The 72089-nt window shown below is 41.5% G+C and overlaps 4 protein-coding genes across 6 annotated transcripts in view; 2 read left to right on the top strand and 2 right to left on the bottom strand.

Moving 5' to 3' along the window:
• LOC108442182 (killer cell immunoglobulin-like receptor 3DL2) overlaps positions 1–796 on the bottom strand; it is a 20324-nt gene extending 19528 nt beyond the window's left edge. Inside the window, exon 1 of one of the 2 annotated variants that reach the window (XM_017722106.2) lies at positions 63–796. In XM_017722106.2, coding sequence (XP_017577595.1) covers positions 63–129 — 67 coding nt within the window. In that variant the 5' untranslated portion in view covers positions 130–796. The remainder of the gene's footprint in view (positions 1–62) is intronic. The other variant, XM_017722105.2, reaches the window with a different exon arrangement.
• An 8246-nt stretch (positions 797–9042) lies between these two features.
• klf1 (Kruppel-like factor 1 (erythroid)) lies at positions 9043–15502 on the top strand. The gene is made up of 3 exons (XM_017688358.2): positions 9043–9356; positions 10445–11240; positions 13094–15502. The coding sequence occupies exons 1-3, from the start codon at positions 9282–9284 to the stop codon at positions 13267–13269; spliced, it is 1047 nt and encodes a 348-aa protein (XP_017543847.1). The 5' UTR covers positions 9043–9281; the 3' UTR covers positions 13270–15502.
• A 5818-nt stretch (positions 15503–21320) lies between these two features.
• nfil3-5 (nuclear factor, interleukin 3 regulated, member 5) lies at positions 21321–32953 on the top strand. The gene is made up of 2 exons (XM_017722107.2): positions 21321–21767; positions 28561–32953. Exon 2 carries the CDS (start codon positions 28924–28926, stop codon positions 30700–30702), a length of 1779 nt encoding a protein of 592 aa, XP_017577596.1. The 5' UTR covers positions 21321–21767; positions 28561–28923; the 3' UTR covers positions 30703–32953.
• A 12250-nt stretch (positions 32954–45203) lies between these two features.
• rgl3a (ral guanine nucleotide dissociation stimulator-like 3a) lies at positions 45204–66470 on the bottom strand. Of its 2 annotated transcripts, XM_017722108.1 has the most exons (18): positions 66258–66470; positions 65906–66066; positions 60293–60591; positions 59322–59366; positions 58452–58621; positions 57304–57461; positions 56011–56349; positions 55121–55224; positions 54635–54719; positions 53337–53414; positions 52020–52106; positions 51362–51394; positions 51088–51209; positions 50637–50732; positions 49252–49357; positions 48323–48571; positions 46383–46497; positions 45204–45966 (listed from the first exon to the last, which is right to left on the bottom strand). In XM_017722108.1, exons 2-18 carry the CDS (start codon positions 66062–66064, stop codon positions 45812–45814), a joined length of 2400 nt encoding a protein of 799 aa, XP_017577597.1. In that variant the 5' UTR covers positions 66065–66066; positions 66258–66470; the 3' UTR covers positions 45204–45811. The 2 variants fall into 2 exon arrangements, with proteins under 2 accessions (XP_017577597.1, XP_017577598.1); XM_017722109.1 differs by lacking the exons at positions 65906–66066; positions 66258–66470 and adding an exon at positions 63977–64082.
• Between the last annotated feature and the right edge of the window lie 5619 nt (positions 66471–72089).

The raw sequence follows: 72089 nt of genomic DNA, 5'->3' as shown, positions 1-72089 counted from the left end.
ATTTTTTTCCTTTGAATAAACATGATATTTTTGTATTTAAAACATTCTGAAAAGCCACTCACCGCACACACGCAGATCCCGAGCAGAGAAAACAAGCAGAAATGTGAAGACTAATCCACACAATGGCATCCTTTAAAACCAGCAGAACGCTCTTCACTGAGACTCCAACAACAGCGCAGTGTATGAGTGAGAGAGGATGTGTGCGTGTGAGTGAGAGAGAAGTTGAAAGGCAAATTGTGAACAAAGACACCAACAAAGGCAGGGAGATGTTCTTCAGGCCCTCCCTCTGAGACCACACAGCCCTCTGTGAGGAAACTTCCTCTCCTCAATGACAATCATGCATGTTATGTCATCACTGATTTCCTCATCCACATCCTTCCATTACAACATCTCATATCAACATCCTGCTGCTCTATACAGAACACCTCTATATTCAGCAACAAACTTCTCCATCCAACAGTACACCTCTCCATCCAACAGTACACCTCTCCATCCAACAGTACATCTCTCCATCCAACAGTACACCTCTCCATCCAACTGTACACCTCTCCATCCGACAGTACACATCTCCATCCAACAATACACCTCTCCATCCAACAGTACATCTCTCCATCCAACAATACACCTCTCCATCCGACAGTACATCTCTCCATCCAACAGTACACCTCTCCATCCAACAATACACCTCTCCATCCAACAGTACACCTCGCCATCCAACAATACACCTCTCCATCCAACAATACACCTCTCCATCCACTGTACATCTCTCCATCCAACAATACATCTCTCCATCCGACAGTACACCTCTTCATCCGACAGTACACCTCTCCATCCAACAGTACACCTCTCCATCCAACAGTACACCTCTCCATCCACTGTACATCTCTCCATCCAACAGTACACCTCTTCATCCGACAGTACACCTCTCCATCCAACAGTACACCTCTCCATCCAACAGTACATCTCTCCATCCAACAGTACACCTCTTCATCCGACAGTACACCTCTCCATCCAACAATACACCTCTCCATCCAACAGTACATCTCTCCATCCAACAGTACACCTTTGCATCCAACAGTACATCTCTAAATCCAACAGTACATTTCTCCATCCGACAGTACATCTCTTCATCCAGCAATACACCTTTGCATTCAACAGTACATCTCTCCATCCAACAGTACATTTCTCCATCCGACAGTACATCTCTCCATCCGACAGTACATCTCTCCATCCAGCAATACACCTTTGCATTCAACAGTACACCGCTCCATCCAACAATCCAACCATCCATCAAACAATACAGCTCCCTATCCATCTATCCATCCATCCAACAATCCATCCATCCATACAGCTCCCCAACCAGCCATCCATCCTCCATCCATCCATCCATTCACTTGGCAATCCATCCATTAATCCATCCATTCATCCATTCTATATGACAAAATGACAACAGCGCAATCAGCCAAAACTTCACCATCAGGGCTGCACCACGTAAGTCCACCTAGACCAGTCTATACATGCATCCATTTTTCTATTTTATCTGGTTAATATTAATATTACAAACTGTCCATCTGCACAATTAAAATAAAAATTTGTAGAGCAAAATGTTCAGCATTATATTATTTTACATCATATGATATGATGCTACATTATATAATGAAATAGGCAAAAAAGGAGAAAAAGGAAAGAGTAAAAAGTAGAAAGACTGAGTGTAAGGCGCTGATGACACTGATGATAGAGATGATGAAATACTGGAATCCTCAATTCCCTTTTCAAAGTAACTCTGATATTTAAATCAACTCTCAAACTTTACACTCATTTCAAAACTACATTTTTAAACCCAAACCCTGAGAGCTCAGAGAGTCTGAGTTAATCCAGAGCTGTACTGCCCCCTACTGACCATCCTGACAGAAAAGTGTCCTGCTGAACATGCATAAACATATTTTCATTCTTACAGCATCAGATGACCAGACTGTTGTCACCTTCCTGTTTTCTACACTGTTACACTTCATTAAACACCCATGTCAGCCACGTGAAAGTCTGCTCTTCCCTAAATAAACAAACACCCAGCTCTTTCAAACCTTTGGACAACCCTGGTGAAATTCCATATATTTGTTTTCTAACTGAGAATACATTACACACACTCTACAGCGACACACTACTGCACACTTGTTTTTATGTAATGTTAACCACCAAAAACAACAATAATAATGTATTACTACAAGAAAACTTATAGAAAAGAGAATTAATGTCTTTCAGGCTTCTCAAACACTAGAGGGTGAATCCAAAATGAATAGTCAAGCATTAGGCATTTGAGCAAAATCATAGTTTAATAATGCTTAACCATATTTAATACAAAATAATACACTTATTTCCTGAGCATAGAGCAGCAGAAAACAACACTGCACTTATATTTTTAAGAGCTTTTAAACTGGAGCTATGGTAGTTTAAAACAGCACTATGTATGTTGAAAATGTTAGCAGGATAACAAATCAGCACTCAGTAGCAGTAATGCTAAACAATCAGTGCTCAGTAGCAGTAATGTTAACCAGTCAGCACTCAGAAGCAGTAATGACAACCAATCAACACTCAGAAGCAGTAATGTTAACCAATCAACACTCAGAAGCAGTAATGTTAACCAATCAACACTCAGAAGCAGTAATGTTGACCAGTCAGCGCTCAGTAGCAGTAATGTTAACCAGTCAGCACTCAGAAGCAGTAATGTTAACCAGTCAGCACTCAGAAGCAGTAATGTTAACCAATCAACACTCAGAAGCAGTAATGTTAACCAATCAACACTCAGAAGCAGTAATGTTGACCAGTCAGCGCTCAGTAGCAGTAATGTTAACCAGTCAGCGCTCAGTAGCAGTAATGTTAACCAGTCAGCACTCAGAAGCAGTAATGTTAACCAGTCAGCACTCAGTAGCAGTAATGTTAACCAGTCAGCGCTCAGTAGCAGTAATGTTAACCAGTCAGCACTCAGAAGCAGTAATGTTAACCAGTCAGCACTCAGAAGCAGTAATGTTAACCAGTCAGCGCTCAGTAGCAGTAATGTTAACCAGTCAGCGCTCAGAAGCAGTAATGTTAACCAGTCAGCACTCAGAAGCAGTAATGCTAACCAGTCAGCGCTCAGAAGCAGTAATGTTAACCAGTCAGCGCTCAGAAGCAGTAATGTTAACCAGTCAGCGCTCAGTAGCAGTAATGTTAACCAGTCAGCGCTCAGTAGCAGTAATGTTAACCAGTCAGCGCTCAGTAGCAGTAATGTTAACCAGTCAGCGCTCAGTAGCAGTAAAGTTAACCAGTCAGCGCTCAGAAGCAGTAATGTTAACCAGTCAGTGCTCAGTAGCAGTAATGTTAACCAGTCAGCGCTCAGAAGCAGTAATGTTAACCAGTCAGCGCTCAGTAGCAGTAATGTTAACCATCAGCACTCAGAAGAAGTAATGTTAACCAGTCAGCGCTCAGAAGCAGTAATGTTAACCAGTCAGCGCTCAGTAGCAGTAATGTTAACCAGTTAGCGCTCAGAAGCAGTAATGTTAACCAGTCAGTGCTCAGAAGCAGTAATGTTAACCAGTCAGCGCTCAGTAGCAGTAATGTTAACCAGTCAGCGCTCAGAAGCAGTAATGTTAACCAGTCAGCGCTCAGAAGCAGTAATGTTAACCAGTCAGTGCTCAGTAGCAGTAATGTTAACCAGTCAGCGCTCAGTAGCAGTAATGTTAACCAGTCAGCGCTCAGAAGCAGTAATGTTAACCAATCAGCGCTCAGTAGCAGTAATGTTAACCAGTCAGCGCTCAGTAGCAGTAATGTTAACCAGTCAGCGCTCAGAAGCAGTAATGTTAACCAGTCAGCGCTCAGTAGCAGTAATGTTAACCAGTCAGCGCTCAGTAGCAGTAATGTTAACCAGTCAGCGCTCAGAAGCAGTAATGTTGACCAGTCAGCGCTCAGAAGCAGTAATGTTAACCAGTCAGCGCTCAGAAGCAGTAATGTTAACCAGTCAGCGCTCAGAAGCAGTAATGTTAACCAGTCAGCGCTCAGAAGCAGTAATGTTAACCAGTCAGCGCTCAGTAGCAGTAATGTTAACCAGTCAGCGCTCAGAAGCAGTAATGTTAACCAGTCAGCGCTCAGTAGCAGTAATGTTAACCAGTCAGCGCTCAGAAGCAGTAATGTTAACCAGTCAGCACTCAGAAGCAGTAATGTTAACCAGTCAGCGCTCAGAAGCAGTAATGTTAACCAGTCAGCGCTCAGTAGCAGTAATGTTAACCAGTCAGCGCTCAGAAACAGTAATGTTAACCAGTCAGCGCTCAGTAGCAGTAATGTTAACCAGTCAGCGCTCAGTAGCAGTAATGTTAACCAGTCAGCGCTCAGAAGCAGTAATGTTAACCAGTCAGCGCTCAGAAGCAGTAATGTTAACCAGTCAGTGCTCAGAAGCAGTAATGTTAACCAGTCAGCGCTCAGTAGCAGTAATGTTAACCAGTCAGCACTCAGAAGCAGTAATGTTAACCAGTCAGCGCTCAGAAGCAGTAATGTTAACCAGTCAGTGCTCAGAAGCAGTAATGTTAACCAGTCAGCGCTCAGAAGCAGTAATGTTAACCAGTCAGTGCTCAGAAGCAGTAATGTTAACCAGTCAGCGCTCAGAAGCAGTAATGTTAACCAGTCAGCGCTCAGAAGCAGTAATGTTAACCAGTCAGCGCTCAGAAGCAGTAATGTTAACCAGTCAGCGCTCAGAAGCAGTAATGTTAACCAGTCAGCGCTCAGAAGCAGTAATGTTAACCAGTCAGTGCTCAGAAGCAGTAATATTAACCAGTCAGCCCTCAGAAGCAGTAATGTTAACCAGTCAGTGCTCAGTAGCAGTAATGTTAACCAGTCAGCACTCAGAAGCAGTAATGTTAACCAGTCAGCGCTCAGAAGCAGTAATGTTAACCAGTCAGCGCTCAGTAGCAGTAATGTTAACCAGTCAGCGCTCAGAAACAGTAATGTTAACCAGTCAGCGCTCAGTAGCAGTAATGTTAACCAGTCAGCGCTCAGTAGCAGTAATGTTAACCAGTCAGCGCTCAGAAACAGTAATGTTAACCAGTCAGCGCTCAGTAGCAGTAATGTTAACCAGTCAGTGCTCAGTAGCAGTAATGTTAACCAGTCAGCACTCAGAAGCAGTAATGTTAACCAGTCAGCACTCAGAAGCAGTAATGTTAACAAGTCAGCGCTAAGAAGCAGTAATGTTAACCAGTCAGCACTCAGAAGCAGTAATGTTAACCAGTCAGCACTCAGAAGCAGTAATGTTAACAAGTCAGCGCTAAGAAGCAGTAATGTTAACAAGTCAGCGCTAAGAAGCAGTAATGTTAACCAGTCAGCGCTCAGTAGCAGTAATGTTAACCAGTCAGCACTCAGAAGCAGTAATGTTAACAAGTCAGCGCTAAGAAGCAGTAATGTTAACCAGTCAGCGCTCAGTAGCAGTAATGTTAACCAGTCAGCGCTCAGTAGCAGTAATGTTAACCAGTCAGCGCTCAGTAGCAGTAATGTTAACCAGTCAGCGCTCAGTAGCAGTAATGTTAACCAGTCAGCGCTCAGAAGCAGTAAAGTTAACCAGTCAGCGCTCAGTAGCAGTCATGTTAACCAGTCAGCGCTCAGTAGCAGTAATGTTAACCAGTCAGCGCTCAGTAGCAGTAATGTTACCGTCCTGCTGCCCAAAACCTGTTCACTGTATGAAAACGTACAGGAAGGTTTAATTTGCTTTTTTTAGTGAAATACATCCTACTTTGCTGGTGAAATACATCCTCCTTCAATTCGCTGGTTCTTTAAAGATTATGTAGTAAAGACAATGGTTCTATGTACAACCATTAACGCTCAAAGAATGATTTGCATGCTTAGATGGCTCTCTGCTCGGTGAAATATGCTGTATATGATTCTTCGTAGAAGCTTATTGAAAAGGGTTCTATTTAGCACCAAACAGGGTTCTTCTAATGCAACAAGCTTGACAACATTACTATAGACGAACCTTTTTGGTGCTACATAGAACCAAAGCATTCTCCATCAATCTAAAGAACCTCTTGCAGATAACTACTTAAGCAAGCAAATGGTTCTTTGAGTGTTCATGGTTTTATATAGAAACACTGTCTTTACTAAAGAACCCTAACAAAAACACCTTTTTAAGAAGTATAACAAAAATGTACTAATAAGTAATGATATTTATTGTTGGTGTTATTGTTTTGTTGGAACGCTGCAAAAAATGCTGCCTTGTCAAGTAAAAATATCTTAACTTAAATATCTTACATTTATCATCATAGTTGATCAACCTAATATTTCTCCTGTTGAGATTGCTGTAAACTTAATTTAAGCTTATTTACTTCATTTCTAGATGGTTTACTTGTTTTGAGTCATTTTATTAAGCAAAATTTTCTCACTATATTGACAGATAATTGTGCTTGTTTTAAGAAATCTGCTTAAAGCCAGCCACACTATCTGCCAGTATAGTGAGATATTTTTACTTCATAAAATGACAAGTAATGTCTAGAAATTAGTTAGATAATCTTATATTCAGTGCACAACCATCTGAAAATGGGAAATGTTAGATATTTTGACTAGATTTAAGATCATTTCACTTCACAAGATGCCATTTTTTGCAGTGAAAATGTAATGTGGAGGAATCCTGTAACTCCAGGTCCTCTAAAAGGCTCTGGTCAGTCAGCCTGACCCTCTCTACCCACCTCAGCACTGCAAAGTATGGTTTAAGAGGGACACTAACTATCCAACAGTCTGTGGTGTGCGTGTGTTTATCTGGGTGGCAGAGAGTGTTGAGCTCAGTGTGTGTTATCTGCGTCAGGGCAGAAGGTCAAACGCCGGCCTAACAGCGCTGATAACCTCCCCCTAATAATCACCTTCGCAGCAAACAGCTTCTCAGAACTGACCTCCAGAATACTTTGAAACACTACGGCATAACCCTATCTCTAACACTGTTGAACGACCTTAACACTATTTCTTGACCCTACTATGGGTCAACAAGACTTCTTGACAATGTCATTGGATCAAATGTTGCTTCAAGACCCCACACCTTTAAAAATGATGGTCCTTCAGTGAAGAAGATGGTTCTATATGGAACTATGAACACTCAAAGAACCCTTTGCATGATCAAAGAATTCTTTGCATCGTGAAAGTGTTCTTCATATTGAAAGAGAATGTGTTGTATATGTTTCTATATAGAACCTTTTTGAAAATGGTTCTTTATAGCACCAAAAAGGGTTCTTCTTTTGTGAAGATGTTAAGCTTGTAACAACAGCAAAACCATTTTTGGTCCTATATAAAACCCTTATTAAAAAGGTTCTATATAGAAGCATATACTACACATTTTCCATCAGTCTGAAGAATGCTGTCATGATGCAAAAAACCCTTTAATCATGCATCATGGTTCTTTGAGTGTCCATGGTTCTATACAGAAGCCTTTTGATTACTAAAGAACTCTTGAAGGACCATTGTTCTTAAGTGTATACCATTGGTTCTAACACTATGGCTTGACCATACTATTGGTGTTAGTTGACACTTTTATTGATCCTAACCCTGCTTCTTAACTCTTCATTTGTTCTAACACTACGTCTTGACCCTTTTATATGTTCTGGTACTGCCTCTTGACTCTATAATTGGTCCTAACACTGCTTTTGACGCTATTATTGGTTCTAACACTACTTCTTGACCCTTTTATTAGTTTTAATTCTGCTTCTTGAGTCCTCTCTGTGTGGAGTTTGCATGTTCTCCCTGTGTCTGCGTGGGTTTCCTTCGGGTTCTCCGGTTTCCTCCCACAGTCCAAAGACATGCAGTCAGGCCAATTGGACATGCTAAATTGCCCCTAGGTGTGAGTGTGTGAGTGTCTGTCTGTCTGCCCTGTGATGGACTGGCGACCTGTCCAGGGTGTATCCTGCCTTCGGCGAGATGACCGCTGGGATAGGCTCCAGCATCCCCCCCCCGCGACCCTGACGGAGAAGCGGCTTAGAAAATGGATGGACTCTATAATTGGTCCTAACACGTTTTCTGATGCTATTATTGGTTCTAACATTACTTCTTGATGATATTATTGGTTCTAACACTACTTCCTGAGCCTTATATTTGTTCTAAGTCTGTTTCTTGACTCTTACACTGACTCAAATGCTGCTTTATGATCCTACCAGGGGTTCCAACTCTGCTTCTTAATACCATTCATATAAATTCTGCTTTTAGGCTATGGGTGCACAACTACAGTCCTGGAGGGCCAGTGACCAGCACAGTGTGATGATTTACCTGCTCAAACTACCATACTGTACTGGACATCGGCCCTCCAGGGCTGAAATTCACCCTACCATTGGCTGTAATTTTGCTTCTTAAACTTACAAATAGACTCTAACATTGCTTCAGGACCACAGTATTGGTTCTAACACTGTAGTTTGACCATACTTTTGGCTCTAACACTGTTTCTTGACCATACCATTAGGTCTAAAGTTGTTTCGTGATCCTACAATTAGCTCGAATTCTGCCTCTAGACCAAGTCACTGGCTCTGAAACTATGGCTCGAAAATACCTTTGCTTCTAAGAGTGCTTCTTGATCATACCATTGACTCTAATGTTGCTACCTGACCCTAGCATTGGCTCTATCACAATAGCATGATTCTACTGTTGGCTTTAAAACTCTTAGTTGACTTGACTATTGGGTTTAACACTGATTCTTCACTGTATAAGTAGGTTGTTATGCTCCTTCTAGGCACTACTATAGACTAGATCACTATTTCTAGACCCAACCATGGGCTCTAACCGTGCCATTGGCTCCACACTCTGCTTGTTGACAGTGCCATTGGCTCTAATGCTGCTTCCATCACTTGCTGGCTATATTAGCCTTGAAGCTTCAGTGCTAAAACTAAAGAAGAAAACATCCGACACCAAATAAAGTTGTGACACACCAGAAGAGTAATTAGTGAAGTTAGTAAACTATCTGCTGGTTGTAAACTGTTGGCTCTCAGACAGCTAACGTCCACAAAGTCTGAACAGTCATCCCACTCATACAGCCCAGCCCCGCCCTTTAGGACACAACTGCCTGAAAGCAGAGGGTCTTAGAGTCAATGCTACAACTGAGAGAGAGAGAGAGTAACTGTACAGTAACTGTGAGGTGTGAACTGACCTGTTTGTATGTGTAATTTTAGAAACACTAGTAAATAAGTTGATGTATCGTTACTGTGTCAGGTGTAACTTTCTGAAGGACCAAACGAACCCTGAACCTGTTCACTCTGTAAGGCTCCTGAAGGCGGCTGTGTTTTTGCCAGTGTTGGCGGATGGCTGTAACTCAGGCTGTACTGCCCTCATTCAGCTCATTCTCAAACTTCAACAATTCTACAGACAACATGACGGTAAGAATGCTTTTAATAATAATAATAATAATAATGTAAATATAATCTGCATTAAATGTAGCTTAAATTGCTCTACAGAATGAGAAAAAAATAATAATAAGGAACTGCAATTGAGCAAAACAAATACCACTAATACTACTGTTATTAATTTTTTATTACTACCACTTATTATTATTGTTATTAAAGAACTAGCATAATAATTCTTATTATTGATTATTGATTATGATCATTTTTAAAACAACAGCCACATCAATATTTTCTTGTAAAGTATACCAAACTAGCCAAACTACCAAATTAACCAAAACGAAAAATTATATAAAGTCTTAAGCCAAATAAATTAGTCATGTAGTCTCCATTCAGAAAAGCCTGAGACTTTAGAGCAGGGGGTGGGGTTTTTGCGCGTGTTGTAATGAGATAATGAGATAGCACAAGTACAACACAATTGCAACACATATATTAGCACTATGATCTCTGAGTGAAGACTGAATTCATTTATACATATTATATGTATAATATATATATATATATATATATATATATATATGTGTGTGTGTGTGTGTGTGTGTGTGTGTATGTATATAAACAATGAGCTACAGCTCAGTGTCAGTGACAGTGAAGAGCTTCTAATTTATTCTAATTCATTGAATCGCTCTTCATGTACGTAGCTAAACAAAATTTCACAAAGCACACAACTGAATACAAGTGACCAAATAAGTCAAATTCAACCAAATAAGTCAAATTTTGCCAAGAAGTGCTTAATGCCTGAAGTTTGCTGCAGTAGGTTCAGTGCTGGAGCTGTGAGGTTAATGTAGCTAACATTAGCATAATTCATGCTAAATGCCTCTAAATCATCACATGCTCACCTCAAAGTATCTCTAGTAGACTTGATTATGTGGTTTCTGACAATGCATGACACTGTAGCTTAGCTAACAATAAAACATTATTATCTACATAAACCTTGTAGCTGCAGTTTTTTTCCAGCTCTTGTCTAATTGGATACATTTTGGAGTTGGGAATGTTGCGTAAATCTGGTTTTGGGCCAGACTCTCGTGTTAATGACATTTTTGTGTTTCGTTTCCCTCCAAAAGATGTGGAAGTTTGAAGACTGCCCCATGAGTAGCCTCCACTCTCCAGCCGAGAGAAGCGTGTCTGTGAGCACTGACCACACGGATGCCTCCCAGCACCTGAGACTCCCACACCATGGCCAGGACACTGAGGCATGCTGGGATATGGAGCTTTTGCTGTCAGAGTGGGGCAGCACGTCTCCAGACCAGACCGTCGCTCAGAACTACACTTCCCAGCGTCCTCTGCTGCAGGACGGAGGCGGGCACAGAGGTCAAGCCGGGCTGGACGTCCAGCAGGTCAATCAGTCAAGCTCGATGGTGGATCTGCTATCCAATGATTGCGTGACCTCATCTCTGCCCACATCCCTCTATGGTGCTGCCTACAGCACAGAGCATCATGGAAAAGGTGTCCAGAACCTCCCCCTGTCCCACGTGCCCGGCTTCCCTCACCAAAGTGACCGCAAAGTAAGGTCATGGGACTTTGGGCACCACTACCCCCACCTGCCCCACTTTTCTGAGGGGGCAGAGCCTCTGGATCTGCTGGCCCCGCCCCCACATTATCAGTACAGCTTCGGCCAGAGCAATGCGCACACCAGGCCCTACCTGCCCCAGACTGGATATGCCCACTTTCTTCCCTCCAACACGCACAACCCCACCGTTTTCCCAGACTCCATAGCACCCCCCGCGACAGTGGAGCTAAAGCGCAGCCGTAGGCCGGTGGGCAGGAGGAGGGCGGCCATGCACAGCTGCAGCTACCCCGGCTGCACCAAAACATACACCAAGAGCTCACACCTTAAAGCACACCTGCGCACACACACAGGTGAGTGTGGGTCATGACAAAAGCACATGAAACTTGAATATTCTAATTTTAGTTCTGTTAAAAAATTCATACAGTGATCTCTGTTCAACAGGCCTATTTTATTCAGACCAGCGTGTATATACAATTAAGCAGCACCAAGGTGTTTTATTTATGCATCTCATAAACCTGTGTAACATCTAGAATCCCAGAGTTGACCAGTTGTAAATACGACTCTGTCCGTTGCTCAAGTACAATGTACAAGTCGGAAAATTGGTACTTCTTAGTTTCTGACACCACTTAAACATAGCATACCATTATCTAGACATGTGCATGTGTATCGAGGTACTCTGTCATCTGAGTCAGCATTTTATTAAAATCACTAATCAGTATTCATTCTGTTTCATTATGAGTGGACAGAGGAAATATAGAAACTAACAATTCTGTTTGATTCCAATCTTATGTTTGAAAAGGACTGTGAAATGGGCTGTTAAGTTAGACATAGATAGCGTGGCTTTATAGCCAACTAGGTTAACCACAGTGAAACTATAGTTTTCTGACAAACTAATATGTTCCCTGCTTAAAAAAAACAGAATAGATTAATATGGCTATAAAACCAGCACATGTTCTGTTCCAGATGCTGATATACTGGGTGATAAGCTAAAGCAGAAGTCAACTAGCTAAACCAGCACCAGATCAGCACTAGACCTGCATAAACCAGCTTAGACCAGCATGGAATACATACTAGACTGTGCTGCTTCTTTATCAGCAGGGTTAGCACATCATCAGCTGAGGATAAAATAGGAGAATATTCATTAGCATTCATAGTAAAATCCTGCTATTTGTTTGTGTAACACCAATGCTATCACCAAAAAAGGTGCCACAGCCTTACATAAGTTTCAACTTGTGGCCTAAGTCAGAATGAACATTGCTGTTTTTTTTTTTTTTTTGAGCAGGAATTAGCTAAACATGATGTTCTGTCTCAACATAATTCTCTGATCCAGCTCTTCCGCTACATGTTGAGTTGTCTGTGAGCTGGATCAGGTTTTCTGAAACTGTCTAAGGTCTGTTGGAGAAGCACACAAATCAAGACTCTTTAGAGTGACCAAACAACGTTGGAATGGAAATGTTCACCAACATTGCTTAACTGATGATACTTAATGACACTTACATTAGCTAGCTGAACATTGTGCTTTGTCCTGTTGGAGAAGAGCGCCAAGGCCAGCAAGCTGATATTGACTATTAGCGCCTAACCCAGCATTCCACATAGCTAGCTTATATTAACATTCAGCTCAACTTAGCCTCAATTACTGTAAACACTGTAGTGTATTTGTTAAATCAACCTCAAAGCTTAAGACAGAATTCTTGTAGAAGAATTTCTACCAAAGTTTAAAAAAATGTAAGGGTATATATGGCATATTTTGCATTTATTTTCAGTTGAGGTCCAGTTGTGTAATGTTTATGTGATATTATATACATAACAGTTCTATATCTTTTTCATATGATCGTATTCCAACCTCTCTTTATCCCTTAGAATTAAACAAGCTCTGATCAAGGCTGATATATCTAAATAAGCTCTGTTCTAGCTCCAATAACATTAGTGTAAATGGGCGCTAAACAGGTGGATACAGGTGGAAAAGTTTTGGTTTGTGTGGCATCACAAAAGCTAAATAAAAAAAGTGCTTTTTTTTGCACTTTATTTTCCACATCAAACACTTCAATTCTTATAAAAGTAAAGAAATTTTGTTTTTCCATGATGTTGGCTCTTTAAAGGAGAGTTAAGCTGGACAATTTAGAGTCTATGGAAAGGGATAATGATGACTCTCTCTCTCTCTCTCTCTCTCCCTCTCTCTCTCTCTCTCTCTCTCTCTGTGTAGGTGAGAAGCCGTACAGCTGTAGCTGGGACGGATGCGGGTGGAAGTTCGCTCGTTCTGATGAACTGACGCGTCACTACCGTAAACACACCGGCCTGAAGCCATACGAGTGTGTTCTGTGCCAGCGGGCCTTCAGTCGCTCAGATCACCTCGCACTGCACATGAAGAGACATGCCTGATACACAAACACACAATACATACACAATGTACACACAACACACACACTTTACCAGGGCTGGGACCAATCAAAAAACGATATTTTTTATTATTTGAAACCACTGGTGTATAATAGGGAAATCCAACAATTCAAAATGTCTACATGAATCTATCATTGAAATGTATTCGGAGTGATCCAGAGTGGTTTGATGTGAAATGGTTCAGATGTCTTTACAGTGGTGGTGAACCAGGAGTTTTCATGACACATGCTACAACATAAATAGACTTTTTAGTTACTGTCCAAAACCATCAGTGAACCTACACGTGTCCTTTGATTTTTATATGGAATGGTGATGTTGGGAAAATAGTGGAAAATCTGAAACTGGGACTATTTTGCCTCACAACGCACGTACCCCTCCACCATCAATGGATTTTAAGTTGTGAAAACCATCATAAAACAATGTCTCAGTCATCAGGCAGCATATTCACAACCATTTCATGCTATTACTTTCTGTGAGGGATCTCTTAAAGGTGGATATCTGGCTCACATCACCACCAATAAGAAACTGGAGCTTCAAATCAAAGAAAGAAATAAACAAACAAACAAAATCAGTTACATGGACGTTAAGATTAATTATCGATAAATATGTAAGTGGTCCCAGCCCTGTTGGAGAAAAAGTCTGCCAGAAAATCAACTTCAGACAATGTTTGTCTTTTCCCAGATGTGATAAATCAGCAGAGACATGTATGGAGTCCATATTGAGCTAGTGCTACAACACGAATGTAACTAACAAACAGTAGAAGTCAATAGTCACTGAAATCTTTTATCTGGGAATATATCCCCAAAACATCTCTCAGCCACTCAACCCACATGCTTGTTTTCAATAAGACAGAACAGACTTGTAGATTTTACTTTAGGACATAGTATGAGACTTAATTTTGCAGGTGTTTGCTGATTTCTGACTCCTAGCAGAATCTGACACCCCTTCATGCTCATACACGTTACACAGGCATATGGACACTAGACTACATTCCCGAGTTTTTTCATAAATTACTGTTGATCTTAATTTTTCTAACTGAATATATGCATATATAAAAAATACACACAAAAGAAATCGTGAATGTACATCTAGTGTCTGTATCCTTGTGTGAAGCGCATGAACTTGAAGGTTGTTGGATTCTCCACAACACTTGCTGTTGCTCAGTGTCTAAAGAGCTGCACTGTAAAGTTCTGTTCTTATTTATAGTTCATATGTAAGTCATGAACAGGTCTGCGCCACCTTAATCTCCAGTCCACCTGGATGTGGACTGAGAGAACATTTGGGGATGTATTTACACAAAAGATGTGGGTGACTACTAACCTATAGTGTTAGCAGCATTAGCCTCGTAGCTCCAGTTCTAAACTAAAGGAGCAAAATGGGGACAGCAAACATGTGTCGTGTTTCATTGACTCCATCTGCGGTCAATGGAATATTGTGTCATTTTGATTTTTCACCAAACTATTTCTTTAATATACCTAGAAAACTCTTACATACACACTATTCACACACCGATAAAACTGACGTGTATATAACAGAGAATAAACAAAGTACATTTGGTACCATTAATTCATTTCCTCAGGGGACTCTACAGTTGAATGCTTTAGTCTTACTTTACATTTAAAACACACCTGACCGCATCCAGTCCAGTAACTGCTGTAAATTAGAGCATCTGGACTTTCCTAAAGTTCTTCACCAGTTTGCTGGTGCAGCAGAGAAAGCTGTAGGGCAGAGGAAACGGTATGAAAAAGTGAGAGAGAGAGGGAGAGAGTGAGAGAGAGAACACAACACCGTCACATCCCTCAAGCTGAAATACACTCCGACCGAAAGCTAAAGACTCAGCGCTGAACTCTGTACACTGCACTGGGCTGCCAGGTGGAATAGAGGTTATAAAATCTTCCCCATTGCTGTAATATTCCACAGAGTGACCCAAACATCTGACTCAACTCACACTCAACATGAACTTCCCAAAATGCATTTCTGGTTTGTTACAGTTTCCGTTTGATAAGAATGTCCTGAATGTAATTGTGAATAAATACAGCCTATATGTGTAACTATTTATGGGATTTAAGATATAATTATGGACAAGAACACAGAAAAAAAGTTGATTGCATTAATTTTGTAGATGTTTTTGTTATTTGTATAACATCTTACCACCTTTTTGTACGTTTTGCATTTATTTCCATATTTATATAAATTGCCTTCATAATAAAGTGACAACAGGCTTAGAAAAAAGGTGCAGTTCTCATTTTTGACCAAAAGAGGGCAACAGAGGAGAAAAATATACACCACAACAGGCAAAAGAACTATCAGAAAAGTCAACAACCTCAAAAAACAACACAACAATCTGAACAAACAAAACCACGAGCAAAAAACAAATAAGCAACAGAACCACGACAACAAGCCAAACGAAGAAGAAAGTTCAACAAACAAAATAACTTCAACAAACAAAGCAACTTCCAGAAACTAAACATCACAAACACACAAAACAATCACTGCAACAAACAAAACAAGTTTTATCACAAATAAAACATCATAAACAAACAGAATAACCACAAAAAAACAACTGTCAAAAAACAACAACCACAAACAAAATAACTTCAACAAATAAAACGGCTTCAACAAAGTAACATAAACAAACAAAACAAAGAAATAAAACAACAACTTCAGCAATACTAAAACTTACAGAGCCCATATCCTGTTTTTCTGGTATTTTATTTTTAACATTATTTAAGCTTTTAATGTGAAAAACATAGTTTCTTTTCTACATGATCATTTTTAAACCTCATTTTATGCCTTGCAATTAAACAAATGGGTGTCTTTGCACTGCAGTTTCTTTAAGTGAACAGTAGGGATGTGGAGCCTTTTGAGATTTTAGCAGCGTTTACATACTACATCGAACTCTTTTACTACAAAATAAATCATTCTGTTCTCCATGATACTTTTATAAACAACAGCTTCAGCATATAGTAGTGACCATTCGAATTAAGTCCACAAACCTACAATGATAATGAATGCTGCTAGCTTATGGGACTCTAGTAGCACGTTAGCACTAATGTGACAGTGATTTGCATGAACGTTTCTGGCTGTTTAGATTAAACACAGACATCTGAGGCTTATAAAGCACATTAAACACCTCCGATCATTATCTGATTTCTGCAGTTCTCTGATTATTAGGTGGTCGTGTAAACAGCACACTTTGATTAAGGTCTATAAATCTGATTGAGAAATCTAATAAAGAGGCTGGACTTGAGCGCAGTAATGGTGCCTTTCAGTGCATGTAATCTCTCACTCTGATTTCTTTCGTTTCTCTCAGTCTGTGCATGTGTAAAAACAGAGCGCTGTCCTGTAAACAGCAAGCAGTGTTTAACCCAGCACAGCAAGACACAACACAACACTTTTGGAGCAACACTGAAACCAACTACACGCTCGACAAAATGAAGGATTTAAATGTTCTTCTAAATGATGTTTATTCATATTTTCCGCTAAAAGCTGCTCATGACATTTGAGTTTTACATTACGTTTACATCATGTCTTATTCTGTGAGTTTATGCCAGTTGACCTCAGGCTCAGTGCTGATGCACAAAACCCGTCTGTTCTGGTTTTATTGGATCTTAGTGCAGCTTTTGATACCATTGACCACAAAATTTTAATCCAATGACATGAATACTGGGTCGGACTCTCGGGCACAGTTGTAGAATGGTTTCAATTATATTTAGGTAATAGGCAGCTCATGGTTTCAGTGGGAATTCATTCATCAGAAAACCCATTGAACCAGTTACTGACATAATCAGATTTTCTGCAGTTATCAGATTATTAAGTGTAAACACGCTGAACCAGTTACTGACATAATCTGATTTTCTGCGCTTACCAGATTATTAAGTGTAAACACGCTGAACCAGTTACTGACATAATCAGATTTTTTGCACTTATCAGAATATTAAGTTTAAACATGCTGAACCAGTTACTGACACAATCAGACTTTTTGCACTTATCAGATTATTAAGTGTAAGCACGCTGAACCAGTTACTGACATAATCTGATTTTCTGCCATTATCAGATTATTAAGTGTAAGCACGCTGAACCAGTTACTGACATAATCTGATTTCCTGCGCTGACCAGATTACTAAGTGTAAACACGCTGAACCAGTTACTGACACAATCTGATTTTCTGCCATTATCAGATTATTAAGTGTAAACACGCTGAACCAGTTACTGACATAATCTGATTTTCTGTCGTTATCAGATTATTAAGTGTAAACACGCTGAACCAGTTACTGACACAATCTGATTTTCTGCCATTATCAGATTATTAAGTGTAAACACGCTGAACCAGATACTGACACAATCTGATTTTCTGCCATTATCAGATTATTAAGTGTAAACACGCTGAACCAGTTACTGACATAATCTGATTTTCTGCGCTTACCAGATTATTAAGTGTAAACACGCTGAACCAGTTACTGACATAATCAGATTTTTTGCATTTATCAGAATATTAAGTTTAAACACACTGAACCAGTTACTGACACAATCAGACTTTTTGCACTTATCAGATTATTAAGTATAAGCACGCTGAATCGGTTACTGACACAATCTGATTTTCTGCCATTATCAGATTATTAAGTGTAAGCACACTGAACCAGTTACTGACACAATCTGATTTTTTGCACTTATCAGAATAATAAGTGTAAACACGCTGAAACAGTTACTGACAAAATCTGATTTTCTGCACTTACCAGATTATTAAGTTTAAACACGCTGAACCAGTTACTGAAACAATCAGACTTTTTGCACTTACCAGATTATTAAGTGTAAACACACTGATCCAGTTACTGACAAATCAGACTTTTTGCACTTACCAGATTATTAAGTGTAAACACGCTGAACCAGTTACTGACAAAATCTGATTTTCTGCGCTTACCAGATTATTAAATATAAACATGCTGAACCAGTTACTGACAAAATCTGATTTTCTGCACTTACCAGATTATTAAGTTTAAACACGCTGAACCAGTTACTGACACAATCTGATTTTCTGCCATTATCAGATTATTAAGTGTAAACACGCTGAACCAGTTACTGACAAATCTGATTTTTTTGCAGTTATCAGATTATTAAGTATTTGTAAACACATTCAGTGACTCTCTCAGTGAAGAGTAGTGCATAGAGCTGCTGCTGTTTTCCATTCCTATTAATTACCCAGAACCAATTTAGACTACAGGCTTATATTCACAGTCAGTGACATATCATAATCTGCAGAAATGACATTTTCTGATGAAACTGTAAACATAAGAGAGATTTTTTTCCTAATTATGTTGGTAGTTAATCTAACCTAACAGTCCAGCTCCTGAAGTCCTAACCAACGGGACAGCTTGCTCAGCTGTGTCTACCTAGACACTATCAAGTAACCAAACCCAACCTAATTAGATCATTTCCTGTTGGATTTTTTAAAGAATGTAACTTTTGTTTCCAACCAACATTAAACAATGAAATACTGACAGTTTACATTCAACAATCAAGATTATTACATTGAATAAAAATGAACTAAAAACTACAGACATGCTTTTTTTATTTCGCAGAATAAGCCTTCGCTGAAGGCCTAGTTGGTCCTGGTGGCTACTTTTAATTTATAGTTTTATTAATTTATTTAATTTATTTTAGTTTTATTTAATTTTAATAAATTTAATTAAACTGAAATAAATTGCTTAATTGTTACATTACATAATTATATATTTTAGCTAATAATTTTATATATTCATTGTACAGAATTAAAAACATAAAAATACAATTAAGCATTAAAAAATATTTTAAAAAATAAAACAGGTGATTGAAGACATGGTGGGATCTCAGCAGTGTGTGTGTGTGGGGGGGGGGGGGGGGGGGGGGTGTCTGTAGGTAGGGGTGCGGATGGGGGTCAGACAATAGCGGCTCTACAGGGTGTTTGCATGCCTCCACTGCTTCCTGCTTCATAATCCACTGAGTTGGTACAGAGATGGGGGTGGGGGGGGTGGTTGCTAGGCAGGCAGCATAACGGTTGCCTAGGAAACCCTAACAGACACTGAGGGAGCAAAAGGGGGGACGCAGACGGAGGGGAGGGGGTCAAGTTCAAAACCAGTCAGCTGTAGACTCAGACAGAGCACACGTACGATGGGGGGGGGGGTTGTAGTTTGGGGGGTCTAACTGGAACAAAGCGGCCTTCCCCCACCACCAACACCACACCTCCCCCATCACCACCACCCCTCCCCCAAACCAGTCACACAGTGGGACCGTGAGGTAACAAAGTTCAACAGACAGTCAGACACTACAGAGACCTGACATCACCATACAAGACAAACCAGTCTGTCTGTCCATCAGCCTGTCTGACTTTCTGTCTGTTTACTCATCTTTCTGTTCATTTGCCTGTCTGCCTGCTTCTCCCTCTGTCCACCTGCCTGTCTGTCTCTATCTGTGTCCATTTGTCTGTCTGCCACAGCCTGTGTCTACTTGTCTGTCTGTCTATCTCTGTCCACATCTGTCTGCTTCCCTGTCTGTCAGCTCATCTGTCTGTCTGTCAACTTATCTGTCTGTCTCTATTTCTGTGTCCATTTGTCTCTCTGCCACTGCCTGTGTGCTCACTTATTTTTCTGTTGGTCTCTCTGAATGTTTACTTATCTGTCTATCCAGCTGTCTGTCTCTCTCTTTCTCCCTCTGTCAGTCTGCTCATCTGTCTGTCTTTCTGTCCATTGGTCTGCCTGGTTGTCTCTATGTTCATCTATCTGTCTCTGTTTATCTGTCCACCTTTCTCACTGTATATTTTTAAGTCTTTCAGCCCACCAGTCTATCCTTCTATCTCTCTGTCCATCTGTGTCTATGACGTATAATCAGGCTGTCCTTTTGGGAGTGATTGTGAAACAGGTGTGAAATTAGACAGAAATCAGAGTCCAAATCAACCGTGTTTAGTGAGATTTCACGTCATTGTGGCTGCAGATCTAACTGAATATAGTAATAAGTAAATAAACAGAGAAGAACAGCAGAGAGGACAGCGAATACCTGCAGGTGAGCAGAACGCAAGAACCTTCAGAAACAAACAGATGGTCAGACAGACAGACAAAAACAAACAGCATCTGTCCATCTGTCTATGTGACCTGAAGCAGGTGGTGTAACGTTACGGCTGAGTGGCTTTAGTCCTTCTGATCTCATATATGAGGAAATCAAAAGAATCTAGTCTTTACATTAGACTTCAAAATTAATAATAATACCCAACCACAAATTGAATTCGGCCCATTCGAATTCATTGTTCCACCTTTGATGGCGCAGCAGTTACATTCTTGTTCTTCAAAGATGGTTCTTCAAGGATTCTTTAGCAAAGATAGAGGTTCTGTATAGAACCATGAACACTTAAAGAACCATTTCATACTTCAGTGGTTCTTTGCATGGTGAAATGGTTCTTCAGATAGATGGACCATGTGCATATGGTTCTATATAGCATCAAAAAGGGTTCTACTGTTGAGACAATGCCAAGCTTGTAACAATAGCAGAACACTTCCTGGTGCTATATAGAACCAAACTGTTCATCAATCTGAACAACCATTTTACCATGTAAAGAACCATTCAAGCATGCAAATGGTTCTTCTATAGAGAACCATTGCCTTAACTAAAGAACCCTTGAGGAACCATATTTTTAAAGAGTGTACACAAATTCACCACTCCACCTTAAATGGTACAACAGTTACATTCTGGAGGCTAAAACTGGCCTCCATTATGAAAAAAAAGAACCCTTAAAGGGTTCTTTGGTAAAGGCAGTGGTTCTATAGCTATTTTTACTGTTTAAGGTGGAACGCCGAATTAAGGTGGAACGGCAAATTGGAAAGTAAACGAAACAAAACTCTCCAGTAAAGCAGGCCTACAAAGATCTTCTCCATTCCGCCTTATTTTATTATTTTTATGAAACATCGTGCCCTTTCCAGCACCCAGCGCCTCTGTGATAAAGGGTGGTGATGTAATTCTGCACGTATTGTGTAACCACCTCTCTTCTCCTCCATTTCTGGTCAGATAAGACGCAAACAGTGGATTAGATGCAGGTTGGGAGAATAAAATCACTCCCAGTCTTGTGTTAATTGATCTGTTTTGGGCAGAAAGAGGGCAGAAAACGTGACCAGGCGCCCAGAGCTTCTGTTATGCAACCGCTGACCTACTAACACACATTGCGAGACTGTGAGTGTGTGAGAAACTGGAGCAAAGCATCCGACATGAGGACACGAGCGGGGAGGGACTCACAGCGGACAGCAGCACGCCGTCCACAGAGGAAGCACTCCGGGTTAACTTAGAGACGAACACGAGGAACATTTAGCGACAGGACTGAAATCTGGCGGCTGAGCAGAAACCAGAACAGACGGAGCGACTGAACGCAGCACTTTCCGATGCGAGAACAATAAAGCCCTGCATTTGCACCAAATAATGGGACTCTTCTTCCTCACTGAACCACAGAAGCCTTCATTTTGGTGAGTACGCTTCATTATTTTCGTATTTGTATCCTTGTAAACGCGTACATTAACGGGGTCGAGGCGCTCGTTCTTTTTATTATCACTATCACCAAAACGATTCAGAACGTGTCCGAAGCGTTTAAGGTGGATAAATCGGGGGAAAAAAATTAATAAATAAAATGACGAAACACACATGCTAAGCTGTTCGTAAATATCGGTTGTTTTTTTCCCGCCCGTTTTGAGACGCGTTCCGCCTCGCCTGCGACGCGATGGGCTATGAGCGTGCGCGTCATGCGCTAGGATTGGTTAGTTTTCCCCGACTCGGCCAATCAGCTTGCGCGGGGGGCGGGACGTTTCCGGAATAAGGGTGGAAAACGAACTGCGCTCAGCTGCATTGTTCGTGCTCAATGTCACGGATTTGAGGCCGTTTTTGTTCCCCTTTATTTTGAATTTAGGGACATTTTTTTTGCAGCGTGAAAGAGAAACATGTACGTCAGTAAGCGATAAAAATGGAAAAACGTGTGCGCACAAACGTAGAAAAGTGGCTTAAATGAAAATAAAAAGAGCTGCGCTTTCCTGTCCACGTGTTTGTCAGACAATGCCGTTCCAGCCAGCGTGGATTTCATAACTGGAGCCCATCAAGCTGAACACTCTTAGGACAGAGGGTTCTTCAAGTGGTCTTTATTAAACATGTTTCTGCTTCTACAAAGAATCCTTTGCATGCTTAAATGGTTCTTTGCGTGGTAAAAATGTTCTTCACATTCATGGAGAGAATGTGTTTTATATGGTTCTGCATTTTTGAAAATGGTTCTTATGTAGTACCAAAAAGGTTTTTTTTTGTTTTTTTTTTGACAATAGCTGAAAGCTTTCTGGTGCTCTGTAAAACCACCTACATTCTTTATTAATGTGAAGAACCATTTCACCATAAACTCTGTAAGCATGCAGATGGTTCTGTGAGTCATCATGGTTCTATATAGAGCCATTCTCATTACTAAAGAACCATCATTTTTGAGAATATACAGCACATCAGTTCTGCACAACTCAGCGTGCACATACTCACGTTCTCACATGTGGGCTGCGTGCAGCGCTGCAGTCAGTTTGTTTTCTACTTGGTGAAATAAAGTTAATCCTGTGTCTGTAGAGTTTAAACTGCTATGTGTATATACTCCACTCTTAAAAATATGGTTCTTCAAGGGTTCTTTAACAAACACAGTGGATCTGTATAGAATTGCAAACACTCAATCTGCATGCTTAAATGGTTCTTTGCATGCTGAAATGGTTCTCCAGTTGATGGCGAATGTGTTGTAGATGGTTCTATATAGACTTTTTTGAAAACGGTTCTGTGTGGCACCAAAAAGGGTGTCTGCTAACCATGCAATGTCAAGTTTGTAACAATGGAACCATTTTTGGTGCTATATAGAACCATATACAACATCACGCCGAAGAATCATTTCACAATGCATGGGTTCTTTGAGTGGTTCTACATAGAACCATTTCTTTGCTCAAAACCTTTGAAGAACCATCTTTTTTAAAAGAATGTGCTGGTTCTATATAGCACCAAAATGGGTTCTTCTGTTGTTACAAGCTTGACATTGTAACTATAGCAGAACCCATTTGGTGCTATGTAGAACGAACGTGTTCTTCATCAATCTGAACCATTTCAACATGCAGAGAACCATTTAAGCTTGCAAGTAGTTCTTTGAGTGTTCATGGTTCTATATAGAACCACTGAAGAACCGTCTTTTTTAAAAGTGCACTTTTAAAGCCCAGGTATCTACAAGCATTATAGGCCGCCCATTTGCACTCTCCTTCATTCATGAACACCTAGTTACAGCAGCTTTTCTCAGACACGCTCTGCATGACTCACCAAACAGCCTGAGAATAGAAACCAGACCCTGCCCACCGCTGCTAACTCGTGTGTTTATAGTAGACAAAATTTCTCAATTATAAGTGACCCGGCCAACTCGAACCGTCCTGCAGTTCACCTGCAAACAGGCCACTTGCGTTAAAAAAAATAGAAAAATGCCTTAGAAATATAAAGTGTGTGACCAAAAACTGCCCATAATGAATCCCATTGACCCATTTCCTGTCCAGAAGAAAGACTCCCCATAAGAGGCCCTGAAATAGAGAAAATTTATGTTGAAAAAAGTTTCAAAATGTTCATTTCTGTCACTGTATACATGGTTTTCAGTTGTAGATGATACATGAACCCAGAGCAAACTGTTGACAAGGAGAAGAATCATTTAAAAAGAGTAATAATTATTGACTTGACGTGAGTGAGATGAAGTCACAAGTGTCTAAGAGACTAAAAAGACCTAATAGCTAGTTCCCTGAAAGGTAGGGCTGGGCGATGTGACATGCCGTATCATTACCGTGTCATTATTATATTAAGATCAATTATTCTTAAGATGTCTCTGCTGTTTTGTTGGTGCATTTTGCCCATAAAACTTATATTAAGGTTAAGTGATTATTAGTCCCATAACAGGGAAATTTCACCTCCGCATTTAACCCATCCGTGCAGTGAAACACCACATACTAGTGAGCACGCACACACACACACACACACACACACACACAGAGCACACTTGCCCGGAGTGGTGGGCAGTCCAATCCGCAGCACCCGGGGAGCAGTTGGGGGTTAGGTGTCTTGCTCAAGGACACCTCAGTCATGTGCTGTCGGCTGTGGGGATCGAACCGGCGACCTTTCGGTCACGAGGCTGGTTCCCTAACCTTCAGCCCATGACTGCCCCCATATTTAATAAAAATGAATTACTGAGATGCATCAATATTAAAATATTGAGCAGCCAGCGCTGCTTCACTTTCATTCGGATAAGGTAATAAAATGCTAATAAGCTGATAATAATAAACCCTTTTCAGGTGAGCCCGCCCCTGAGTTGCCCTGGTTCTAGGTCAGTGGCACCGTAAAAAAGGCCACTGTTCTGAACTCATTCACACACACTCTGATATTAGAGGACCGGATGACGTTAGTGCAGAGAAAACTGTTCTTTTCAGGCTGTTTATCATGAATCCAATTCAAAATAAAACAAAAATAAAGGTTTTAAATGAATGAATGAATGAATGAATGAATTCTTTTAAGGACCTTCATTGTAACAGAATACACAAACCTTTAAATTAAAGAACCTCTATATTAGGGCTGCATTATATGGATCAAACACTAGTGCTGCACTTTTATAAGAACCTCTTTTTGGAAAAGTGATTTGTGAACATAAAGACCCTTTTGTCCAGTAACTGTTACATCACGAGGCTCTGTACACTCCAAAAAGATCTCGTTTACAAAGAAGAAACCATGTATTAAACGTTTTTTTCAGGGAACCATGAGGTTCTTGGGTGGCACTGCATGAGAGAAGAACCCTATTGGCACCTTTATTTTTAAGAGGGTACATTGTAATTACAATAATATAATAAAATCCTTGTGATTGGTTAGAGGACTCATTTGCATGTCAAGCCATTGTTAAAATATCAGTGTTGCATATATATATATATATATATATAATTATATATATATATATATTGTTCAGGTGCCACGTGGAACCGACCAAGATTTCTGAGCTGATGCCATAAAATAACGACTAAAGAACATTTCAGCTCGAGTAACTTTTATTCGTTTATTTTGGTTTATTTGATCCATTTATTTTTTATCATGAGCATGAAGGACATGGTTCAAGAACCTTCACATACTGTAAAGGTTCTGCTCTTATATGTAAAAAAAAAAAAGAAAAGAAAAAGTGGCAGGTGGAACTACCAACAGATTTTCCGAGCAGTGCCATAGAAGAACCACTTCTGGTTCCCCGAAGAACCTTTTGGCGAACGGTTCTTTAAATCTTGGTAATAATGTAAAAAGGGAGGAGGTTCTGCACACTCACAGGTGTCATTCACAAAATTGCTTCCATTAAAGGTTCTTTAAGAGCCCATGGCATCACATGAAGAACCCTAACTTTGGGAACCTTTTATTAGTGAGGCTGTGAAGTGGGGGGATGCTTTAGCGTGATGCGCAGTGTGTGTGAGTGTAGTCTGATCTGGTCTGTGCTGACGTTAGCTGTTTTTTTTCCGCGCCGCAGTGCTGCTAAATTCTGCTCTCGTCTGCCAATTGGAATCCTGCGCCGCTCCCTCGCGCTGCGCCTCTATTTTTAGGCCGCACTATAATTCCTCCCAGCTCACTCGCTCCTCCCTCTCCCTCCCTTTCCGTCCCACTGACCTATTTTCCGGCGCAGCATCAGTCCCGCGCAGTGTTTACGGAGCTGACCGTTTCTGGGTCACTGGGACACTCGCTGTGCCTCGTGCTCCTGATCTGGTGTCTAACGGAATTTGTCACGCACCGACCAAAAAACCCCTCATGTTTCCGAACTGGCCTGTGCGCTCCGTGTGGAACAGGCTGCCGTTACGGATTGGTAAATCAAAGCTCCGGAGTCAGAGCCATTTTCCCTGAGTGTGCCGAGCGGAGTTCCGGATCGTTCCGCAGCAGACTGGCTGTGGTTACGTAACGCACACTTAGACCCCAGCGATGGTCCTCAGAGCCAGAACAGGCAAAAACACATCATCTTGAATCAGTTAGAGCCGAGTAGACTCGTCTGATTAAAGAACCTCCACATTAGAGCGGCCCAAAAAGTGCCAAAACAGTTCTGAACGTCATGCCAAAAAAGAACGCATCGATGGGAGAACTGCTTTTGTAAACCAGAAACTTGGTAGAACCTTTAAGTTGGTACAGATCACAAACATGGTTCTTAGAGAAGTCAGAGAACCTTTTTGAAAATCAGGTGATTAAAGAACCTTCACATAATGTAAATGGTTATTTACAAGTTTAAAGGTTCTTCATAAAAGGTTCTGCACACTCATACATCCAATTTACAAAAATGGTTCCCTTTCTGGCACTAGTGTTTACGAGTTTAATCTTGCGATTGTGCTGCTATATAGAACAAAATCATTTGATTGTTTTGAAAGCTCGTTTTACACAATGTTTGCAACACCAAAAGAGTTGTTAAGAGTTCTGTTACTAAGAGTTCTGTTACTAAGAGTTCTGCTAGTGCTTCAACAGACCCAGAATCTAAAACTTTTATTAATCCAGAGTTAGTAACATTATTTGGTTGCATCAGATGAACCCCTTAAAGAATTATTGGCATTATGAAAGGGATTCTCTCATTTTTGGTGCTTTTCTAAAACAAAATGTTATATATAGAACCATACAGCACATTATTATCTATTATTAGTCTGAAGCACGCTCTAATCATGCAAAAGGGTTCTTTGAGTGTTCATGGTTCTACATAGAACCATTTCTTTACTAAAGAACCCTGGAATAATCACTTTTCTGATTTTTCACAATTATATGTTTGCATACATGCTGATTAAACAGCGTTTCCAGCCGTTAAAGGCTACGTGTCTGTTGGCAAGTGACAAAATTGTAATTTCGGAGAAAGTTCCAGTGTGAAGTGGTTTTGCAGGAACAGTCTTCAGGCTTAGAAACAAAAGAACAATGGATCTATGAGAAAGAGACGTATTTTAGAGCTGCTGTTCTCTGCCAGTCGTGGTTATTTGAGCAGGTCTGTGTTCCAGCAGTCTGTCTGCAGCTCTCTGCAGTCCTGGCTGGCAGCTCTGTGTGGTTATGTGACAGTGCAGTGTCTTACACAATAAGCTGCTTTGCTGCAGAGCTGTTACGCGCCACACTTGGTCGCTCTCCTGACCCACATTTCTCGAAAGCTCCTCAGATAAACACAAAGGCTGCAAGGCGTCGCCAAACTTAGACAAGAGTCTAAAAAAAGTTGATTACGTCAACTGCAGTCGCCAAAATATAGATTATATTATTGCTCATTAAGGCACTAACAGTTCAGAAGAAACAAAGTTTGGACACACCGGACTGTGCTTTTCAATTCATTTAACACAGTCAAGTCTCATGCTTAAATGTTTCAGTGTTATTTATGAGGTAAAACATAAGACAAATTGATACCTATTAGGGGTAATGAATTTCCAAATTCATAGTTTGGTTTGGACATCGATTTTTGAGCCACAGTTCAGTTTATACCTAGTTTTTTTGGTTGTTTTTGGGGGCTTGTGGATATAATAAAATGGGAAACATTTCTGGGATTGAATAAATCACCAACAATTTGGAACACTAAAGGCAAGAACACTTAAGAACATGGTATACAGCTCACCCTAAGTTTAAATAGACAGATAATAACGTGATTTACATGTGTTACGAAAGTTAATAGTGAAAAAAATCAGTTTTCATTGGTAACATACTGAGAGCTAAACAGGCTGCATCTTCTGTGCTCGGGACAGGAGAACATAGATGTTTGTGTTGCGGTTTCGGTCTTGGGTTCAGAATCGCTACACCCCCAGTCCTAATGCCTATTTGTGAATTAATCTCCAAAACAATTATTTTTGTAAATGTAGTTTCCTTGTAGAAATGTACAAAGTATGGAGTTAGAACCACACTCATTATATCATACTAAGTACAGTGTGTTTCTTGTTAAAAGTTGTTATTTTAAAATGTTTTAAATATGGAAAAGAACTCCATCCAAAGAGGAAGTAGTTCACTGTCAGTCTGGTAATATTTTAAAAGAATTGACAGATTGCAAAGCCAAGTTATGGGTTATGATTTTATGAGATGTAGATTTATAAAGTCACTTGTGTGAAGATGAACCTCTAAAAATCTTCAGATGACCCTCTAAAGATGAATCCTGATACCTGTAAAAAATGAACAGGCCTCGTTTCATGCTAGTTATTTCAGTTGTATGCACAGCGGTCTTGATGTTGAAATTTGCAGTAAATAAATGTTTGCGTTTCATTGTTCATACAGATCTCCTCAGCAGAGACTGAGTTCCAGTGGAGCGTGGACAGACACCTCAACCAACCAGCCTAAATCTTCAAGAAGAAACTGTTCCACCCATCATCCTATTGGTAGAATTTCAAACATTTACCAAGACCTGTCCAATGAAGGAGGTTTTCATCAAATTCCACCTCTTCCTTATCTTCCTAGCCAATCTGGGCACTTGAAGTTTCTGCCAACCATTACAAACAAGAGAATTCTACAAGGTTCCTCCTTGGAGGAATACAGGAACATCAAGCACATTGACATCAACTTTTACCTTGTAGCTTCTGAAGCTCCATTTTCAATGTCAACCGAGTGGCAGTCCTACCGACTGACCTCTTCAGGAGCACAATGGAAAGTCAGAATCTTCCTGTCCAAAATACTAACAGCAACTTGGATTCATTAGAAACATTTTCAAGTTTCAGCGAGAGTTTGCCATCACCTCAAACCAACAATTCTTCTCGGCAAGGCAGGCTTATAAAACCAAAGCCCAATGCCAACTGCCGTCGAAAGCGGGAATTCATTGCAGAAGAAAAGAAAGATGCATCCTATTGGGAAAAACGGCGCAAGAACAATGAAGCAGCCAAGAGGTCTAGGGAGAAACGTAGACTCAACGACATGGTGCTGGAGAATAGGGTGATAGCACTGAATGAGGAGAACATTCGCTTGAAGACCGAGCTCCTGCAGCTGAAGCTAAGATTCGGGCTCATCAGCACAGCCTCGTACATGGAGAAGACTCAACAGATCAGCAGTGGGAATGAGGCTGCAGGAAGCAATGGTGCCACTGGGGCAACACCATCTGGAAACCCCTATTTCTCAAGCAGCGGTTACTCCAGTGCCTCTCAGGTCATGATGAACTCTGACTCTTCAGAGGCTGAGCAGTCAACTCGGGGGGAACGTCACACACCGTTACCCAAGTATTCCCCTTGTGGATCACTGTCTGATATGTCAGATGGATCCTCTCGGGACAGTCCTGAGCCAATGGCATATGACATCAAGCGAGAAAGTTCAGGAATGGACATTTCCAGACTTGAGACGAGTGTTCTCAATGGCATGTTTAATGGTCATCATGGACTTGCCCAGATACAGACCCACCATCTGCAAGAAACTGAGCACCAAGAAACTGTTCCCAACCCTGCTAATCAACCAGCCACGGCCCAGAGGAGTGTCATCCTCTACCGCTCTGGCAGCAATTCATATCCTGTTGAGAACCCCAGAGTTGATGGTGTAGATCAGCAGCCGGGATTACCATCACAGCAAAATGGACATGTGGCTCATGTGACCCAGACAGGAGAAAATATGCCAGTAAGAGCAGATGGTTTAGAGACTCTCTCAGAGGTTGCTCAACAGCTTGCAAGGCGGTCTTTGGATTCCCCAACTTACGAGTACCCTAAATGCAAGCTGGATGCTGGAGAAATGCAGCGATTTCCCCCCCAGCAAGAGCACCACCATCAGGCACAAGACCCTCCTAAAGACTCTGGTCCAAACTCTTTTGCCCCAGACTTGCTCAACGAGGCTGGCAAGGCTCACTTGTACCAGCATCAGAACCCCTACCTCAGCCCCATGGATGAAGAGCCACCTGTGCTGACTTACGAAGGTGATCCTAGAGCTCACAGATTCTATCAAGAGCACTCCTCTTCAATCAAGGACACCTCCTCGAGTGATGGAGACCCTCGAAGCTCAGACAAAGAGGCCTCCACTGATGATGAATCCCCATCGTCCTCTTCCTCAGAAACTGGTGGCTACCATGCAAGCCATCAGTTTGCTTGCTCACCAACCATGGGCATCAGTGGTGCTTGCCAGACCGGGGACAGCCAAGCAGAAATGAAAACTATGGCGCTGCCTCATAAGCTGAGACTGAAATACAAGGCACTGTCCAATGGTGGTACCCAGGATGCACCCAACTGTGTTGCAACCACCACTGCTGCTTCTCCCAATTCAACACTGCCTCAACATCCCTACCTGGCCGTCACACAGGTCAACCAGCACCAGGACAAAGAGGATGAGGTTGAAGGAGCAGATGAACTGAGCCCAGAGCAGTCACCATCCAGAGCAAGCCTGGGTGCCAGGAAGGAAAGTGGAAAGAAGGGGTCAGGGGGACGAGGCAGCAGAAACAAGAAACGTGACTAAGAGGAACTAAATTAGCCTTCGATAACAGATACCTTTAACTGTCCGTTATATAACGAAAACACTATAAGGACACTAATGCATGAACGTAAATTGTTGTTCCAACACTAACCAGAAGGTGGACTTTTTGTGTTCTGAGTCTTTATGTCTTTATGAAAGGTCCTCTACTCAAGCACTTATTAAGCACTTAAAAGGAGTGTGAATGAAAAGGGGGTTAGTGGAGTTCTTTTACTAATTCTGTGTTAAATTCAAGCCCTGAAAGAACAAAACCTTCTCAACGTCGCATTGCGTCCGCCTGCCCGAAGTTTACCAACTGCTCCCTGTTTTTTAGTTCAGGAACCAAAGACGCAAGAACAAGAAAAGGAATTCCACTGTCTTCACACATCAACCACAAGGGTGCCCAGTGTTAGGCCAGAAACATGCAAGAACACAAACTCAGATGCTTTAAGATAAGCAGACATGCTTTTGTGCATAGTTGCATTTAAAAATGTCATGACACAGTTTTTAACACAGTGCAAACATAATCTGCATTCTGAGTTACAGCAAGGCACACTGTAACAAAATCCAAGCTGTCTTTTCACCAGTGTGCTTTCTCAACTGCCAAAGCAGAAAAGCAGTTGAGTCTCACGTAGAAATGTTTTGCTTACATAAACATATATAATAATACTGTCCATTTTTAGCTGTTGAATCAACAATAGATTCCTTTTATACGTGTCCTCAGTTGCCCCCTTGAGCACTGAGTGTTTTAACCACCAGAGCAATGAAAGAACGCAATGAGTTAGTACAGAGGGGCTGTGCATTTGCAATGAACAAATGTTGTCATTTGCACTTGCGTACTTGCATCGATTTAATTTCTGGCCTTCCTCTCGAAGGTCCGGTATACCTGCAGGTTTTCATTCTGACCAAGCTGGAGCACACCTGACCAGTTGTTTGAAGACTGAGATCACTCGAGTCAGGTATGCTCTTGGCTTGGCAGGATAACCAGATACACCGGCCCTTTGCAGATAAGATTGGGCACCCTGATCTACCAGTCTCACTGTCCTACGTGGTCCCTTCATACGTGACTTTACTCAAATATTTGGATTGTAAAATACTGTGATATAATTAACATATCATATTTAAATATATTTTATGAAAAAAAAAAAGAAAATCGTAAAAACAAAGTAAGGTCGGAGGGAAAAGCACTATTTCTTAGCCCTGGAATTTCTCTTAACATTGTATTGTATCTAAATGTTGAGGTAAGCATCTTGTTTTTCGGGTTTGAGTGTGTTGCATCAAAGAAAAACTGAATGTTCCCATGGTCGTGTTACAGCCACTAGTAGGCTAATGTGAACAAGTCTTCATCTCTTCACGTTGTAAGATAAAACCACACAGGAAAAGAAGACTGACTAACTGACCTGCCGTGAGGGTCACTGTGACCAATCAATCTGTAAAGCACCTTCGATAAGCCAGTATCGTCACCTTTACAGCTGATCTAGCTTTACTACTAGTGAATTGTAAAAATTGTACGATATTTCATTGGCATACCGAGACCGTTCTTTCTCCCCATGGTTTCATAGATGTTCCATACACTACCTCATTTAAAACAAACTGGTTATAGTGTTATGAGTGTTAACGTCTAACTATTCAGATTATGCATTGTAGCTTCACCCAGCTGTCGCTGTGTAAATAAAACACTACAAAATGCTGCATTACACAACAAACCGAACAGGCTCGTCGGTTTCAGACGAAAGCAGGAAGGAAAAAACCAGCATCGACCCCCACCACCCTGTTAACCTGCGTGTTTTTATCACGTCGAGTAGCTCAATGTTGCTCCTGCACTGAAACGTCAGATTTTTGTATCTGTGTTGAGTGTTTCGCAAAACAGGTGCCTGCCACTGGACATTGTGTATAAATGTAAAAAAAATTTACAAAGTTCTCTTTTGAGTAATGTAAAGTTTTTATCGAGTTTATTTTGGCATTCTATAACAATAACTATTATTATTATTATTATTGTATTTTATTTTATATTTTCATCCTATTATATATCTGTCTCTGTTGTCCGTTTACCCGAATGTGATCGTGTAGTCGTAGACGTCTGTCTCATATCCCACTGATGTACCCAAGACGTACCATGTGGTGTTTGTTCAAGTTTTAAGAATCAAAAAGAAAAAGAAGATTGTGTGTGTTGCGGTGGGAGTGCTGTTACAGCACTTGCGATCATGGTCATGTTCAGACGAGTGACAAAAAAAAATTAAAAGTATGTTGAATCTTTTCTGTTGTTGTTACTTTTGTCGTTGCACAAAGTCTCTTCAATATACTGATAGTGAGAGTTGAACTAGTAATACTGTTTAATGCTAATATACAATAATGCTGATACTTTTCATTATTATTAACAAAACCATATCAAGGAAAAAAGTGCATTTTCCTCACTTATCGAAAGAAAATATTTAGATTTAGTTTGGAAACACTGTTAAAGTCACAAAACTTTCTGTACAGATCATTAAGCTTTTGAATTCGGTGTGGTTGTGACATCAGAACCATGAACACATTTGCATTCGCCAGTCTTGAAGGCACAGTAACAAAAATAGACTTTTAAATCATTAAAAATGAATTACCACACATTCAAATGTCATAAGCAACCAATTAAAGATGACAGAACTTGTTTTACTACAGAAGAATTACACCATTTTTCTGCATAATTAAGTGGTTAAGACGTAAACAGAGTTGTTCAGATCAGTTTGGTGTGAAACGCTTCGTTACAGAGAAACTTAGCAGTCAGAATTGTTCACAGTGGTGGTGATAGGAATCAGACGTCCATCTCTAAAAGCTCCCTCACAGAAAGTTATTACATGAAATGGTAATGAATACGCTGCCTGATGTCTGAGATACTATTTTAAGATAGTTTTGAGGAGAATTTAAACTCCATTCATGGTGGAAAGATAATATAATATGCAGGGTGTTATGAAGCAAAATAGTCCCAAAGAAAACTTTAAAACTAAAAAAAAAAACATCATTTACCATCATCAACATTCCATATTAAACTCAGATCGCACACGTTTACATCTAAAACACTAAAATATGCAGGAAATTTTGAACAATCAGTAGACTTCCCCTTTAAGTTGGAGTGGGTTAGAATAGAACACTCTTTCACAATCTGTGTGTGTGTGTGTGTGTGTGTGTGTGTGTGTGTGTGTGTGTGTAATGTGAGCTGAGTGTATTCAGTGCTCAGGAATCTTCCGCTATGATGTAACTGTGGCCTAGTTACACACATCTCAGGGAGAGGCCAAACACACACACAGAGCCAGTGCACACATGCTGTAAGCGATGACAAATCAGCAGGGTTGGACAAAATGCTCTGAAAAAGAAGTGGCTTAATACTGAATACATTCAGCCATAATACAAATTATTATTATTATTATTAGTAGTAGTAGTAGTATTAGTGTTAATATTAGTATTACTGAATACACTGTCCTAAATATATTATGACGACCTGGCAAAGAGATGCGGGAACCACAGCACCTTTAAGGGAAGGCTCATTTATTAAACACGCAGCTGAGGAACTCCACCAGCAGGCAGGTCATCAATAACCACACAGCAGGCATGGGGGAGTAGCAAAGTAGCGTGCTACATTTTGTAGTTACACACACACTTTCCGCCGCTTCTCCCTCAGGGGGTGCTGGAGCCACTACAATTATATGAAATATAGCTAGTAGCTGTAGTGCCTTCAGTGCAAATTTTTGTGTAGCTATAGTGATGATTTTCGCTACAGGCTTCAGGCAATATGCAAAATTCGAGCCACAGAATGCGTCGTTCACCGGGCTGGTGGCGATTGCATTCCTGACTGAGCCGCGGACAGCTCGAGCAAATGAGTGCTGATCACCCCTTACTAGCAGGCTTAACTCCGGGGTCGCAACTGAAATGTTAAGAAGAGCCGTTTTGTCCTTTCAACAAAAATGAACCCTTTTATATCCGTTATACCGTCTTGGCTGTGTGTCTCAGTATGTGCTCTCAGGAAACTTCTCCGTGAGTTTCTTGTAAAATGTCTCTCAATGTTCGACTTTTTATGAGGTTGAAGTCGCTTCTCATCCTCCAGCTTCTTGTTCGAATTGTCCTGTTCCACCTTAAATGTACTGCTGTGCTTTATAAGGTGGAACGGGAAAATTCGAACGAGAAGCAGGAGAATGAGAAGCGGACTTCAGCTTCGCAAGTTGTTGCAGATGAAACGTTTCAGGAAACCAGCAGTCCGTTCATCTCCAAATTATCGTTGCTCGTCTCAAATCTCAGTCTTCAGCATAAAGGCTGGCGAATTAGCAGTTCTACATTAACTCCAGCATTTAAGACCATTTATTGTGAAAACTGCTAGAACTGTGTGTTATAATCATTTTACAGTAAAGGAGGATTATTATGTTATTTTACCTAAAAATCTAGCTCTGCTGTGGAGCTGCAGCAGGTCTGCAGCAGTGGAGAGATTATTCAGGCCTGATTCTCACCCCAAACAGAGTCAGAGTCACTGATCAGGATTTTGAGGCTAAAGTGTTGCTGAGGTTTAATAAAGACTCTGAATGTGAATGTCTGTACACACACACTGATCAGACGTAACATCATGACCACCTCCTCGTTTCTATGCTTACTGTCCACTTTATCAGCTCCACTTACTGTATAGCTGCACTCTGTAGTTCTACAGTTACAGACTGTAGTCCATCTGTTTCTCTGATACTCTGTTACCCTGTTCTTCAGTGGTCAGGACCCCCATGGACCCTCACAGAGCAGGTACTATTTGGGTGGTGGATCATTCTCAGCACTGCAGTAACACTGACATGGTAGTGTTGTGTTAGTGTGTGTTGTGCTGGTACGAGTTGATCAGACACAGCAGTGCTGCTGGAGTTTTTAATCTCTGTCCACTCTATTAGACACTCCTAACTTGTTGATCCACCTTGTAGATGTAAAGTCAGAGAAGATAGCTCATCGGCTGCTGCACAGTTTGTGTTGGCCGTCCTTCATCAATGGTCACAGGACGCTGTTGACTGGGTTTTTTTGGTTGGTGGACTATTCTCAGTCCAGCAGTGACACTGCTCTGTCTGATCCACTCAGACCTGCACAACACACCACCACCACATCAGTGTTACTGCAGTGCTGAGAATGATTCACCACCCAAATAGTACCTGCTCTGGACTAGAAACAGATGGACTACAGCCTGTAACTGTAGAACTACAGAGTGCAGCTATACAGTAAGTGGAGCTAATCAAATGGACAATGAGCACAGAAACAAGGAGGTGGTTATGATGTTATGATCAGTGTATCCTGCTGAAATGTTTAAATTGGAGCAGTTTTATTTCAACAGTCGAGAACACTTTTCACAAAATTCTCTGGTTTGTATTCAGTTATTTTTGTTGATTTTTGTTTTGTTGATTGTGAAAAACCTTGAATGCTTGACTTTGCCTTTAGTATTTGTTGGACATCACGCCTTTGGGTGTGTAAGTTTGATTGTTGGCTACACTTTCTGGTGAACTTTTTGTATATTTGCAGCTTTTCAGTTGTGTGTTTCTTTCTGGCACAGGATTAAATTCAGCGTCTTGTTCACGCTGTCAGTCGGGCTTATTTGGTGGGTCAGGTGGAGATTCACAAACATTCTGACAGTCGTGCTCTTAAATTAACTACAAAGTAGTGCACTACTTTTCAAAAAGTAACTATAAAGTAGGCACTACCTTTTCTGGAAATGTAGCTAATTACAAATTTTTCAGTAGCTATCTCAACCTTGCCACACACCTTAACAGGACAGTAGGCACTAACACTGCAAATGACCCCATAACCCAGCACAGAACGGCCCAACAAGCCACATACAGGTTTTACGTCACAACTACAACTATTTACATGTTTTATGTCTCTCTTACTTTGTGTCCTGCGCTCTCCCAGGGAGCTCCATACTCTTGCATGGCTGAACAAGCTGGTAGCAGTTCACTACAGTATTCAGTAACGTATTCCATAACAACCCATAACAAAGTAACATGTTCAGAACACATTTAGAATGCATCGTGGCAAGACAGATGGGAAAGAAATGTCTTAACTTTTATTTTTAACCACTACTTTTCACAGAGTGACAGAGAAACCGAGTACATGCTTGATGAAATGAAATGTTTTAATTCTTCTAAATGATGTATGTTCATATTTTCAGATAAAGTGACAATGTTAATGATGATGAAGATGTTTGAGTTTTACATTACGTCCATGCCACGCCACAATGATTTTATTGGCAGGTTGTAAAGCAGTCTTTAAACCAGTAAACCAGTCACTGACATTATCTGATTTCCTGCAGTTTTCAGATTAAGTGTAAGTGCACTGAACTAATTATCTGATTTTCTGCATTCATCAGATTATTAAGTGTAAACACACTGAACCAGTTACTGACATAATCTGATTGTCTGCCATTATCAGATTATGAAGTGTAAACACACTGAACCAGTTACTGACATAATCTGATTGTCTGCCATTATCAGATTATGAAGTGTAAACACACTGAACCAGTTACTGACATAATCTGATTGTCTGCCGTTATCAGATTATGAAGTGTAAACACACTGAACCAGTTACTGACATAATCTGATTTTCTGCACTTATCAGATTATTCAGTGCATGTAAACGCACCCACATTCTCAGACATCAGGCAATTCATAACCATTTCATGTAACTTTCTGTGAGGTTTTAGAGCTGGACGTCTGGTTCCTATCACTACCACTGTGAATAACTCTGACTCTAAGTTTCTCTAGAACAGAGCATTTCACACCAAACCGATCTGAACGACTCTGTTTATGTATTAACCACTTAATTATGCAGAAATTTGAGAGATTGGTGGAGTAAATATGAGCTTTAAATATGAGCTCTCTTCTGTTCGTCCTCTCTGTTCTGAAGTTCCTCAGGTTCCTGCAGGCCTGAATGTCAAACAGAAAAGCAAATATCACGCATACGCCTTTAATGCCGTCACACACTCTCCCCGGACGGGGAGCGGGAACGGTTGCCACGGCAGCAGGAGAACAAAAGCAAGGTGACATTTGCCCACAGCCGCAGTGCTGCGCTGCTCACCCTCACCCTTCAGATCTTTTCCCTTTTTTATATCCGCTTGGAGCCTGCGGAACCCGAGGAAAGCGGGTCAGGAGAAAAGTAGGTCAGAGCAGAGGGAGGAGAGGAGAGAGGGATGAAGAAACAGGGGAATTTGGGATGGGGGGGGGGTTGTAAGCAGAGAGAAGAACAGAGTGATTACATGACCTCAGACCTGAAGCGATTGGCCCACATGGAAAAGAAATATATAGTCTAAATGTATTTATCAAATATATATTTGCAATGTATGAAAATGGCCAAATGTCCATATATTTAAAATGCAATTATTTGTGTTAGTTATTATGTATTTTCAGTTGTATGCAGTTGTAATAAAGGTTACAGATGTAACTAAGTGTTACTGACTTCTGTGATCTGCACTGCACTTTACAAGTACCTACAACACCTGTTTTTGTCATGTTTAAGATTCATTTGCTAATATTTCACATTTGACCTTTTATACATCAGTTACAGAAACTGTCTGATTACACAACTTGATTACTTTATTACGTGTTCACGTTTCAGATGTGTATGTATGGTCGGTTGCTAGGAAACAGACATGATAGCTGATCGTTGAAATTGATCGAGTAGGTCAAGATTTCCTAACTGAGGATGAGATGCTGTAACATCAGATGAAACGCTTAAATTAAGACCAGATTTGCTTCTGCAATGTGAATTTGTGAAAAATCTTCTCTTGACCCGTCAGATCTTAACTCAGAACTAAAAGAGAAGACGTTTCTGTAATACGGCTCCTGAACAAAACATATCTTGCTTTTTCAAAAACACGGATCTAATAAAAGTGCAGCAGGTGTATAAGTTCCACAATCACTTCAAGTTTAGCCTTTTTGAAAAAGATGTAAAAAAATTCAAAGATATACATCACATCTCACCAACTCGTGTATCATCTAGAATCCTGAGTTTATCAGCTGTACATTTTACTTTATTGCTGATCAAACACAATTTACTATTCATTTTACATTTACAGCGTTTAGCAGACGCTCTTATCCAGAGCAACTTACAAGAAGTGCTTTGTCTGTCTAGAGAAAGTATCTGTGCTAGCTACCAATAGCTTAGAGAAAAGACAGTCCTGAGCTCAGATACTGCTAGAAACAAGATGTCACTGCAGACACCGAGAGAAAAAGAAACAGAGTTGAATGCAGAACTCTGTGCCATTCAGTGCAATACAATAACAATAAGATACAATACAATAAACTACAATACACAGTGCAATACAATAGGACGGGGTTTCGTGTGTAGATAGATTAAAAAACGTGTCATGACGCATTTCATAACGCAACGCAAGCTGCATTTGGAGCATCAAAGCAGGGGGCGCTATAACGACAGCCAAGCCTGTCCAAGTGGTCTTCTACCTCCAGTGTTACTCAACTGCCATAGCAGACAAGCAGTTGAGTCTCCTGCAAAGACGCCTTACATAAACATAAGATTTTCCGTTATGGCCTTTCCATTCCAGCAGAGCAGCTCGCTCTCCTCTACTGTCCACATTTAGCTGTTGAGACTGCTGTAATAACAGTAGATCCTCTCTGTTGTGTCCTCTAGCGCCCCCTTCAGAACTGAGTGTTTTAACAGCTACAGTGCACAGTGAGTTTGTACAGAAAGGCTGAGGGCCTGCCTGTCTTGGCCATTCGCATTTGTGTACTTGCACCGAGTCTGTTTCTGCCATTTTTCACACCTGTATTGTTTGGTCTGGACCTTCAAACTTTTCAGTTTGGTCTAAACCAAAACAGCAACTGTGAAAGGTGCCTCGGAACAAAGGATCAACATATGGTCTTGACTAAAAGAGGTGATCTTGGTCTGGATCAAGCCGTGATGATTCAGGTCGTCTGCAGTGTGAAAACACTTTTTGATGGTTCAGAATTTCAGACCGATTACAAGAAGTTAAGGCAGGATATTGTCACCTGTTAAACAGCAGAAAAACAAACCTAAAAAGCAGTACAGGCAGACGCAGCCCACGCAGGTGAGGACGACAGGATACAAGTGTACCCGGCCTCCACAGTACTCACAGGCTGAGCTGCAACAAGGAACCAGAACTAACCAAAAGAAACGTACACAGTGTAACAAAAACACGAACCTCATTTCACACTTTCAGGTGTGACAGCACGTTAGCCCTGCCTTCAAAATAAGAGTCCTTGTAAAATAACTCAGTGGGTATACTGCAGAACTAACGCTTGAAAACTAACATGCTGAACGTTTTGAACACACGACATCACTGCTGATTATTAGGGAAACACACACGATATGATTTAAACTTTAATCTGCTCAGTTTAAAACGCACACTTTGTGAGTTGCCGTGCTGTAGTTTTAGGTCTACAGACGCTGCACCAGTGACGTGTGACCTCACAGCAGTGTAACATGAGTTACATAACACACTGCAGGAATGTAGGTCACTCACTCACACACACACACACGCACTCCACTCCAATAGACACAACAGTGTCAGTGTATCTTCACTCCTCAGTTTGTAGTTCACTCCACCACTACCACATCACCACCTTCCACATTCATTCATTCATTCATTCATTCACTCTAACTCATTCTGTCCTTCTCACTCTCTCCCTCATGCAGTCACTCTCTCTTATTCTGTCCTTATCTCTCTCTCTCTCTCTCTCTCTCTCTCTCTCTCTCTCTCTCTCTCTCTCTCTCTCTCTCTGTGTGCTGAACTGAGTCTCTGTGGTTTAACCTAAAGTGGAAGGATCTGAATATCTGCTCTTGTTCAAACTCATCCTAATGATCAAAATCAGCATCACAATCGTAATCAAGATCCGAATTAGGAACAGAATCCAGATCAGATTCAGCTTTACAATCAAAATTACAATTAGAATCAAAGTTAGAGTCAGAATTATAATTCGAAACAAAATCGGAACTAGAACCAGCACCAGAATTAGAATCAGATTCAAAATCAGAATTGAAAACAGAATCACAATCAGATTTAGAATCGAATTCGAATCTGAATCAAGATCAGAATCACAATCAATATCAAAACCATTCCCAGAATCAAATTTAGCCTCGCCATTCAACATACAGGATTTTAGCCCCACCCATTCATCCTACAGCACTTTAGCCCCACCCATTCAGCACATACCACTTTAGCCCCGCCCATTCAGCCTGTAGGAGTTTAGCCCCACCCATTCAGCCTACAGCACTTTAGCCCTGCCAGTTCAGCCCACAATAGTTTAGCCGAACTCACTGCTTTTTGAATGAGGCACAATATAGTACAGCCAATCAGAACAGAGCTTATTTACATATATCAGTAACAAAAACAGCATGTAAGGGATAAAGATCAGTTGAAATATGATGATGTAGAAATTGATATTAGCTGTTTTAGCACATAAACACACAAACATTACAAAATGACTTCACAGGGAAATAAAACGTAAGTAAAATGTAGGATATTGACCCTTTAGTGGGGGCAGTTTGGGAGGTGAGCCTCAGTATAAAACTTGTTTGTGTTAGCGTGATAACGGCTCATAAACAGACCACTCGCTGAGTTATGGTCAGCAGCCACAGACGGTCACTCTGTCCACAGCAGTTTTAGACATATTGAGTAATCTCACTACAATCAGAGCGATGACTGCTACAATCAGACGTAAAACTCCATCACTTTTCACTTCACTCATTTTAATCCCACCCATTTATATACATGCTGTCCACTCTATGAGTCACTCTTACCTTGTTGGTCCACCTTGTAGATGTAAAGTCAGAGACGACAGCTCATCTGCTCCTGCAGTTTGTGTTGGTCATCCTCTAGTCCATCATCAGTGGTCACAGGACGCAGCCCACAACGTACTGTTGGCTGGATGTTTTTGGCTCTCAGTCCAGCAGCACTGCTGTGTCTGATCCACTCGCACCAGTGCAACACACACTAACACACCACAGCAGTGCTGAGAATGACCCACCACCCAAATAATACCTGCGGGTGTCCTGACCACTGAAGAAAAGGGTAACAAGTATGCAGAGAAACAGATGGACAGTCTGTAACTGTAGAACTACAAAATGCTCCTGTGTGGTCAGTGGAGCTGATAAAATGGACAGTGTGTGAAGAAACAAGGAGGTGGACTTAATGCTATGGCTGATGGGTGAATTTACACACAAGGTGATTCTGATTTACATCAAGGTCTATAACAAGTATTATTACATGTAAATATTCACCTACATATGAGCACATCTGCGAACTCCGTGTCGATTAAAGAGACGTAGATCTCTAAATTCTGAAATCTATATTTGTGTCACTTTAAAACTAATTACAGAATTTATACGACTTTAGAGTTTCCTAATATGCCGTATGTATGTTACGCACGGTCCCATTTGTTGCCGATGTAACCCTGCAGGATTTACACTATATGGACAAAAGTACTGGGACACACTTCTTTAATCATTGAATTTAGGTGTTTCATTCAGTCTCATTGCCACATTGCCATGCAGTCTGCCTTTACACACATCCGAGCATGGTGCTGTAATAGGATGTCTCTGTTGCAACAAGTCATGGCATGAGTTTTCATAGCCGAGCAGCGGCATGCAAACCTTACATCACCAAACACGCTGGCAAGCACCAGTTCCACTGGACTATGGAGCAATGGAAACACATTGTGTGAAGTGACGAGATTGCAAACCAGGCCCTTTGTCCAACATCAGTGTCTGATCTCACAAATGCTCTTCTGGATGAACGGGCAAAAATTACCACACACTCTCCAAAATCTTGTAGAAAGCTTCCCAGAAGAGTGGAAACTGTTATACAATTCCAATGAAGTTGGGCCGTTGTGTAAAACATCAATAAAAACAGAATACGATGATTTGCAAATCCTTTTCAGCCTATATTCAATTGAATACACTACAAAGACGAGATATTTAATGTTCAAACTGATGAACTTTGTTTTTTTGCAAATATTCTCTCATTTTGAATTTGATGCCTGCAACACGTTCCAAGGAACAGGGGCAACAAAAGACTGGAAAAGTTGAGGAATGCTCAATACACACCTGTTTGGAACATTCCACAGGTGAACAGGTTAATTGTGGAAACAGTTGAGTGTCATGATTGGGTATAAAGGGAGCATCTCTGAAAGGCTCAGTCGTTCACAAGCAAGGACGGGGCGAGGTTCACCACTTTGTGAACAACTGCATGAACAAATAGTCCAACAGATTAAGTGCAACGTTTCTCAACGTGCAGTTGCAAGGAATTTAGGGATTTCATCATCTACAGTCCATAATATCATCAAAAGATTCAGAGAATCTGGAGAAATCTCTGCAAGTAAGCGGCAAGGCAGAAAACCAACATTGAATGCCCGTGACCTTCGATCCCTCAGGCGGCACTGCATTAAAAACCCACATCATTCTGTAACGGATATTCCCACATGGGCTCAGGAACACTTCAGAAAACCACTGTCAGTGAACTCAGTTGAATAACAACTTTCTTGCAGCTCATTCTAATAAATTTAGTCTTAAATTTACACACAGCTCAGTCCAAGACTCAGACTCCGGCTCCCCCTTCTGGCCGAGTGTGGGGATGCGTTCCTGTATCAGTTCAACAGGCTGCTTGTGTCCGTTTCAGCTTTCTGGCTCCCTAGTCCCTACATAGTGCACTGCATAGGGTATTATGTTTTCTACGCCTAGAAGCGCTCTCAGTCAGTCTACAGGCAGTCGTGCAGCTAAAGCCCGAATATAAATGGCTTTCTATTCGACAGCCAGTCCACTACTACTCCACTTCATGTCTTACTAAGTGCACTATGTAGGGAGCAGGGAGCTACCGGAGAGCACCGCAGCTCGAGCTCAGCGTTATTAACGCGTCGCCCTCTAATGGCAGTGTCAAGCCAGTTAAACACGCTGCAGTATCACTTCAAATAAAAGATTACAGCCTTCATTTCTAACTCCGTTACACACAGCAATAAAACCCAAACTCCGTACAAACCACGTGGGAATAACAGCCTGTTTTAAATACCGGGTTAAGACAGCCTGCCGCACGAAGCTCTGAGAGAAAAGGTTCATTTACAGTCAAATAATCTAGTACTAGCTTTTCAAACGTCGTCAGCTGCGATATTCAGAGTTTAAATGTTCATATATTGACTCGCATGTTGCGCATCTCCACAGTAATACAACACGCGTGCTCCCCCCCAGTCCTCCAACACGCCCCACGTCCAGCAGGGGGCGCCGCGCCCTTCAGCACGACCCCCCTGACTGTAATTCCGAGTCAAACCTTTAAGTTTCCCAACTTTGTTACCCAAAAGAACTGGGAAGCTTTCTGAGGAGCTGAAATTCATTTATTTTAAAACTGTAATTCGAACGGGACAAAGTGCTGAAATAAATGTTAAAATAAATATTTAAACGGAAAAAAGCTGCAGAGCAAACCACACACTGTTCATCAGAGAGCAGGTTAAAAATAAAAGACATTAAAAGACAATAAAATAAAAGTGAAATATTAAAGAACACAAGTACAGCAGTGAGCTAGTAATGTCTGACTTATAAGCAAAATAAACGCTTAATTCAAGAACATTTAAAATGATTTTTGTGCAAATCAGTTATTAAAAAAAAAAAAATAGACCGGTGTTCAGCACTTCAGAAGGTGACTCCACACTATAAGGATCAGATGAAATTACAGATGAAAGGGTATTAATTGCCACTAAAGGGTAGTTTTTCTAAGTGCTTCCACAACTGAGTATTTTAGATGTGAACAGAGTGATTGAGTGGTCTGGTGTGAAATGGTTCAGATGTCTTTACAGTGGTGGTGATGGGAACCAGGGGTCACCATGACTACAACACACATATAGACATTATATTTACTATCCAAAACCAGCAGTGAGCCTACAAGAGTCTTCTGAGTTTTTATGGAATGTTGATCGGAAAACAGCGGAAAATCCGAAATCATGTGTTTTCTTGGGGACTATTTGCCTCATCACGCCTTGAACGTATCCCTCCGCCATGAACATGTTTCAGGTTTAAAAGCCCTGTAAAATGTCTCGGTCATTCGTCTAGAATGGGGCATTTCACATGAAACCACTCAGACGGACTTTGTTTACATCTTAATAGTTCACTTAACAGACATTTTAGAAATTTGCATGGATGCCCCCTTTAAACGTTAACAAGCTTCTCTGAGTCTTTGATCAAGAAAATAAAACCATTTACCACACAGTGGTGCATCAAGGCCTCCAAACCTCAGAGAGGTTAAAGATGCAATAAGCAGCGTTCACTCATTACTGAAACACAGACTTTAAGCTACAGCCTCTGGGGTTTTTAATGATGTCTTAAAGGAAAACTGTCCTTATGGCGCCTTTAATGACATCCTGTGGTTATAATTGGTGCCTTTATGAGTCAGACCAGCTTATAAACCAGACGCAGCTAGAAAATGATCATAATAAATAAAATCACATTTAGAAAAAAAATTAGGACACTAACACTGAAATGCCAACATCACCCACTGCACTGAAAATGCTCTAACCTTCATTTATAAGATTCATATATTAGCTCTGTGTTATTATTAAGAATTATTGCCATACATACATACATACATACATACATACATACATACATATTGGCAACACTGATAAAATCATTAAAACATTTTCAGCCTAAAGCCAATAAAACTTGGCAAGGTTCATCTATACATCCTTCAGGAAACGGTGTTAGAGATACTTTATATAAGTTATTTAAGTTTAAATATTAGACTTTCTCCTCCTGTTTTTCCTCTTTCTTAATTACAGAGGGAACTATAAGCTGAGATAATTCCTGCAGCTACTCTGTAAAGCACTTTCTTCATATTTACACTTAATTATAAAACAAGGCATCCATAAATGAGGCACTGATTTGTAGACATTACTGTTCAAAACACCATTACTGTTTTCCTAATAGCTTAGTCCTGGAGAGAACGATGGTCCTGGCGGTAGTGAGTCCTCCACACCACAGGGTAGCACAGACACTGGTTTTTCCCTAATAGCTTAGTGATGGTCGCACTGAAGGCCTACAGGATTGGGTGCGCTGTAGTGGACAGATTTATATCCTCATCTGTAGCAAGTCCTCCGCACTAGAGGTGGTGCAGTCATTTGGCAAGGCGTCCTCGCGGCACGGCTGCCGGACTGGAGCAGGATACTGGTGCTTTAGCGTGACTCTTCCAGCGCTGACGGAGCACAAAGTCGTAGCTCTCAGAGGGACACATGGCATAGAAAACATTTGCTTTGTCTGGCAGCAGCAGCTCTGATGGAGACAGTGAGAGTAAATATTTAAGAGAATTTAAATAAGGCCACTTTATTAGAAACACCCACCTTGTGCTTCCAGTCACTGGCCACTTTATTAGAAACACCTGCTTTGCGCTTCCACTGACTGGCCACTTTATTAGAAACGCCTACCTTGTCACCTTCCACTGACATGCAAAGTTATAAGAGAGGGGTTTCTAATCAAATGGACACTTTTCTTCCTTGTTTTGAAGTAGATAAAATAAATTTACATAACTTTTACAATATTATTAGTAGTATGAATGTGAATTAAATGTAAATGAATATGATATTTGGATTTGAGAAAGCTGTGTGTAAACAAGCTGTTGTAGATTACAGTAATTCCAATTAAAGGCACTTGGTGGAGCTGAAGTCTATTAGACTGTACAGGCTGTTCACCTTTGTCGTGCGCCAGTATCTGCACGAGGCTGAAGTCGCTGCAGCTCATGTTCTCCAGGTTGTGCTTGGCGAGCGCTCTCTGCACCACCTGACTCGTCTTATCCTGACTGGTTATCTGACAGAGCAAAAGACAAAATTATCTACCAACTCGACGAGGAAGAAACAAATCATACAGAGAATCACTGCCGAGTGATGGGTGGTTATATAACAATGTGCAAACCAGGCCAATGTTAGCATCCTTTAGCTGAGTGTCTGTGTCAGAGATGATTCAGACACATTTCAAATGAAACTGAAGATGCAGTAGACCCTTAATCTGAGGCATTTCCCTTTCCTCCTTAAGTAATGAAGCAATGGCCTCTTTTCCACTGCAGGGAAGAGTGGCTTTGAGAACCTAGGTTTGACACGGAAAGCTTAAACAGACTCTGTTTTGTTCGATTCGGTTAGGGGTAAATGTGCTTGGGGCCACAGAACCGCTTGGCAGATTGGTTCTACATTTATGTCGGTATTATGCTGCTGCATCCCGCTGCACCATTTCAAAACCAATAACAATCAAATAAAGTTCAGTTTGTTCATATGGGTGGCGGATACAATTTTAAACCCACCATTCAATAAACGTAAAAGCATCGATCATTAATGTCTAAAGGTTAAACTCTGCTGCTAACCAGGACAGAATAGCTGGTTAGCATTAGCTTAGCTAGCCTGCTGCCAGCTCTGCTCACCACAAAACAGGTTTGATTCAAATGATTAAAAGAAACTTCACTGGCACAAATTTAGATGACAATGACTCAAATCTGAGGAAGCGAAGTTGAGTAGCTGGAGGTGCTATTCAGTTCCATAGCGCGTGAAGCTGTAGCCTCCTAGCTAAGCTAATGTTAGCCAGCTCCTCTGTCGTAACCAACTTATCTTAGCTAAAGAGACCCAGACACCCCAGTGCATGTTCTGCTATCAAGAGTACAGACGATAAAAACTTGTAACAGTGGGAGAAAAGTCGACTGACTGGTGTTGGAGCGACTTTAAGCCTACAGTGTTTCAAGCTGTATCCTGCTAGGCTAAGCTAACACAAGTTTACAAGTGTCTCCCACCACAGTCACACTTAGTTCCAGTGAACCGAGGCTTAAAAACACCCGTTTAGAGGATAAAGACTCAAGTCTGAGACCCCAAATTCAAATGTCTGAGTGAAATGAAGAGACAAAAAGGTGAAAAACAGAATTGTTCTGTGGTGCTTTGAGATGCATCCTGCTGGTTTACGTTAATGCGAGCGTAGTTAGCCAGCTACACGTCCCACGCACCACGGTACAGGTGCAGTCTTACTAACTGATTTTCAAATAAAACTTATTTAGAGGATAAAGAATCTGAGAGCATGCCGAGAGACTGGCTCTGGACCAAGAGATGGAATATGTGTTGCAGAGCGTGCTGTGTGTGTAGCTATTAGCCTGTTAGCAGTTAGCCACACTCATCTTTCTTCAATATTTCTTGGTTCTCGTTTAGCAGCACAGCGGATGGAAAAAGGAGCTGTAACAAGTCTCAAGAGTCCACACCAAAAAAGAACCAGTACAGCCCTGAGAACTGGCTTGACAAAGGAAAAGTGACTCTAACCACCATTTCAATTAAAGTGGAATGGGGAAAGAAATACTAATTAAAGCCAGCTTCAGGTTTGTGGGAATTTAGATATTAAAAACAATATTTAGCACCGTTTCTGCCAAGTGTTAGAATGCAATATTGAAATAAATTCTCACAAGTTTTCATTAAAAGGTGAAAGGACATCCCAGAATAATAGGCCACTGTTAAACTGCAAAGATAGGTTTTCTTAAACATCTAAATTGCTTTTATTTTTATACTGTCACACCAAAACTGTCAGAAATTTTGACTGCATTGCATTATAAATTTTTGCCCATAGCACCCATTAGTAGCGCCCCCTACGTTTCCTAAACTGTACACACCAGGATGCTTTTGTAGACATTGCCGATGTCCAGCTCCATGCTGACCCTGATTACGCAGGAGTCGCCGACCTCCTTATTAAACACAGAATGGGAGAGGGCGGTGCAGGAGGAGGAGGAGGAAGATGGCGATGGTGATGAACACGGAGTAGGAGATGCACTGTCTGAGCTGAGAGCACAGTGGTCCGGCTGGGGGGAGGACGAGGCAGAGGAGATGGCGGAGTCTGTGGAAATGTTCTGGAGGGATCCAGACTGCAGGAGAAACAGACACTGTCAATTTTAACAGTACAAACTTAAAAAAAAGGGTTTGTTAGTAAATAAGGTGTAAGGTGTATAAGGAATAAGGTGGATACTGCTCACATTTACCGCTGATTTTTTTATTTTTACTTTTTTGCATAATATGAACATTTTAGGTTGTGTTGAAATTTCATGATGAATGGACCAACAAAAAAAACAGAAATAGTCCAAAAATCACTTTAAAACTCCGATTTCCATTTTAGAGATGTGAGGTTTTGTTCCAACAGCAGTGATGTGATATGAATGAAGAGAAAATGGACAGTTGAGCGAAGGCCACTATGAGCTGTCTTTGTGAGTGTGTCTGTGATGCAGCAGCAGAACTTATTTGTTGTGTGATGTTAACTGTTATCATGGTGTGTTATTTAACAGTTGCCTACAGCCGAGTCAGCGTTTACACACACACGCGCGCACGGCATCTGACTGAACCCTTCTGTAGATCAGGCTTCGGTTCTTAGAACTGAGCAGATTTCAGGATTAAAACCCAACTACACTGTGTGGTCGACTCTGTGGACCCACACCAGCGTTCCACAACCTCAACACCATCCGATACTGTCCTTAACTGAGTAACTATTTCCTGTAGGATGAAGAGTATGTAGCATATTGGTTCATCAAGTTTTTAAAGAAATTCTCTTCACCTGTGGTTTGTGTCGAAGGGGGAGCAGGTCGTCCATCTCGGAGCTGCTGGAGCCGGAGGACGACACGCTGATCTGATCTGCATGAGCTTTCTCACTGCTCAACAACCTGCACACACGTTGTTATGGTGCATCTCAGTACAATGATGTAGGCTAGCTACACCACGGTGCTTTAAAGAGTCAATAGTACAATTTTTATTGTATTTTATAATGTTTGTCATAAACAATTCATGCATGATCGTTTTCTGTTCTCTCTTCATCCCTTCAAATTAAACAAGCTGTCTGTATTACTGTGTCTTTAAGACCGGTATGTGCTTATGAGCTATGTTCTGATTTGTTGTGCCTCATTCAAAAAGCACCCTGGGTCAAAATGTGAAAAAAATGGTTAAGCTGGGAGCAAAATCCTCAGTGACTGCTGTCGTCTGAATACTAAATACACCTGCTGAGCATGCATAGCCATGTTGCATTGCGTGAACACTCAGAGCCAAAGTGCTGACTAAGGGCCGCAGTGGCTAACTTGGCACACTGTGAGGGGGTGCGGGTGACCTTATTCAGCAATATCATGAAGCCCAGGTTTATGTTTTGAAGGCTTTAGTAGAGAACTGAGGTCCAACATACCAATAAATTTGGTCAAAAAGGAGCTGTTTATCGGTTTTATTCTGTGCAAATCGCTATTCGCTTCTTCTAATTTAATACTACCTTGCTAGAGTGCTAGTCTGCGAGCCAGCATGGGTGAGCTACTGTTGGCAGCAGTGTATCTTACAAAATCTTAAACTTTACAGCAAAAAAACGTGCACTGTAATATAGGCAAGAGAAATATGCTGTTCACCAGTAACACTGCTAAAGAATTTAAAGACTGAATACTGACATCTCAGGGGTCATTAAATTTAAGGCACTTCTGATCTGATCGACCAAAAGAGCAGCTTTAACAGTGGCAGATTCCCATAGATTCCCACATATGTTTTAACACTGACTTTGTTCCACTGCATGTTCATTTTATGTATATAACCTGTCCAACAATATGGATTTAATGCCTCAAAGGCTTTTTTTTGAGAGAATAAACATCCCAACCAAAAATGTGGGATGCATTTTTGATCTCCAACAGGACGATATAAGAGCACAGGGCCCTGAATAAGCTATAAAATAATTTATATACACAATAATATTATGTTTTTAATATTTATAAAAACAATAACAGAATAAACACAACTAACAATCAATACTGTTAGACTGTGAAACTGAAACAGCTTCGCTCCGCCAGACTTTGGTTTGGCTCAACTCGGCTCTGATAGTTAGCGCAATGTATCGTGGATGTAACTGCCCAGCGGGTGCGTTTAGTACCTTCCATTCATTTTGAAACTTGAACAGTGTTAGGTGGTGTGACGTACGAGCTGATTTTCTTGCTGAGGAGGCGCTGGCTCCAAAAGCTTGGAGAATTAGGACACGGATCCACCGGAGGCTCCAACGCTCGGGACAAATCATAACTACACAACACAGACCATAATCATTATCAGAAATAACACTGAACATATACTGCATGTACATCAACCCTACACAATCTGGAAATACGCTTGTTATTAAAAACATGGAAATCTAGTTCTGCCATTGAGATGTTAAAGCAACAATTTGGCAAAAATTACAATTTACACAATATAGCTTACACCCCACTAATTAGCATGGGGCTAACCGCATTCCTACATCATCTCACACTCACTTCAAACCGTGTCTCGAGTTGTTATGAATGCTGGTTGTGCACTGCTAATTAGTGGAGTATAAGCTCTCATTAGCTACATTAGCCCAGCAGCTCCAGAGCTAAAACTACATAGCACGCAGACTGACCTCTGCTGGTCAGAGAGGGGAGTGCAGCTGTAGAGCCAGGAACAGACAGCGGGGTGAGAGGGGAACGAGTAAAGAGAGCAGGACGCCTGTAGCACCCGAATCTGAGACAAAATCTCGAACTCCTAAACACAGACAGACAGAGAGAGAGAGAGAGAGAGAGAGAGAGAGAGAGAGAGAGAGAGAGAGAGAGAGAGAAATATACAGACACTGGTCAATAAAGCAGTCCTAACACACATTCTCTGATGCATGTAAGTATTGATGTGTGTATACTCACTCTTCTCCTTTTCTCAAAGTTGATCAGGCCTCCCTAAGATAACGAGCAAGCGAGAGAGAGACAGATAAAATTATATGCATTTGGGTATACAACGTCACTGGATATGCATATGGATGCTCTGTTTATTTACATTCCCTTAAAAACTATAAGAATTTATTTTATTCTGCATTTCTTTCATTGGTTTGGAAAAGGAGGACAGACAGGTAAGAACAGGTGAAGAGGACAGTGTGGCAAGGACAGGTAGGTCACACAGATGGGATGGGGACAGGCAGAGGACAAGGAGAGAAGAGAGGTAGGAATGGCAAAGGAGAGGATGGTAGGAAGGACAAGTGAGTCCGGTAGAGACAGGTATGGAATACAAGTAGAGAGGACTGGTAGTTAGGTCAAGTGAAGAGGACAAGTAAACGGGTAGAAAGAACAGGAGGGCAAGTGGAGAAGACAGGTTGGTCAGGTACAGAGAACAGGCAAATTAAGTAGAGAATTCATGTAGAAAAAAGGTAGAGAAGACAAGTAGAGAGGATAGGTAGAAAGAACAGGTAGGTTAGGTAGAGAGGACAGTTACATAGAACAGGTAGATCAGGTAGAGGTCAGGAAGAGAGGACAGGTAGAAAAGGTAGAGAAGAAGTAGTAGGGAGGATAGATGGGTCGGGTGTCTAACCTCCACAGTGTCAGGCAGTGCAGTGTCCAGCATGGTCAGAACAGTCAGGTATGTGCCCAGGTAAGGAACTTCCCCACTACTGCAGCTCTACACACAATAACAATAAACCCATCACACCTAAGATCACAGAAGTCACCAATGTGACTGAAAGAGGAAGCGTGTAGCTAATTGAGATTTATAATTCCATGATGAATCCACGTTTAACGTTTAAAAGAGGAACTGACTTGATTCATTCAGGAGTTACGCAGGTGAAAACCCCGCTGATGCTGCGTGAGCTTGACTGTTGCCGTTTCTGACTTCACTTTAAATCAGTAGATCGATTCTATCAGCTCTGCTCTATTTTCAAGAGTGTGCACCACTTGTTTTCCCCCCGGGGGATCCCTGTCCCCTGATCCTGAGAGCTCTTCCATGACGGTGTGAGCTCGGATAAAGTTTATTAGAAAGACTCCAAGTTAACATAAAGGAAGACTTCGGCAACGGAAGTCAAGAGAACCTTGTACACCTTTTCTTTTCTAACCCTAAAAATGTAAGAAAGCAACAAAATACTTCAATAGACTTTTTTTAATTAAACTTAATGCTCAACCAAAGTAAACTCTACTGGGCATGCATAAAGGGCAATCAGCCCCATGGTAGCATGAGGCTCCACATATAAAAACACAACTTTAGGGTTGCTGTGTTCAAAAGGCTTCTTTTTGGGGCAGTCGTGGGCTGGAGGTCAGGGATCCAGCCTCGTGACCGGAAGGTTGCCGGTTCGATCCCCAGAGCCGACAGCACATGACTGAGGTGTCCTTGAGCAAGACCCCTAACCCCCAACTGCTCCCCGGGCGCCGTGGATAGGGCTGCCCACCACTCCGGGCAAGTGTGCTCACTGCCCCTTAGTGTGTGTGTGCTCACTAGTGTGTATGTGGTGGTTCACTTCATGGATGGGTTAAATGCGGAGGTGAAATTTCCCCGTTGTGGGACTAATAAGGGTCACTTACTTACTTACTTACTTACTATAGCTGGCTAGTTAGCATGCTATGGGCTGCACAGTTAGTTACAACTAAAAGGAGCCAACAATCCACTGTTCTAATACTTTAAACCTGGAGATAAAGCTGGATAAAGCAATACCTGTCATCTATATATGTTGCTCTGAAACTTCTCAAAAATGTTTTGCATTATAAAGTTGGCCTGGCTAGCTAATAAGCTCACAATGACTAGCCTAGCCGAGGGCAGCATGTTCCTGCTAAATGATAATCCACTCTTATCCATGTACAAGTGGAGTGGCTACATGTATGAAGTAGAATTGTTAGCAGCATGTGTAGCTGTTGCTCTCACCATGTGTCTGGAGGAGGGGCTCAGTTTGGGGGATCTGGGGGCCGAGGATGAGTCGGCTTCACTTGGCTGGGCCCCGTCCTGAAATACAGAGTCAAAAGATTCATTTAGAGCCAAAGGAAGCCACACAGCAGAGAGACAGAGCTAAAGGCTGCCTCGTATTTGCTCTTTTATCACACACTGGTACAGAACGCAGCAGCTGGGTGTGAAATGTGACACTGAAGCTGGATCCAGAACCAGAGAACATGCTGAGAGTGACTTATTAGCCAGTGCTGGAACAAAGACTGATGACAGCTAACACTGCACTCTTAAAAACAGTTCTATGGTAAATACAATGGTTTTACACACACAAACACTAAAAATCATTTGCTTGCATAAACGGTTCTTTGCATGGTGGAACTTCATGGTTCCATGAACTTCATGGTTCAACAGAGAACCACTGCCATTACTAAAGAACCCTTGAAGAACCATCTCCACCTCCACCCTCCAGCTGCTGCTCTGAGCTTTAGAGTGTTAAACTTTCCCAGTCGCGCTCCAAATGTAGTTGAGAGATGTTTGGTGTCTAAAGTGTTGCTTCTTCAGTCTGTGTTGGTTCTAAAGCCTCTCCAACTCTCCACCCACACATACACAGACTGCCTGGCACTGCTGAGATTTTGTCATTTGCTTTCTAACTGGCTGAGTGTACTTCCTGATAGGAAGCTAATCTTTGTTTATTGTTTATGAAGCTAATTGCTGGCTAGCACCAGCAGGGAGATAATAATTAGCCTTTCAGACTTTAGCTGTAGTAGCTGGATCTTAAAAGCTCAGCGTATCAAATTTTTAAAAGTTATTCCAAAGTTTTAACTGAAACAGTGTTCTTCCTGCAGCACTGTTTTGAAAAATGCGATTGCCGGCTTTGCGTGTTCCTCAAACTGCATATCCCTGTAAAAATCGGTAACTCTAAAGCTAAAGAAGCTTCAGACACGTTCATCATGTCCATTGCTTTAAATTTGGTGTAATAAGGACGGAGTGACCGCTGTAGAGCTGAGGCTGGAGGTTTGAGTCTTGTGTTTCTGGTGCAAGTCTAGAGGAACATTGCTATCTGTGTTCAAACACTGCTATCAGTCTGCACAATGGAAAAACACTGCGCACACGCGCACACACACACACACACACACACACACACACACACACACACACACACACACACACACACACACACACACACACACACACACACACACACACACACACACACAGAGATAACACCACTGAGGTGCTCAGATGGAGCACAGGCAGGTGCAGGTGGAGAGAACACACACCTCCTCCAGGATCTCTCTGGCTGTCAGGACACAGTTTTCATCAAGGAAGCTCTCACACAGTTGCTGAAAGGTGGCCACACTTTCTCTGGAATTATAAATGAATTATAACCTAACAACAAATGAACTGCAGTTCAATTACAAAGTAAACAAAATTCAATTACAATCCCATTACAATCTTCTTATCTCCTCCAGTTTCACACGCGTTTTTAGGCACATACGTGTGATCATGTGCCATTTCAGATGTTGAATGTGATCACATATTACTAACATGGTGTGATGTAATATGTGAGCATGTGTTTTTTTTTTTTTTTATAGACAGTTCACATGCAAAATGCAGTCTAATTACAAATTTTAAACCAATGATCTAATTAGACAATGCTCAAATCTAAAGTGCAGGAGCTTAAATAAATCACAGTGCAGAAGGAGAATCAGTTATGACTAATTACATTAAGCCTGAGGTTAAAGGTCAGAAGCCGTTGCTGTTACCTGCTGACCACAGCCCAGGTCTTTTTGAGGCGGTAGATGGCATTAGACTGCAGAGCAGAGAGGATCGCTCTGAGAGACGAGAAATTCCTCAACTGATGGCACTCCTGCACACAGACGCCGAATTACATACAGAGACATAGTCACATGTAATCTAAATAAATAAATAAATAAATAAATGGCACTGCATTTTACTTAAAGTTCTGATTTATGACTAAATTATCCTATTTTTGCTCTGGCCACAAATTATAACAATTATCAATACTAAAACAGAATTATTTGAAAATTAACTTGCACACCATCTAAAGACTACCGCAGAGCATTTAAACACTACTGTAACCGTCTAAACGCTACCGCACACCATCTAAAGCCTACTGCAGAGGTATAAAGACAACCTTACTCCATTTAAAGGCTACCGCTCACCATCTAAAGACTACTGCAGAGGTATAAAGACTACCTTACTCCATTTAAAGGCTACCGCACACCATCTAAAGACTACTGCAGAGGTATAAAGACTACCTTACTCCATTTAAAGGCTACCGCACACCATCTAAAGACTACTGCAGAGGTATAAAGACTACCTTACTCCATTTAAAGGCTACCGCACACCATCTAAAGACTACTGCAGAGGTATAAAGACTACCTTACTCCATTTAAAGGCTACCGCACACCATCTAAAGCCTACTGCAGATGTCTAAAGACTACAATACTCCATTTAAAGGCTACTGCACACCATCTATAGACCACTGCAGAGGCCATGTAAATGCTACCACACACTGAAAGAGAAGCTTTGCGCCACGGAGCAGACAGCTCTGATAAACATTTAACTGTCTACTCCTATAGATTTAATGTGGGTGGAGCCTGGAGAGGGCAATTCCTTAAAGGTTCCTCACCTGTGCCACGGAGATCCATTTCTCTATAACGCGCGCCCGCTGTACGGGGCTGGTGAGCGGGCACTGGGCCGAACGGCACATCTGAGGTGACCGGGGTGATCTGGGTGGACGAGGTGATTTGGGGGAACGGGGTGACTTGGGTGAGCGGGGTGTGCTTGGAGAGGTGGGTGCGGAGGTGGAGTTTGGACACAGCAGTGAGGTGATGACCCAGTTGGTGACCGCATTAAACTGGGTGATGGTGGCACGGACCGTCGGAGCCAAGCTCTGGTTCTCCTTCTTATCCCTCTGAGACCAAACGCAGCCTAGACAGTGGAAGGGAACCACGCGCACAAACAGATCCTGAAACAAACACCAAGCAAGTTTCATTAAAAATGACAGTATCATGACAAACCTAATTTTACAACATCCTCAAATGCAGTTGATCGCTTTTAGATCGTTGATTTGCTTTTAGATATAGATCGAGGCTTGGAGTGAGGATGATTTAGGCATCCAGTTAGCACCAAGCTAATATAAGATTCCATTACTCCTAGCCTCGTAGCTCCAGCGCTAAAGAAGCACCAAACATGTCTTGGCTGACTACATTTAAGGTTAAAAGGCGAAAGCATTTAAACTGCACTTTTCACTGGAACTACAGGTTTAAAGACAACATTAATTAATGATAAGCCCTTCCCCAATCAGATGAGGATGTGTACGAATATTGTGCAAACCTTAGCAACTGTTACTAGGCCTCACAAGCTTTTCTTCTTGTTATGTCTGATTGTGAACGGTGTGCTTGTGTAGATTTTTTATCTAAAATATGGTTTTCGTAAAATCATCATTAAATGAGGATTTATTTTCCCATAGGAACGAATGAGGCGCAAAAGTTTGTTTATCCAGCTTATGTCATGTTGAAGTCTATTATCTATTATTAACACTATCAACCACTTGTCAACCACCTAGCAACACCCTAGTAATCACTTGGGATACCATAGCAACCACCTAGCAACATCCTAGCAGCCACCTGTGATGCCATAGCAACCACTTGGCAACACCCTAGCAACCACTTGGGATACCATAGGAACAACTTAGCAAAATTGTAGCAGCCACCTGGGATAGAATAGCAACCATCTGGGATACCACAGCAATCACCTACACCTAGCAACATCCTAGCAACTTCCTCTGCTGCACACAGCAACTGCACAATCACTCTGCATCTTCTTTAGGAAATACACTTTTCTAGCTATATGTTTACCTTCCACACAGTGAGAAAACACAACTGCTCTTTTATTTACATCTCAACCACATTACACTTACAGCGTCCAGCTGTGTGAGCTGCTCCGCAATGTCCCGCGCAGAAAAGCCCAGTAAACTCCCCGTCTCCACTCGGTCCGGCCCAAGTAACTTCTCTTCACAGGGCCTGTCCACTGCAGCAGCACTGCTGAGCTCTGACCTCTTGATCTCAGCTCGTTTATCTGCACGCAGAAGGAGTTTCACCACATAATAAAGACACAGTGGTCCGAATATATAGAGGAAACAATCCTCTGTACTACTACAGTCTCTCAATGCATTGTAATAATAGATAGAACAAAATGTATCCTAAAAGACTGGAGTACCCATAATGCATTCTGTCACAGGTAAAAGAGCTACTGTCTCAGTAATCCTGTAACATTAATGAAATGTGAGCATTAACAATGCGTTAATGTGTTCGATGTAGTGACCTGTAATAAATAAAATTTATATATATATATATATATATATATATATATATATATATATATATATATATATATATATATATATATATATACACACACACACACACACATATGCACACACACATACATACACACACACACACATATACATACACACACACACACTTTCACCAGGACGCAAACACACAGGCACAGAGCGTACTTACACGTTCCAACTGGAATGTAACTGGATTCGGGTGTTTATGCAGATATTATTCTTCTATTTAACAAATTATTTACAGGATTACCCACCTTGTACAAACAGATAGAAACTGTATGCTGAATGGCCTCGATTAGACTAGTCTATTATGAACGAGGTGTTACCATGGAAGTATTGTATTCCGAGTGATCCATTAGGCATATTATTAACAGATTATCAGGCTGTATGTAAACATGGCTACACACAAAAATATTTTTCTTCAAGGGTTCTTTAGTAAATAAAATTGGTGTGTATATATATATATATAACCACGAGCACTCAAAGAAACATTTGCATGATTAAAGGGTTCATGTTATGGTGCTTCAGACTAATGTGGAATGTGCTGCAGATGTTTCTATATAGCACCTAAAACGATTCTTCTACTGTTATAATGCCAAGCTTGGCTGCTTTATAGAACTCTTCAAAATTAAACAAAAATGTATTGTCAAAATGTATCGCCTATTTTTTATTTACTGTCCGCAGTTGCATGTTTGTGCGTATAAGCTGACCTTCCTCCTGTAGCGAGTGCAGCAGGGCCTCGGCTTGCCGTGCCAAGCGTCTGAAACAGAGCCGGTGATGCAGGTGGACACACAGCACCCGGAGAGCCTGATGCTGAGGAGAGTCTCTAAAGTCCTCCCAGAACTCATCCAACCACAACCGCACCAACGGAGGTAGAGAACTGCAGAGGAGAACAGAAAACAGCTCACCTCCTTGTTTCTTTGTCCATTTCATCATTCCCAGCACCGTTGTGACACTGACGTGGTGGTGGTGTGTTCAGCGGTGCTGCTGGAGGTTTTAAACACTGTGTCCACTCACTGTCCGCTCTATTAGACACTCTTACCTGGTCGCTCCACCTTGTAGGTGTAAAGTCAGAGACGACAGCTCATCTGCTGCCGCACAGTTTGTGTTGGTCATCCTCTAGTCCTTCATCAATGGTCACAGGATGCTGTTGGCTGGATGGTTTTGGTTCTCAGTCCAGCAGCAACACTGGGGTGTTTAAAAACTCCAGCAGCACTGCTGTGTCTGATCCACTCACACCAGCACAACACACTAACACAGTGCCTCCACGTCAGTGTTACTGCAGTGCTGAGAATGACCCACCACTCAAATAATCTGCTCTGTGGGGGTCCTGACCATTGACGAACAGGGTAACAAAGTATGCAGAGAAACAGATGGACTACAGTCTGTAGCTGTAGAACTACTATGAAACTATATGGTCAGTGGAGCTGATAAAATGGACAATGTGTGTAGTGGCTGGTTGAACTTAGAGTTCATACAGAGTGAAGCTGACTGACATATGAAGATTTAATGTACTTTTTAAGCTGTACTATTATGGGCTGGAACACCCTGCAAGGAATGTGTGTGTGTTTGTTACTCACCTTCTTATACACACACTGCTGTCCAGGTTACTGATCATGTCTTCCCTGCAGAGACACAAAACACAACACTTACAAACCTGAACATAAGGAATCTCTCTCCCTCTCTCCCTCCCTCTCTCTCTCTCTCTCTCTCTCTCTTTGTGTATCTGTATCTCTCTCTCGTCAGAGTTTCAGCTGTATTATTAACACACAGGAATCTGATCTGCTCTATAGTGTCTGTATAGAAACACAATAGAGCAGCACATTCTTTCCTCTAAGCTCAGAACTCGTATTCAGGAGGAACCGGTTATGCAGAGACTCCACCCTTTTATACATATACACACACACACTCTCAGCTCTTCCTCCAATGATAAATTCATCTGTTTCCCCGTTTCTCACATTATAATGAAATGAAAAGAACTGTATGAAATTACGCTGTTCAAAACCTCAACTTAAAGCAATACAATCAGCATAAAACCCATTACCCCCCCGTACCCCCCCCCCCCCACCCCCACCCCCTTTGAATCTAGAACACTGTCAGCACCATCATCTTAAACTAAATTATTCTAAATCAGGGCTGGTCATTTTATTCTTCTAAGTAGTTTGTAATATTTGTCATTGTTATTTTCCAAAATAAAAGTCTGTACATTTGAAATCTCTTTGAGGATTTAGTTACACCTCGAGTGCCGGACAATAACCTGGGCGGTCAGAGGGTGGAGTCAGCAGGGGGCCTACCTTATCAAGCTAGCTTACACTCCATAGTTTGGACTGTGCAGGCTATGAGGCTAATGTAACCAAGAAGCAATGCAAACTTAGACTCTACCAATCAGCACTATGTAAACTATGAGGATAAACTTGTTAACTTTCACAAAATGCTAATTGGTGGGGTAATAATTTTCATTAATATCAGCTACTTTATCATCATATATCTGGTGCTAAAACTACTGGGGGAATTAGATTTTTGACTATTGCTTTAACTCCGTGCTCCTCACCTCTGAAAGAGCAGCTGTATGAGCGTGGAGGTGCAGGTGAACGCTCTGTAGGTGGACAGGAAGATTCGGGCATAGTCCAGCTCATCACACTCCGGTTTGACCAGCTCGCTGACCAGCCTCTGCAGGGTGGCCGCTTTGAGCCGCCGGACCTTCAGCGTCCGGTACTGCATGCAGCCACGGTGGCGGGACTCGGATGAGTGGGCGGGGTCAGTAAGATCAGCAGGGTCACATATGCGATGAAGGGTCACTCCGTACACGACGCCATCCTCCACCTCCTCACCCCACTCTTGCACCGGGTCCTTTACACAGACACTCAATCAGAACTCAGTACAATACGGTGGCATCTCCATACACATCTGATACACAAGGAGTGTTTGAAAATGAGTCTCATGTTAATGTGCTAGTCTTTCCATCTTCAGCTTATTAGAGCATTCAGAATTACAGAAAACAATATTTAAGACGCGCCAATCTCGAGGCAGTGTGCAGTCGAGCTACTGTATTAGCCTTGAGATAATGCTATAGCCCTGAAATAACACACTAGCCCAGAGTTAACTCGTTAGTCCTCAATTAACACAGTAGCCCAGAGTTAACTCGTTAGTCCTCAATTAACACACTAACCCAGCGTTAACTCGTTAGTCCTCAATTAACACACTAGACCAGGATTAACACACTAGCCCAGAGTTAACTCAGTCCTCAATTAACACACTAGACCAGGATTAACACACTAGCCCAGAGTTAACTCAGTCCTCAATTAACACACTAGCCCAGGATTAACACACTAGCCCAGAGTTAACTCAGTCCTCAATTAACACACTAGCCCAGAGTTAACTCGTTAGTCCTCAATTAACACACTAGCCAAGAGTTAACTCATTAGTCCTCAATTAACACACTAGCCCAGAGTTAACTTGTTAGTCTTCAATTAACACACTAGACCAGGATTAACACACTAGTCCAGAGATAATTTAGTAGTCTTGAGCCAACATGCTAGTCATGATGTAACACAGTAAGATCCTTGTTGACCTTCAAGCCACTTAAAACCATTTCAGCTCTATGAGAGGCCTGAAAACCTGACTGGAGTGTTTTATTGTCAAGGGTTTTGTCAAATGTCTAAAGGCATTTCTCAGAAGTCTATGTGTTCCGGTTCCTCACTACCTGATACAAATCAACGGCTAATAATGAGAAACGCAGGCAGCTGACCCAGTTCCACCAGCAGAAAGGACGTTCCACTTCACATGCACTTAAACACCACAAGAACAGGAGTGAAGTCAGGCTTTATCAGAAGGAGTCGAGTAAATTGTTAACTTCTGAATAAAGGAGCTTGTGTTGGTCCACATTACAGCGGAGAACCTGAAAAGGTCAGAACCGGAGGGCAAACGGCGGAAAAACACTGACTGCAAAACCTTCTGAAACATCAACCCACGCAGACGGTTCAGAGAAAAACATATTCACTTCATTTTCTTTCATGTTTAGTGTATAAAGTGATACTTTTTTAATCCCACAAACGGGGAAATTCCACCTCCGCACTTAACCCATCCGTGAAGTGAAACACCACATACACACTAGTGAACACACACACACACACACACACACACACACACACACACACACACACACACACTAGTGAACACACTTGCCCGGAGTGGTGGGCAGCCCTATCCATGGTGCCCAGGGAGCAATTGGGGGTTAGGTGTCTTGCACAAGGACACCTCAGTCATGTGCTGTCAGTCCTGGGGATTGAACCGGCGATCTTCCGGTCACAGGGCCAGTTCCCTAACCTCCAGCCCACGACTGCCCTTTAGTCTGCTCCTTTAGTTTCAGCACTAGAGCTTCAAGGCTAATGTAGCTTTAAAGTTATCAGGGATAGACTGGGATCCAAAACTGTATTTCTTGCCTGACCTACAGGTGATCAGACGCCTCTGAGCTAATAAGTCAGTGCAGACTCACTGACCACTTTAGATTAGAATAAATCATCACTTTGCAAGCCCTGTGACAGACAGAGGTAGCTTAAACACTTATAGAGCTACCACCACTGAGCTAAGGGAAGGTTCAGGATAAGATTTAGTACTCGGACATGCCAAAATCAGCTGATCAGTCATCCACACTTTCAACTGAACCTGCTGCTAGCTAGCAGTTTGTGTGCTATACTAACTGGCAACATTAGCAACTGTAACCAAGGTTACAGTTACAGCACCTCATTCTGACAGAAACAATCAAGGAGAGACTTTTACTTTACAACACAGTCCGACTGCGATCCAAGCTTCCATTACGCGTTAGCTACATTAGGCTTTTAGCTTTGGTGCTCAAACCAAATACGCAGAGGCAACACAGGATCCATAGCAACAATCCCGTTACAACAGACTGATTCAGAGCCAGCCCTGCTGAGGAATCAGGACCTGCCGACCAGCCGCAGGACACCCACAGCCCTCACAACGCACTGGGGCACTTCTGAGGAAGCAGCACCAGTCTGATCTGATTAATCCACCAATCACAGCACAGCAAACGTTAGCAGAGCAAATCTGTTAGTCTTTAGAAAACAGTTTGATTCAATTTGAGTAGGGTAACAATTACAGCTCACTTCTTTAGGAAATTATTCAATTCAATTGTCCACTATTGTCCATTATGATTTTTAAAACCATTCTTTTGATGCAATTATGATTCCTTAAGAAACAATATGATTCATTTATGACTCAATATAATTAAATCATGATTCTTTAAACAATGTGATTTGATTCTGTAAAGGTTCTGCCATCAGGCAGGAGATTTCAGAGCATCCAGGCTAGAACAGCCCGGTTAATGAACAGCTTCTACCCACAGGCGGTCAGGCTTCTGAACAAGCTGTGAAGCTGTGGGTCCGTCCCCAACTACCATTTCACTCAGTCACTCTGTCAGTGTTATTATTATATTACTGCTATGGACAATAACACTTCAAAACCAAGTCACTTAACAATAACACAGTCACTTAAGTCCTGACATGTTGTGCAAATGACAAAGTTGAAACTTGATTAATTTGATAAATCCTGGAAAACAATTATATTTGATGTGATTATGATTCATTATGAAACAATATGGGTCAGTTATGATTCCTTAAACTATTGGTCTGGATTATTAAAAGACTTGTGATTCTTTAGGAATCACTGATTCATGTTTATGGAATAACATGATTCTTTACAAAGGATTGATTTGCGGTAAAAGCTCAGAACATCACTTAAACACCACTTAAGCATTTAAACACCGTTTAAACATCACTTAAATCTTTAAACACTTCTTAAAGATCAGAAACATTTAAACAGTACCTAAACTCCATTTAATCATTACTCACCCACACTTTAAACACCACTTCCATACCAATTAAATACTATTTAAATACTTAAAACAGCATCTCTCTGGCAGGAGCTACCAGCCTGAAACTGGCTTCTGGCGGCAACGTTCCGTTCCACCTTAAATGATGCAGCTTTTACCATTTAAGGTGCGACTCTTCAGATTTTGTAACGTTTTGATATAAAATAAAACGCTTAAGCTTCGGGGGGGGGGAGAGAGAGAGAGAGAGAGAGAGAGAGAGAGAGAGAGAGAGAGAGAGAGAGAGAGAGAGAGGCGATCAGCAGCTGAACCAGCCCAGCAGCGTGAAACTAAACCTAACGTCCATAATCGATAACCGATCGGTCACATGAACCAGCGATGCTTTACCATCGATATCTGCCATTTTCCCATGTCGTTCCTCAGCGCGGTACCAGCAGAACCCCATGAGCTGCCCAGCGCGAGCTCCTCTGACCGTCTGTGCGCGCGAGCTCAACTGTTGTGCGCTGTGAGCACGAGCCACACACACACACCCCCCTCACGTGCGCGAGGGAACGAGGCGGTGACGCCAGGGTGACGCACGAAGGTGTTCCTCTGAGGGTTCCTCAGGGCGTCCCGTCCTCAGCCCGCTCACAATCTGCATCATCATAATACGAAACTCATACTATCATACTCGGGCTTAAATTCCAGCAGCAGTGGTCTTCCTCATTCATTTCAAACGGAATATTTCTCATTCAAAACGCGTGCGCTTGTGCTCATTTTGAAGTGGTCATTCATCTGGGTTCATCAATGCGGGATCTTTTATCTTCTCCGTTTCATCCGATATAACCGTCAGATTCGCCGCCGGGCACGTTTTAAACACACTTTAAGAGACATCGGTTAGATCTGCCAAACGCACAGAAAAATCAAAGCGCCCTCTGCAGGACCCAGCCGGAACAGCACATTCCCATCCAACCAATCATAGAGCAGAAATCCAGCCAGAGAGTGGGCACGAGGTAGACGTGAGGTTTTCTTACTAGCCAGGGTTTTTTTGGCAAAACCTGAAACTGACCAGTCTGACTGGTCATTGCAGGACATACAGGATCACCCCACAATGCACTTCTACAGATGCGTGTAAAACCTGACTATAATATTAAGATAATCCTTTATTAGAGTCTCACAGCAGGGAAATTCACAGTATTACAGCAGCAGAGTAACAGAAGTAAAGCACTCAGTAATAGAAACGGGAAAACAGTATAAACATAAACAAATAAAAGTTAAATCTTTGATTATTGATAATGATTTAATGACTGATGTGATTGATTATGATTCTTTAGGAAATGATTCATTTGATAGTGATTCTTTAGGAAATTATTGATTTGATTATGATCCTTTAGAATAGGATTCACTTCAAACATCAATCTTTTGGAAACAATTTGACCTGCTTATGAAACAATTCTGTTTAAAGTGATCATGATTCTGTAGGATTGATTCCATTTGATTCTGATTCTTTAGGAACCCATTAAGTGCCTCATCACATGTGTACAGGCACTAGAATATAACTGCTGCGCCATTTAAGGTGGAGAAGAAGACTCAAATAAGAAGCCAGCATCAGCCTTGTGAGCATGAGAACACACACACACACACACACACACACACACACACACACACACACACAGTGGACAAAAAGCTCACTGTTCAATTCTGAGCCTGTTCATTAACAAGGCAGTGCGCTCACACACATACACAGCACAATGAGCTTGTGGGTGACAATGAGGACACACACAGTTCAGTTCATTAAGACAGTAAATGAGGCGCTGTGTTCATAACCACGCAACACACTCACGTGTGCATGAATGTTTTTCCCATAAAAATGACTCTTTTGTGAATCAGTAAATGATAGATTATTGAAACAATGCTTCATCTGTGATTCACAGTTTTCTGCATTTCTGTGTTAGAAACAGAATAAAGAGGATTGTGTGAAGTGGTTGGGGGTGTGGGTGGGGTGAACGTTGCTCTTTAGCACTAAAGATGTGATTTTATTATTTTCCTCCATAAATTATGTGAATGATGTGTTGTTGGAACTTGAGGTCTGTCAATTAAAACTGAACTGACCTGTCCTGGAATGCAACAAGGAGGGAAAACGTACAGGTGAGTGCAGGTGGACAGGCGAGCAGATGATAAGGTCAGAATAGGTGGACAGGTAAATTGGGTGCAATTGGACAAGTGAGCGCAGGTAGACGTGTGAGTGCAGGTGTGCAGGTCAGCGCAGGTGGGTGGGTGAGCACAGATGACCAGATTAAAAGGTGGACAGGTGAACAGTTGGTCAGTTTCTCTCACCTGTGTGTCCTCCTCAGCGTTCAGCAGGTTAAATCTGGTGAGCTGGACTCCGATCTGCTGCAGGTCAGAACAGCATCCAGTTGAACGCAGAAGCTTCTTCACCTGGAGACCCACACACACACCTCGCTCTACTGCACACAGCTCCACACACACCCTCATCACTACACACACACACACACACACACACACACACACACACACACACACACTTTATACATCAGTTTGACCAAACATCTGAACACAGGTCACTCTGCAGTGGTCAGAGGCAGTGAACATGAATAAAGCAGGACAGGATACTCAACAGAAAGAGCCCAATAACATATCCTAAAACACATCATAAACACCACTGTACCATAAGTCAGTGTGCTCCTTGAGCCCTTGCTGTAAAGCACTGATGAAGCAGCTGTGATAAAGCAGGTAAACAGTAAGACATGCAGGAGATTAGTGTAGGAGCAGCTCTGAGCAACTGTGAGAAATAACTACAGAGCTCCCATATCCACTGCTGCAGATCCACCTCTCTGCATTTTACAGTTTTCTTCAGTTCACTGCAACTTCCTTTCCTCAGTTTTGCCATCAAGGAGAGCAGACAGGAAAAGAAGCTCCATGCAGCTTTTCAGACACAGCCTGCCTGTGCTCTCTTCCTTTTGTGATTGGTCCACAGTGACTCTGGTTCCACCCACTCAAGATTACTACCACCTGAGTCTAGTTCAGGCCTCAGTATGCATAAAGCAGGAATCTCCAGTCTTGCTGTAGCTGCAGGATTTCATTCCAACAAAAGCACAAGCTTGTTTAATAATTTTCAGTCTTCAAACAAACTGGTTAGTTGAGATGTTTCTGCTCGGATGGAATGAAGACCTGCAGTGGATAAGATTGGTGGTGTAAACAGTGCTGATGGCTGTGCTTGTCAGGAGTTTCTGGTCCTGGAGATCCAGTTGATGAAGGCCTTCAGGGACAAATTAGAGCCAGATTTGAACTGTCCAGGACCAGGATTGAGGACTCCTGTTCTACATGAAGATTCTCTGTATGGAGGATCCAGAGCTCCAGTATAACTGCAAACACCACTGAAAATAGGAAGGACAACACTGCCTAGTTTTCATTTCGATCCCACGAGCATTTCCAAATGTCTTTTCCATTTCCAGCGGTGTCCATAATTCAATTTAAACCATGCTACACTGCCAGGGCAAAACATGCTGCACAACTAACCTGCTCCAGGACCGAATAGAGTGGGATAAATTACAGATCATTATCAAGTCTGAATTTAACCTATTAAAACATCAGCTGTGTTTAGGTTCTGGTTCATTTGGTCGGCAAAAGCATACAAACCAGAAGTGGAAAGAAAGCACTCAGGTTAGCCTGTGCTGTTTGCAAGCTCGCCAGGCTATTCCTTTGTTTACCAGAGCTGGTTTATGGATAGCCTGGCCGCTTCCTATTTCCTCCATTATGTCAAAAACAGGACTGCAAAACAGTAGAGGGCGCCCGTGAGCGAGTCCTCAATGAATGGGAGTAAATGGAGCTCAACGGCTAAAAACAAGTTTTTAAAAACATACGTTTTTTATCCCTTGCCCAGAACTTTAATGTAAGAAAGTAGAAGTATGTGTTTCACTAAAAAAGTAAAGAAAACTCATCTACATTCTTCCTTTTTTTGACACCAAATGGGTGTTCGTTTGGGAGCGCTCTCTAGCATGTGAGAAACCCAGAAGACATTACAGAGTGGTAATTCTGCTCTCTACAAGTTCTGTTTGTTAATAACTCAGCACATCAAACTTCAAAATAAGAGCCCATAAGAACCTTTAAGCCTTTCTAATTATAACCTTAGCTTACATTACGTTAAATTAAATGACATTAAATTATAGCTCCTTTAAATGTAGCTTAAATAAGTAGTTTAAATAAATAATTATTTATTATATAAAACCTATTATATAAATTATATTAATCTCATGATATTTTTAAGGTACAGACAGTGTAAACCCAAATGAAGGTGTGATAAAGTGATAAACGCTAACCTGAGCTCACACTGCCCGCTAATAAACTCTTCAACAATACAATAAACTATAGAGAGAAAGGAGGAGTCAGCTTATCAGCTTATCAATTAATAAGCAATCAACCAGCGATTCATAACGCAGCTATTCAGAGCCTCTCGCCACAGCTGACAGCACATTCTCATTATATAATTCTATAAACACTACACACTGTAAACTGATTCTAAATCAAACACACATCTTTATGACGACTGATAAGCGTTTTGTTTCTGAGAGCGTTAAAAGTTTAAAACGGTTAAAAGTTTACTTTCAGTCACGAGTACAAACCTGATACATCGCAACTGTTAAAGGGGAATCCCACCCATTTTTCAAAAGTTCTCTGAAAAACTAAGTGTTTAAGCTGTAAACGGAGTCATTCAGAGTGGTTTCTGGATAGTAAATAAAATGTCTATGTTTGTCTTGAAGTCATGGTGACCCCTGGTTCCTACCTGAACCATTTCACACCAAAATCACTCTGAATCACTCTGTTTACATCTCAAACACTGAATTATGAACTGTTGTATTTACACCAAATCTAAATGTCATACACTAATAATAACACTCACTGCGGTTGATCTTCAGGCTGTTTGATGAGTTGAGAAGTTCGCTCAGCTCTGCATTACTAATAAGTGAGTGCAAAATACCTCTGAGCTACACCCTCCTCTGTCTCTCTGTCTCTCTGTCTCTCTCTCTCTTTCTCTTTCTCTCTCTCTCTCTCTCACACACACACACACACACACGCACGCACGCGCGCGCGCACACACACGCACACACAGTTATGGGACTGCTTAGTGAGGACACTCTATGGGAGAAGTCTCCAAAAAACAGCTTCTAATTCAGATACAAATAGTTACATACCAACAGCTTGTATAATCTCCATAGAAACACACTAACCAATAGAATGGGACACTTTGAAGCAGCACATGATTCTAAGGTCTCCATGTCCAATGCCAAGCTTGAGCTAGAGGGGTACAAAGCCCCCCAACATTAGGCTGTGGAGCAGTGGAACTTTGGACTAATGGATAGCTTTGGGATGAGCTGGAGTGATCCAGAGCTGACCATCCAACATCAGTACCTGACCTCACTAATACTCAATCAAATCTTCACAGCAATGTAGAGGCTGTTACTGCAGCACAAACTCACTATTAACAAACACTTCATTTCAGAAGTAACCCTGGAGTTTACAGACGTCTGACCCTGTTTACACCTCGTCATTTCATGCAGATTCAGTATCAGGGTTATAACCGGATCAAGATCATGAATGCAGGTATAAACACAGCCACTTAAAACAGATTAAAACATACGGAAAACGGACTGTTTACTCCCCAGTCTATAAAGTGCATGTATCTCAACTGAGCTGCAAAAGTGCATTTAGAAGTTGTCATGCCGATCATTCAGCCTACAGCAGTTTAGCCCTGCCCACTCAGCCTACAGCAGTTTAGCCCTGCCCACTCAGCCTACAGCAGTTTAGCCCTGCCCACTCAGCCTACAGCAGTTTAGCCCTGCCCACTCAGCCTACAGCAGTTTAGACTCACCCTTGCAGCCCAGACCAGTTTAGACCCACCCAGTTTAGATTAATGCTACTAAGTGTCACTTGGTTAGCATTACTGCTGCTCAGCACTGATTGGTTAGAATTACTGTAGTGAATGTTGATTGGACATAGTTACAAACTAACAGCCCAAAAGTGAACAGTCACTCCATATAATACCCCCACATACGTATTCTTTTTACTCTGTATTCACTGATTCATCACAAATGATATTTTTATATGTTTACAGTAGAGAGCTTGTCTAATTCAAAAACTGTATATATTTGCGCTGTACAGGCTGATGAAACCTCCGGTTTGGGAGGCACTGGTCATTCCAGAAACACCGCTTCAGAGCGCAGTTTAGAGCAGAAGTATGAAGCAGCCCACGTGAGTAAGCAGGACAGAACCAGACCCTGAAAAGGTCACATTCCTCTGTAATTATGCGGCTGTAATGTAATTATTTTGCATAATTAGGTATTGTATAATCACAAAGAGCTTCACTTTTTTTTTTCATCTCGTACTCATCAGTTACATTTTCATCACATTAAATAAACCAAATGATAAAATGCAAATGAGACATTTACAGATCAATATAAATGTCTTTGTCGTGTGTTTGCTTGTGTACGGTGAGCTGTGTTTACTCCTCACAGAATGCTGAATGTGTTGAATGCACAGCCACAGTAATGACTGTGTCTGCGTCACTGCTGCATGCATCACAGTTCGTTAAGGTTAACTGAGTTTTATTCAGCTAGATGTGTTTGTGCTCCTCAGTTCTGGAGGCACAGGCACTGACAGAGCAGCTCTACCCTCACAGTGACTCTGTGTTATCAATGTTAAACGGCCCTTATCATGAAAAACCGACAGCTTCAAAATATACTGTTCACTCCCTAGTCAATACAGTCCATATAACTGAACTGCAGAAGCCCATTTAGAAATCAGTACATATGGCCAAACAGGCATGGGGGAAGTGGGAGTGCTGAGGGGGCTGCAGTGCCCCTACTTTCAGGACAGTGGCTGCAAAAACAGCAATAATAATACCAAAAAAGAGTCACAGCAAAGACTCATGTGTGCTTGTTTTACAGAGGAGTATGTATTTTTCTGTGTATATGTGTACTAAATCTGTTTCCATTAACAATGTATTTTCATTACAGTGATCTGAATTGTTCCCTCGTTTCCTCGCTTCAAAGAGTGAAAATGTGTGTAGAGTTATAGGTCAGTTCTGAACCCCAAAGCAACCCAATACTGTTTTTACATTTAAAAAAATTATATAATGTAATAATACCGTTTGATGTAAATTAAATCAAATAGGATGCCAAATAATTTAGCGTGACGTCACCTTTGACATCACATATATGCTGCTTTACCCCAGCTTAAAACACCTTCCCTGTGGCCAGTCATTCAGCCTACAGCAGTTCAGACCAGCCCAGTTTAGATTACTGCTACTCAATGTGGATTGGTTGGCAGTAGTAATAGTAATGCTGACCAATCAGCAATCAGTAGCAGTAATGCCAACCAATCAGCAATCAGTAGCAGTAATGCTAGCCAATGAGCACTCATTATGAATAAATGCTAACTAATCAGTACTAAGTAGCAGTAATGCTGACCAATCAGTGCTCAGTAGCAGTAATGCTGACCAATCAGTGCTCAGTAGCAGTGATGCTATTTAATCAGTCAGCAACGGTAATGCTAACCAATCAACACTCAGCAGCATCAACGCTAAGCAATCAGCACTCAGTCACGTCTCAAATAGAATCTGGCCACCCATAAGGTAGATCTGCATATGTGCTCAAGGAATGATCTGCACACACACACACACACACACACACACACACACATGCACATACACACATACACACATACACATACACATACACATACACATACACAAACACACACACACACACACACACACAAACAGGTTATATAATGAGTTGAGGGTGAGTTCAACCCACTTCGCCTTCACTTCAGCTTATTTACAGTGAATTTTTTCAGTTAGCAGTTAGTAGCTAACTAATCTTAGCAGCTACTGTTCTTCTCTGTTTGGTTTGTTTTTGTAGAATAATTAACACAATGTTAGCATAAGCTAATGGGTTAGCTTAGCCAGTAAGCCCAGGAGAAATTCATCTTCAGTGGAAAAGTCATATTTAGAGAGAAATCCCATTCATTTTTATTTAAAGTAGTGCATAATTAAATGGTTAAGATGTAAACAGAGTCATTCAGAGTGGTTTGGTGTGAATCACTCCACGTTACAGAAACTTACAGAGTCAAAATTGTTCACAGTGGTGGTGATAGGAACTAGACGTCCACCTCTAAAAGCTCCCTCACAGAAAGTTCCTACATGAAATGGTTACAAATGTATTTTAACCCATTCCTGGTTTTGGGATATATGCAGGGTGCTGTGGGGCAAAATAGACCCCAAAGAAAATGTATTATTGTAGATTTTCCACTATTTTACCTTCAATGTTCCATATAAACCTCAGAAGACTTGTCGGTGCATTTGATAAGTGCACTTTTCACGCATTTTCTTTCCTGTACGGGAATAGCTCCATCCATGTTGCGTTTTTCTGAATGCGTGTTCTCCAGCTGTAGGAAGCTGATCTACATTCTGGAAAGGAAGGAAACCTGAAGCTGCAGGTTA

Source organism: Pygocentrus nattereri, chromosome 30 (assembly GCF_015220715.1).
Source record: "Pygocentrus nattereri isolate fPygNat1 chromosome 30, fPygNat1.pri, whole genome shotgun sequence".
In the NCBI taxonomy this organism is placed as follows: domain Eukaryota; kingdom Metazoa; phylum Chordata; class Actinopteri; order Characiformes; family Serrasalmidae; genus Pygocentrus; species Pygocentrus nattereri.
Note: the sequence above shows the minus strand (reverse complement) of the source record. Positions and strands in the feature narration are given on the sequence as shown.

Excerpts from the sequence above, each read along its gene's own strand:
- klf1 (XM_017688358.2), top strand. The coding sequence starts at position 9,282 with ATGGCTGTAACTCAGGCTGTACTGCCCTCATTCAGCTCATTCTCAAAC. Across the intron at positions 9,357-10,444 it reads ATTCTACAGACAACATGACG|ATGTGGAAGTTTGAAGACTG; the intron begins GTAAGAATGCTT and ends TCCCTCCAAAAG. Across the intron at positions 11,241-13,093 it reads ACACCTGCGCACACACACAG|GTGAGAAGCCGTACAGCTGT; the intron begins GTGAGTGTGGGT and ends CTCTCTGTGTAG.
- nfil3-5 (XM_017722107.2), top strand. The coding sequence starts at position 28,924 with ATGGAAAGTCAGAATCTTCCTGTCCAAAATACTAACAGCAACTTGGAT.
- rgl3a (XM_017722108.1), bottom strand. The coding sequence starts at position 66,064 with ATGAGGGTGTGTGTGGAGCTGTGTGCAGTAGAGCGAGGTGTGTGTGTG. Across the intron at positions 51,395-52,019 it reads CACTGCCTGACACTGTGGAG|GGAGGCCTGATCAACTTTGA; the intron begins GTTAGACACCCG and ends TCGTTATCTTAG. Across the intron at positions 51,210-51,361 it reads ACTTTGAGAAAAGGAGAAGA|GAGTTCGAGATTTTGTCTCA; the intron begins GTGAGTATACAC and ends GTCTGTGTTTAG.